Source organism: Leptonotus elevatus, chromosome 1 (assembly GCF_054856555.1).
Source record: "Leptonotus elevatus isolate MCC_2025b chromosome 1, RoL_Lele_1.0, whole genome shotgun sequence".
Lineage (NCBI taxonomy): Eukaryota > Metazoa > Chordata > Actinopteri > Syngnathiformes > Syngnathidae > Leptonotus > Leptonotus elevatus.
In genome coordinates this window covers 2,437,309-2,508,889 of record NC_141239.1, presented here as the reverse complement: position 1 = coordinate 2,508,889, position 71,581 = coordinate 2,437,309, and the positions used below count along the sequence as shown (strand labels likewise).

At 42.1% G+C, this 71,581-nt stretch overlaps 5 protein-coding genes, 1 long non-coding RNA gene and 1 pseudogene across 8 annotated transcripts in view; 6 read left to right on the top strand and 1 right to left on the bottom strand.

The window, feature by feature from the left end:
• LOC147180320 (uncharacterized) overlaps positions 1-4,236 on the top strand; it is a 5,838-nt gene extending 1,602 nt beyond the window's left edge. Inside the window, exon 2 of the mRNA XM_086081184.1 lies at positions 4,207-4,236. Coding sequence (XP_085937310.1) covers positions 4,207-4,236 — 30 coding nt within the window. The remainder of the gene's footprint in view (positions 1-4,206) is intronic.
• Positions 4,237-16,471: 12,235 nt separating this feature from the next.
• Positions 16,472-17,725, top strand: LOC147180319 (uncharacterized). The gene has a single exon (XM_086081009.1). The coding sequence runs from the start codon at positions 16,472-16,474 to the stop codon at positions 17,603-17,605; it is 1,134 nt and encodes a 377-aa protein (XP_085937135.1). The 3' UTR covers positions 17,606-17,725.
• A 2,135-nt stretch (positions 17,726-19,860) lies between these two features.
• LOC147180318 (uncharacterized) lies at positions 19,861-28,355 on the top strand. The gene is made up of 3 exons (XM_086080917.1): positions 19,861-19,984; positions 26,800-27,609; positions 27,691-28,355. Exons 1-3 carry the CDS (start codon positions 19,861-19,863, stop codon positions 28,353-28,355), a joined length of 1,599 nt encoding a protein of 532 aa, XP_085937043.1.
• Positions 28,356-33,932: 5,577 nt separating this feature from the next.
• Positions 33,933-38,059, top strand: LOC147180317 (uncharacterized). Its single transcript, XM_086071173.1, has 3 exons — positions 33,933-35,689; positions 35,997-36,735; positions 36,985-38,059. The coding sequence occupies exons 2-3, from the start codon at positions 36,251-36,253 to the stop codon at positions 37,328-37,330; spliced, it is 831 nt and encodes a 276-aa protein (XP_085927299.1). The 5' UTR covers positions 33,933-35,689; positions 35,997-36,250; the 3' UTR covers positions 37,331-38,059.
• A 3,127-nt stretch (positions 38,060-41,186) lies between these two features.
• On the top strand, positions 41,187-47,048 carry LOC147180316 (uncharacterized; annotated as a pseudogene). The gene is made up of 3 exons (XR_015094350.1): positions 41,187-41,612; positions 42,781-42,972; positions 45,813-47,048. The product of XR_015094350.1 is annotated as an uncharacterized LOC147180316 (transcript).
• A 2,767-nt stretch (positions 47,049-49,815) lies between these two features.
• Positions 49,816-52,426, bottom strand: pmvk (phosphomevalonate kinase). Of its 2 annotated transcripts, none has more exons than XM_086071185.1 (5): positions 52,259-52,426; positions 51,153-51,216; positions 50,557-50,709; positions 50,363-50,492; positions 49,816-50,284 (listed from the first exon to the last, which is right to left on the bottom strand). In XM_086071185.1, exons 1-5 carry the CDS (start codon positions 52,369-52,371, stop codon positions 50,142-50,144), a joined length of 603 nt encoding a protein of 200 aa, XP_085927311.1. In that variant the 5' UTR covers positions 52,372-52,426; the 3' UTR covers positions 49,816-50,141. The 2 variants fall into 2 exon arrangements, with proteins under 2 accessions (XP_085927311.1, XP_085927318.1); XM_086071192.1 differs by having other exon boundaries at positions 51,153-51,211; positions 52,259-52,422.
• A 283-nt stretch (positions 52,427-52,709) lies between these two features.
• On the top strand, positions 52,710-57,317 carry LOC147180314 (uncharacterized). Its single transcript, XR_015094358.1, has 3 exons — positions 52,710-52,853; positions 54,909-55,104; positions 56,528-57,317. It is a non-coding gene; the product is annotated as an uncharacterized LOC147180314 (long non-coding RNA).
• Positions 57,318-71,581: the final 14,264 nt, after the last annotated feature.

Genomic DNA, 71,581 nt, shown 5'->3' with positions numbered 1-71,581 from the left:
GACCTCAAATCATGTCGGATATCTTTTGCAGTGAAAAAGTATTTGCCCTCCTCTCAAATTCTCACTTTTAATGCACAGTTTGCCCACTTGAATGATTAAAATCATCAAACAAATGTCAAAATCAAAGATAATCCAAATAAACATACAATGCAGTTTTTTTAAAGTGGAGATTTTATTTTTCAAGGACAAAACACTATTCAAAGCTGCCTGGCCCTGTCAAAAGTATTCACGTTCATTACGTTCATAGATATGAGGGTTTCAGAAGACTTAAGAAGAATTAACTCCAGCTTTACTTAAAAGTGTAAACGTAATGCTTTCAAAGCTACTCAAACTATAAACTATGAATATGAAATGTTTTTAAAGTTTTCTTTTAATGTGTTTAAACGCCAATGTATGCTTTAGTAATATTGTAAGCTACTTTTGTTTTCTCTGCTTTGCTTCCGAATGTCGTTAACGGTTGTGTTTGTTGACGTTTGTAGGTGTTGTGTATTTGCTTATGTGAAGCACATTGAGTTGCCTTGTGTATGAAATAGAAATAAAATATAGAAGAAAAAGCCACCTTGCCATTTTCCCAAATTAGCGAGGAAAATACCTTCAGGGACACACAAAGCCAGATGTGCAGTATGGCCACGTTCGGAGTGTTTTAAGTCTCGGCTTAAGACCCACTTTTATTCCTTGGCTTTTAGTTCAGCATGAATTGTGTGGTCCGCGTGTTTTTTTTATTTAATTTGATTATTATTTCATTTTTATTATTATTTTTGGGGGGGTTTAAATATATTTTTTATTGTATTTATTCCTTTATTTTACTTATTGTATTTTAGTAATTTATTGGCTGTTTAAAAAAAAAAAATGTTGGTTTTTACTAGATTTCATGTGTATGTATGATAGTATGTGGATCTCAATGTGCAGCACTTTGGAAACACTTGTTTATAAAATGTGCTATAGACAAAGCGGATTGGATTAGAATAAAAGTGATCACGTTACGTAAACCGGCAGTACAATGCAAATGCAATACATTTGTACTTCTGAGCATTAGGGGAGCGTAAGATATGATAAGTGTGCTCGACTCGAAGTGCAATGGCGTGTCATCACTAACCTTTATTAGAAGGTAAGTGTTGCATTCAAACCTTGCAGCAGGAATTTGTGAAAGCCACAGATGACAAAACTGGCCAAAAGTACAAATATTGCGTATATCAGTAATATATCAGATACTGCATCAAATGTTTGCTACTAGCTAATGCCAGTACTAGAGCAATAAATTAAACTCATAACATTTGATGGTTAAATCGCATCCCTGATAATAAATGTTCAGTTTATGGTACCTCAAAATGCTTGTTCATCTTGATGGCAAATTTTTAATCTGCACATTCACCACAATAAATCCAATTTAAACTTTACATATCGGGAACAACAGACTGAAAAAGGGAGAAATGAGACCTCGCAGTTTTATGTCTTTGTAACTGCAGCAAAAATGGCGACATCTGTTGCTGACTTGATGACAGTGCTTGCTCCCAAGCCGACAATCTCCAGCAGCCAATCATATCGCAGCGGGGGCGTGGCCTGCCTGACTTCCGACGCAGGTCTACTTTCGTTTCTTCACGTAACCAGACGCCCTCCGCTAAATCATTCTTTTCGATTCCGTGCTGAACCGACTACAACCTCCAAACAGGACGTTAATCCCTACTTTGATGGACTACGACACCATTGATCAAATCTCATCGTGTGAATGAACTCGTTTCGGTGCGCGTTGATGCTTCTCGCCCTACTTAGCTTAGCTTAGCTCATCTTAGCTCGCTAGCTGCTAGCAAAGAGAAGCACATAACACGTCGTCTAGAAGAGATCAAGTGTGACTTTGTTGGCATTATTGTGCTAAAATGTTTGCAAAAACGGCACCAAAGTACGAGGAGGAATTCTTTGGAGGAGAAGAAGAGAACGAGCAACATCTTCAACAGCTGGACGATGTTTACGAGGAGCCTCGACTTGTGCTACACACAGCAGGTTTGTACACTTCTTACTCTCCCTTGCTTAGCACTAGGACTACTATATAGCGTTAAAAATATCAAAATGCAGTCCTCATTACTGTACACAGTAAAATAATTCCAGCCATTATGTTATTGTAACTTAAGTGCATACTACGTTTTCACACATCAATACGTTTTCAATTGATAACATATGATCAAATGTGAATAACTCTTTGAAGTGAGTTTTACAACAACAACAAAATACAATTTGAATACGTTAACTTGACTCTATGTGCTAAGCTTAAAAGCAGAAGCCGCATCTTGTAGCCACAAAGCCATGTTAATGCACCACACATATCGTGCCTGAAAGTTACATTTGTTATATATAGAATATGATATATCCTTCAAGCAATCAATCAATCAAAACTTTATTCATAACACACACACACACAATAGAATATATGAATGCATAAATGGCTGGCTTCAGATCAGGAGAGGAGACATCACAATATGCTTTGCTAGAATAACTGTGCCTTTTATTACCCGCAAACAGCAATAAACACTTTTATACTGTGCTAGAATAATTGTAAGTTTTATTCCCCGCAGACAGTCATCAATGCCTGTGCTTTGCTCGAATGATTGTACCTTTTATTCCCCGCAAACAGCAATCAATACACTAGAACGTTAAGCAGCATAATATGATCATCATCAGCGCTTACCTTGACACTAGACCGGGGAGCCTACGGTCCGGGTGAAGCGAGCTGCAACAACGGCTGGGCAATCGTACGTGTTCCACAGCGGACTCCGTCCGGACCGTGTGCCGCTCCGTCTTTTATTCGTTAGCAAAAAGTTGTGAGCGTGAGAAACCGGGCTGTCCAAGCCCTCTCCCAGAAACTCTTGAAAACATGTTTGCGAAGCAGGGAAGGCTGTAGTATAAACAAGGTATTCACTCCCAGGCTGATTCCGCCCTTTATTTACAAATTGTTGGGCACCTGGATTCGTACAACAGTTCAGGACAACAACATATCCTTATATAAGAGGTTACATGAGGACATATCAAACCATTGTTATTTTCCCTTCATTCCACCCACCCCCTGGACTCATGAAACCTCAAAATATTTTCAGATAACGCATTGGTCCTAGCACATTTGTCCAAATCAAAAATGGGTTCATTATAGACCCATACCCCTGTTATAGTTTTGTCGTTTAATGACCCTCCCATAATTGACCAGTATGGAAAGTGTTTGTTTCCCATAGATATTATCCATCCATGTTATTACAAAATATCGTCCCCTTATTCCAAAAGTGTTCTAGTTAATTTGTCATCCATGGCGCGTTTGACCTGTTTTACATAGAAGCAAGTACATACATTGAGTAAAGATATCGCACATAATACCACAATAAATACAATCAATGGAGGAGTCGTTACCTTTCGTACAAAGGGTGATAATCCTGTGAATATATCATACCTGTGCGACGCCGATGATTGTTCCACCGTCTTTGCCACTGCAAGTACCTGTTCCCTGGCTACCACTGTCATTAATTTAGTAATGTTATGACGGTGGTCTTTCACCATCTGTTTTAGCACCTTAGTCGCTCAGTGCGCAACTGTACTTCTCCAAGGAGATACTGTTAAGTTATTAACATTGTTTTTCAGTTTCAATTTATATTTTAGCCTTTTTGGATTTAGTTAACTCAGTATGGCTCAATGAATAGCATTCTTATGTGTCTCACACTCCTGAGAAAATAAGGGAGTGTGTGTCTGGTGCCTGTCTCTTCCGAAAGAGACAGGCTGATGTATGATTGTTTTTCTCTAATCTGATTTATAGCTATGGGAACTTGCTGAACTTGCTGATGGAAGGAGAAGGGGGATTCTCTTGTTTATACTGAGTTGTGGCCGGGTGTGTTGTGGGCTGATGGGAGGAGACTTCTAGTCTCCCACTTTTCTGAATAAGTATTGATGCCCCACGGGGGACGAGACAGACAACCTGATAGAACACGGCTTCAGTGTCATCAGCTTTTTGTCCTCAGAAGCTTCTGATAATTATTTACCTTTGCAAAGGGACTTCTTCACCAGAATCTCACCATTCAGTTAATTGAACACGCAAAGAGTACAATACTTAATATTGTCTACTCTAACAATACCCAAACGGTTGTCATTCAACACCTCCAACTGGATCAAGGTGAGAGCTGTGGCATCAGGGAAATTGGTTAACCGATAAGTTTGATTGTTCCATGTCCACAGGTAGACATCCTAGAGGCAGCCAGAGAATGATACTTTCGGAATTATTTAAATCGATTTTTTTGTACTTTGGCATGTATGTATTGCAATGAACACGCAGTCCAATTCATCCAATCAGTCATATTTTGCAATACCTCATCAGTGGAGTTGTTTACACTTTCTCGAAACTGCACTTGTTTTTCCCAAATTAATACATTCTGTGCTTGACCTTGCACCGTAGTTGGCATCCACCGTGCCACTTTTACTAATGCATCATGTGTGTATTGTCCAGTGTTGCTTGCTTGTAGTAATATGGTTGTCAATCAGGTTGGCGAATCCCAGCAACGTTCCCGTCCCCCCCAGAAGAGTGTGTTAGTAAACGCTCCTTAAGTTTTCCGCGTGTTCGTCCTATTATGTTGAATTTCTGAATACAGACTGGAGATCGGTGCACAGGTCCTTCGAAGGATTTATTTTACAGAAATTTCTGGACACAGACAAGTTACAGACAAAACGCTGCAGTTCCCCTTGCCAGTGTGCTCGATCCCTCCCACTTGCAGTCGTCTTATACTTTCAGCATAGCGGTCCCCCCAAACCCCTCCCCTCTGCCCTTTCTCCTTTCTCACCAGTGCTGCCCTTAAGCCCCACCCCTAGACCCTCTCCCAAGATAGACAGCACTCAATACACATTGACAGATGGCCGATTGATGTGGAAATATAGTAGGTCTCAGACAAACTGGCACCTTGGAGCAAATAAAACTTTACAAAGGAATCCTTTTTAACACATTTTGTTCCCCCAAACAGATGGCTAATTGCGTGTGAAAAGGAAGGAAGAATCTTCAAACATTCCATCACATTATTACACTCATCAAGCTTTGCTGAGGAAATTAAAGCAGTTATAACTAAAAATCAAACAGTTATAACTAAAATCAAACAGTTATAATTAAATCTGGGCAGAAGACTGTCGACATTCCCTCATTCGGACTCAAAAGAGTCCGACACAAGCAGATAAACATTTCAGAGAAAAAGGTATTAGCGGCGTCATGGTCGCAGACGGCTGGCGCAACATTAAGCAAGGGTTGTGGGGCAAGATTGGACATTATCATTAGCATAAGAAGCAAAAGCACGCAACAATGAAACATCCCTTTATCGGTGAGAGAAAGTTGTTTAGCAGTTATGTAGCATTAAAGAACAATGTGATTCATTTAAATATTTTTCAGTGGAATAAGCATATGTGTATCACATGTTGATAGTTAACTCTTTGACTGCCAGACATTTTCAGAAAAGGGATGCTGTCAGTGCCAGCCGATTTAAGCATTTTGACTGATCTTTCAAGGTCCACAGAAAATGTTCTGTTTGGACTATGGAAACACACATACTACCAAATGAAAGATTGAACTTTCAAGTTTGTTTCTACCTTATTCCTTTCTTTAGTAATCAACAATAGAAAATGGTTAGTTTCACTCAAATGCGCTTGTTTTGGACCAAAATACGGAGAAATCAAGTTTTTAGTGAAACGATATTATTTCATGCACGCTAGTGAATTTTACACTTCTTTTTGTCCATGAATGATGCCACAAACACCTAAATAGTGCTTTACTTCTATAAAACACTACCACCAAGAATGAAAAAGTGTTTTTTGATAGCAAAATATGTTTATTTACATTCAACAGTGTAACAATTTGACTAAACTATTTACAAATGTGTGCAACTGTGGTACTATTTACAATTATGTTGGATGTTTCAACGACAGTTTTTCGATTGCCTCTTCGCGTGCAGAAGCTACACTTTCTTGCAGGCCGTTTTTTCCGGGGAATAGCAAGTATATACTGCAGTGTGTGTTGCCATAAAGTCTAATATCAGGATCATGCTATGGTTACGTTACGGTGGTGTTACGTCTGGCTTCCTCGTGTCCTTCAGTTGCTATACTGGGTGGTAAGAGATGTTCTGATCCATCTTATCCACTCCATTCATGGTGGCATCGTAGTCCAGAACCAGTGTCTTCTCCGTGATCAGACTGTACCCGCTCCTCCGATGAATATGCATTGGACTCGGAGTACTCTTCATTGTCCGATCGAATGTCCGCTTGTGCAGCTCCGGCGTTAGCAGCGCTAGCCGGTGAGGCTTTATGACGTGAGAATAAAGGCCGCGTCCAACTGTGGCGTCAACCTCGGGATTCACCATCATCATCATCATCAATGTGCATTGGTCAATGCTTTTCGACTACTTTCCGTCGCCCGATCGAATGTCCGCTTGTGCAGAAGTACCCGGTCGGTTGTGCTGCGCGTTTTCCGGCGTTAGCAGCGCTAGCCGGTGAGGCTTACTACGTGATCATAACGGTCGCGTCAAGGCTTCCAACTTTGAGTCATCATCATCGTCGACATCAATGCGCTTTTTAGTATTGATCGATGCTTTCCGTCTTTGAAAAAAATGCTCAAGCGTGAGCTGCTTGCAACCGGTCGCCATTGTTGCTTCATCAGCCATTGTTGCATCATCAGCCATTGTCCCCTCAACACTCTAGCTCCGCCTCACGTCTTATACTGACGCCCACGGTGAGCGGCCCACCCAACCTTGTGCAAAGAAAGTCATCGCTGCCATCTAGGGGCCAAAACGAGTCATTAAACTAACTAGATCTGCTTGATACTTGATACACAGCTGCCCAAGGCTTTCCTCCACCCGTTTCCAAAAAAACCCAAAAAAACAAAAAAACATAGTGAACGTCTTTTAACATCCTCGGCGCCCCTCCGTAGGTTTTTACTAAACGTTTTATAACATTTATGGCGGTCAAAGAGTTAAGAGATGTCCTCCTTTCGAATGAGGTGCCAGGGAGTTTGTGGAGAATCAATACTTTGCTTAATATGATGTGTTGTGGTTATGTTCAAAGTTGTACTGAAGGGCTTCCAGAGATACCAGATTGGCATAAAAGTTAATATGAGCATGCAGCAGCAGATGGAGATTCGTTCCCACTTTGAAGCCATCTCGAGATGATGTTCTTTATTGAATGATGTCCGCAATAGGGGCAGCTGGACACTGGATCAGTAGACGTGGTTTTCCGGTCGGGTGGTGGGATCGCTGAGCCTGGGTTTTCCGGTCGTCATCGGGTGGTGGGATCGCTGAGCCTGGGGCGGATCTGGCGGGTTGTGTAGATGAGATGTGGAACCACGTGTCCCCTTTTCCGTGCAGGCGAACTGAAGGAGATGTCCTCTCCATTACCTTGTGGGGTCTAGTCCACCTGGGCTCAGATCATTTTCATTAAATCACTTTTAACCATACATATTCACAATCAATTATTATTATTATTATTATTATTATTTTATTTTTTTCTATAAAGAGCTCAGTATTGTTCATTCGGAAATGTCATCATCATTGCTTTTTATTTTTTTAATTTTTTTATTTTTTTTGTGTGTGTGGGTGAGAATGTGTATGTGCGTGCGTGCGTGTGTGCGTGCGTGCATGCGTGCGTGTATTTGTTAGCTCACCAAAAACCTATTAGAAAAAATCTCATACCGTTCACCTAAACCGAACACCGCCGTCAGGAGACCCGAGGGGACCAAAGAAAACCAAGAAAGGTGAAATCCAGCACCGACCAGACACCACCCACCAGAACTCCTCCCCAACCCAAGAAACATCCAGACCCCAACAAATCCAAAAAACATAAAATCAGGGAGGCCTCAAGAGACCGAAGGAGAGACCGAGAAAAGGAAGGAAGGACAGACGAAGCCGAGTGAGATCCACAGACACCAGCCTCCACCGATTCAATGACCTGAGGAGGAAACAGATTGTGTCTGAGTTTCGGTAGATGCTGGTGTGGTGGATCTGGCATGCATGAAAATCTCCACCAAAGAGGGGAGCCGTCAAACCCCCGCCGGAACAGAGCAAGCGCAACACCTCAGGGCCCCCCAGGCCGCGGCAGCGCCAAAGGACGACCCCCGGGCCCCGCCAGGGCCACCGGCCGGAGAGCAAACCCAGGAGCAGGAGCGCCCCCCACCCCAACACGGCCCGCGCCCCCGACCCAACGCAGCAGGACGGGGCACTGCAGGCCCGCCAGGCACCCCACCGGCCCCCAACCCCCGCACCCCCACGACCCCCCGCCCCCCATCCACCCACGCCACCCACCCCAACCCAGCCCCAGCCGCCCCCAGGTCCCCAATCCCCCAGACACCCCCAGCACCCCAGCACCCCCCACCCCGCAACCCCCACCACCACCCCCCCGACCCCACCCCGACCAACCGGCAGCCCCCGCCCCTCAGCCCCCGGGGACCACCCGCACCCAGGCACCGGCGCCGAAGAGGGGCCGGACAGCGGAGCGGAGAGGGCAGCCGCGCCCACCCCACCCCCCGCCGGAGGGACGGAACACCGGGGGCAGAAGGGGGAGATGGGGGCACCGGAGGGCGGCCGACACCCCCGAAACCCAGGCCCAGCGGGGGAAGGCCCCGGTCGTCACCCCAGCGTTCTTTGTGAAAGTTAACCCCTGTTACTGAGTCCGCCAGCTCGCCGACTGGCGAACTCTACCCCTAAACCGTGAATGTGACCCCACCCAGTGTATATACAAGTGTGTGTGTGTGTGGTGCATTAAATCACAATCAATTATTTTTGAAGGAGCATCTGGTTGTTTTTTTGTTAGCTTGGAGTTAGTAAATATTAGTTGTTTGAGTTCTGGAGGTTCCGGAACGTGCGTCCCTTCCAATGTAGCTGTTGGAGCCAGAAAAGGTCTGTTGGTGTGACATTCAAACAGAGTCCAGCCTTTGGCTGAGTTAAGTGACATTCGCATATTCATTAATGCAACAGGAAGAGCTTGTAACCAATTAAAATTTGATGAGGCCAATGCTTTAGCCAATTTTCTTTAATATTTATATTTTTCTTTAATATTTATATTAATTCGCTCAATCTGTCCTTGGGATTGGGGATAATACACTGAACCAAATGTGTTTTAATCCCAATGCCTTTTCTACCGCTTGTAGATGTTTGTTTTTGAAATGGGTTCCATTGTCTGATCAAATTTTTCTAGGAAACCCATGTGATGGTATGTGATTAATCAAATGTTTTACCATGATATTTACTGTTTTAGATTTGCATGAATATGCCTCTGGCCATCCTGAAAAGGAATCCACTATTAACAGCAAATATCTGTATCCTGACACTGGTTTTATCACGTCAGTGAAATCCATCAAAAAACATCTGACCCCAGAGCTGTCACGTCTGGCCGGACCGTGAGTGCCCTGGGGAGGTTCAGATGTATGCATACCATTATACCCTTTGCAAACACAACAATTTAACAATTTGTCTCATGAAAGGACCAAGTGTGTAATTGTTTCAATGTTTCTTCCACACCTAAATGGCATATTCCATGGGCTCCAGAAATTAGATTTTTCAATTGTTTCTGAGATGGAATATATTTACCTTCTGTCCGCCATATGCTTCATATTTTTGTCCCCCTCTGGACTTACTTTTTTCTGTCACAGCTTGATCACCTCCTGTGGATTATCACATTCAGACTCACTTACAGTTAGTTGGAGTGTAGGTTGGTACCCCGCAACCTTTTTTTGCTGTTCGATTGCTAATTCGTTTCCATTCTTTTAATTCAACATGAACTGTCATGTGTGCATATTTTTCCAGTGGAGTTGATGCATACAGACAAACTTGTCGACTTCCCCCTTCCCTCTTCTGATAAAGAGCAGCAGAATCACTGCTGACCTTTTCAGACACGTCAAGATAGAACATTTGACTGTAATCAGGAATCACAAAAGCTGTAGCAGTGGAAAGATGCTGTTTCAAGGAGATGAAGAGCAGAGACATCGTGGCTCCAAGATAAGAAGTGTCAGATGCAGCTGTCAGTAAGCACCAGGAACAACAGGGGGTAGTTCAAATGAAGACAGCAACTGTCGAAGACAGTCGTTAAAGAGACAAAGCCTTTGAGGCAGGCGATTGTAATGAAAAAGAGAGCCTTAGCCATGTCAATGCAAGTGAAATGAGTGTGGGCTGATGCAATTTGAGACAATGCAGAGTGAGGACTTCGGGTCAGAAAAAGTAGGAGTTAAGACAGCCGCATTAATCTCTTGCAGGTCATAAATCACAAGAAACTTTCCAATATCTTTCTTCTCAACGGGTGAAATAGGCGTGTTATAATCAGAGCCGAAATTTTCACACAACACTCCTGCTTTGAGCAAACCGTCAATTGTTTCCGAAATGCTAATCATCCCAGCCTCTTTTACAGAGTATTGGGGAAACACAATAGGTGAGACGTTACCGAGATCAACATCAGTGGGATCCATGGACCACAGCGATGTTAATTTTTTTTTATATATATATATATATATATATATATATATATATATATATATATATATATATATATAACCAGCAAAATTGCTGTTGGTTGTTTTACTTCCATGGTGCCAATCCAGAAGCTGGTGCTCCAAAACGAAAGTGGGTAAAAATGTATTAGACTAAATCCAATAAACATCAAGTGACGGCAAATAGAGCAATTGGGATTTAAATACATTTTGCCATTCATCATATTTTAAATTCCCATATGTTGTTTTCAATTTTCTGAAATGCCTCGCTATAGATCTCATCCCCTGATCTGTCATAGTACAGAGTGCAATGCATACAATCAGTTACCATATCATAAGATCTGAGGTTACGAACCCAAGGTGACCAGAGAACTCAGAAGTGCTTAGATTCGAGCCAATCACTGGAGTCAATATCCACTCTTTCTCAGTAGATGTTGGCAGTGGCGCATGCCACAGGGCATTGTTCAACAAGCGGGCACTGTGAGGTGACACTGGAGACAGATCAGCAGTAGGTGTTATCATCCGGAAATTCCAGGATAAGTCCATCAGGGCTGCATTTGATGAGAGGAGATCTCTGCCCAAAAGATTGACTGGACAGTTAGGTGCAAACGCAAAAGAATGCAAAACACAAAAGGATGCAAAATAATCTGTGAACAGTCACTGAGCATGTGGATTCAGGGAATATCCTTGTAGCTCTCTTTCCTCGAATGTAGCCACGTGCAGTTTGTTGGCCTCTGCCTCTCCACCCAAACGCTTGAAGTCGCTGTCTGCAATCGTGGGTCCAATGACCAGGCCGTTCACAATAGAAGCACATGTTGGGCCACCCAGGGGGCGCACCTTGACTAATGAATGTACCTGCTTGATACATCATGCACTCGGAATCAACAGAGGGAGATGAGATCACAGCAAAAGTGTTTTCTTCCTGCTTTTTCAAAAATTTCAATTGCACCATAGCAAATTGTGTGTCTGTACTTTTGTGTTTGTCTACCTTAGCACCGGGAAGATGCCTCCATGGCCTTTGCCACAGACTTGGGAATGCCCTTCAAAATGGCTGCTCGGAACACTTGCGAATGCAAAGTGATAGCCGTAGGGGTGTATCCCGTTTTCAGAGTGTAATCAGTGAGGGCCAGATCAACAAAAAGCCGCGACCTCCTCATCTGCTTTGGGAGTGTGCATCAGATCTGGAATGACACAATCAGGGAGGAAAAACAAAGGTTAAATAATTTTCTCGCCTAAGAGCCTAATTATCAGGGAGGAAAAATATATAATTGTGTAAAAAGAACACAGGTATCACCTGCTATTAACATTTGTCCCGTAACAGCTCTCTGCACTGCCTGCAGCAAATTATCAACCCTACACACTCACATCAGTGGGAGAAAAATGTCCATAAAGCATGTGCCTGCAAGATTTGGGCTTCGAGCCACAGGCCGATGAGAGGGCAAAAGCTGGACCTTTGGAAGATTCTTCGGGGTCTTTCAGAACCTCTGGTTCGGTCCATAACGAGAGTCAGGGTGGGCACCTGAAAGACTCCGGACATGACACTTTAATTCTGCCACTTGATTCTGAGATGCGTTCCCACTTTAAAGCCATCTCGAGATGATGTTCTTTATTGAATGATGTCCTCAATCGGGGCAGCTGATTCAACCTTTATTGAATGATGTCCTCAATAGGGGCAGCTGGACACTGGATCAGTAGACGTGGTTTTCCGGTCGGGTCGTCAGGTGGTGGGATCGCTGAGCCTGGGGCAGATCTGGAGGGTCGTGTAGATGAGATGTGGAACCACGTGTCCCCTTTTCCGTGCAGGCGAACTGAAGGAGATGTCCTCTCCATCACCTTGTGGGGTTCAGTCCACCTGGGCTCAGATCATTTTTGTTAAATAACTTTTAACCATACATAATCACAATCATTTATTTTTGAAGGAGCATCTGGTTGTTGTTTTTTGTTAGCTGGGAGTTAGTAAATATTAATTGTTTGAGTTCTGGAGGTTCCGGAACGTGCGTCCCTTCCAATGTAGCTGTTGGAGCCGGAAAAGGTCTGTTGGTGTGACATTCAAACAGAGTCCAGCCTTTGGCTGAGTTAAGTGACATTCGCATATTCATTAAGGTTCTTTACTTCCTCATTTCTCCTTAGATCCATGGACCTTGGGTCTGTTTTTTGTTGTCACTGGGGCAACTGTATCAAGTGCCAGTTGTAGTTTTTAAAATGGTCAAGAATAAAATCACGGGGGCAGGTAAGACAAGTGGAGGATATTTGTTTAAAACTTTGATTTATTTGTGTATATATATATATTATATTATATTGTATTATATTATATTATATTATATTACATATACAAAAAACATAGACCCAAGGGCTTGACATAGCAGAAGCAAATTGACTCTCTGGGCTTTGAGAGATGAGATTGGCACGCCTTAAAAGTCAATTCAGCTCTGACGGTGCCCCCCCCCCAATGGTCCGGTTCGATTTGGGTTTCTGATGCATCGTACCGTGTGCGATAGGCCCAAGTCAAGGGGCTGCTGTCGAAACAATAATACACATCAACTCACGCTTGTCTTCTTGTGTCTTGCAGACGTCGGTGAGGAATATCTTCGTCCTGACGAACAGGAAGTGAAGTCTCCTCATGTTAAAAAGGAGGAGGAGCATCCTTACATCAAAGAGGAAGAAAAGCCTCTTTTTGTCAAAGAGGAGGAGGTTGAGGATGATGTCACCAAGTCACCACTGATCTTCGCCCCTTTAAAGAGTGAAGATGAAGTCAAGGGTGAGTGTGAGGAGGACAGAGAGGCGGAGCTTCCAAGCAGCAACTCAACTCCTCAACACATGACGACAGAAGGTGATGCAAACCACTGGCGACCACCGCAAGCACAAAGTAATGACATAAGGTCTAAAGATAGGCCGATATGTTTTTTTCAGGTTCAATACCGATTATTAGTTGGGTGATAACCGATATTTGAAGCTGATATTCATTTTCATGGCGCATATTGGCGTCAACATTTTCTAAAATACATTGTATCGTCTTAAAAAGTTAAATGGAAACTTAAGCAAGTTATTTCCACAGCTCTCTAGTTCTCTACAGTAAATATTTTCACGCCAAAATTTAAAAATACCTGAAATCTTAAACTTTCACATTTCAATGTCGAACAAAAACAAATGGTTCAAAAGATTCCTAGGGTCAGTAGCATCTCTTATAAAGTTAACTGAAAATGTAAATATATAGCTCCCTGAGATTAAAATGGTTTTACATTTACCTTATTTCGGCCGTCAGATAAAAAAAAAAAAAAAGAGCTCATACCGATATTGACCAAAATGCCCAATATCGGCCTGTATCGGTCTATCTCTTATAAGGTCCCACTCTCCTCAAGATGATGATGATGATAATGAATATGCTATCGGTGATAGGGCATGAGCTCAAAATGGAGTTTGAAAGCGCACACAACACACACTGGGGCAAAACCTTTTTCCTGCTCAGATTGGGGCAAAAGTTTCTCTCAAAAGTCAACTTTAGCAATGAACAAAAGAACACACACTGGTGCAAAACCTTTCCGTAGATCAAAGTGATCCATGTGTGGGGTTGAGTCGCCCAAATATATATATATTTTTTGATGGGTCATGGTTCCAACAATCAAAGTCCCTACTCTCTCACCCTCTCCTTGCGTCCCTGCCGCTGCCCCCTGCCCTTCTTGTCGTCCCCTTCCCTCCTCCCTTCCCCCTCCCCAATACGCCTTCCTTCCCCTCCCCTGGGCCGGGGGCTCCATCCATGGCCCGGGTCTCGGTGCTATGGGGGCCGGCGGGGGTGGCTGGGGTTTGGTGTCGTGCCCGCCCCGCTCCGGTGGGCGTCCTGACACCTCGGGCGGGACCCAGTATCCGGGGGGCGAGCCCTATCGCCCCGCCGGGCGGGTCCCATATGCCCGCCGGGGTCCTGGTGGGGTGGGTGGGGGCTTGGTGGGCCGGTGCGCCTCCTGCCCCCGCCCGCTTGGGGAGGGCCCCGCTGGTCACTCCTTAACTCACTACACTAGGTTTGCACAATACACTTTTATAGACATATAGGGCACATAACTCACTTTAGGGGGTGGGGTAGGGTGGAAACACCGTCTTCACCCTACAACTCCCCTCCAATTTTAATACACCACACAACTTGTGGGTGGGGGGGGGGGCTTGTGGAGGAGCCATCGGTTGGGGGCCGCAGTATAGAGCAGTGCTGCGGTCCCCTGTCCGTGTCGCATCTACCGAAACTCAGACACAATCTGTTTCCTCCTCAGGTTATTGAATCGGTGGAGGCTGGTGTCTGCGGATCTCACGCGGCTTCGTCTGTCCTTCCTTCCTTTTCTCGGTCTCTCCTTTGGTCTCTTGAGGCCTCCCTGATTTTATGTTTTTTGGATTTGTTGGGGTCTGGATGTTTCTTGGGCTGGGGAGGAGTTCTGGTGGGGGGTGTCTGGTCGGTGCTGGATTTCGCCTTCCTTGGTTTTCTTCGGTCCCCTCGGGTCTCCTGGTGTTCGGTTTAGGTGAACGGTATGAGATTTTTTCTAATAGGTTTTCTGGTGAGCTAACAAATACACGCACGCACGCACATACACATACTCACCCACACACACACACACACAAAACATTTTTTTATATATATATATATATATATATATATATATATTAAAAAAAAAAAAAAAAAAAAAAAAAGAGCATTGATGATGACATTTCCGAATGAACAATACTGAGCTCTTAAGAAAAAAAAAAGAGAAAAAAAAAAAGTCCCTACTCTCGGTCCCAGACTCTTGGTGTTCCTCTTCTCTTCCTTCCTACAAACACACATTCCTCCTCTCCTGCTTTGACCAACAGTAGTCCAGTTTCCACCGGCACCCTGTAGGTCAACAGCACCCATGGCGGTCGTTGTTAACCCGGGCCTCGACCGATCTGGTATAGAAGTCATATATTTGATTCACATGTATGTTTGATTTGGCCAACGTTTTTACGTCGGATGCCCTTCCTGACACAACCCTCTGTATTTATCCGGGCTTGGGACCGGCACAAGAAGACATTGGCTTGTGCCCCCTTGCAGGTACATTAATACACTTAAATGCAACATTTAAATGAATCTGATTAGTTGATTAATTGATTGGATAATTGATAAATTAATCGATTTTAAAAATATTCAATAGATACAGCACTAAGCACGTACTAAGTGTGAATGGGTGGCCTTTCTTTTGGTGTTTTCACAGATGGACGTAGCTAGAAAGGGGCATTAGTGCCATTGTGCGCCGTTAGGAGATGCGATGTAGCCGACTGTCAGCCAATCGCTGTGGCATCCTCATTTGCATGAAAATCAAGACGGCCCGGAGCGCAGGCTTGACATTGTGGAATCAAATCGACTCACTGGGCTCGGAGAGATGAGATTGGTGCATCTTAAAAGCCAGGCTTGTGCGGTTCCCGTCGGAGGGTGTCCATTTTAGATCTGATCATGTGCGGGATTGTGTCGCCAACCGTCTTAAAAAAAAAATCACCGATGGTTCGGTTCAAGTCGGGTTCTGACGCATCGCACCCTGTGCGGTGAGCCCAAGTCAAGGTGCCACTGTAGAAACAATAATACACAACATCATCTTGCAGACATTTACAAGCGGTTATGAATAAAACAAATGTGCACATTTAGGCCGTTTCGTCGAGACCACGTAGCGGCCGGTTAGAAACAATAATACACAACATCAAGGCGCGCTAGAGATTTGACTTAACTCGACCAAATGTATGTTTGCCTTCTTGTGTCCCGCAGACGTTGGTGAGAAATGTCTTCGTCCTGAGGAACAGGTGGTGAAGTCTCCTCATGTGAAACAGGAGGAAGAAGAGCATCCTTACATCAAAGAGGAAGAAAAGCCCCTTTTCGTCAAAGAGGAGGAGTTTGAGGATGATGTCACCAAGACACCACTGACCTTTGCCCCTTTTAAGAGTAAAGATGAAGTCATGGGTGAGAGTGAGGAGGACAGAGGGGCGGAGCCTCCGAGCAGCTCAACTCCTCAACACATGGAGACAGAAGGTGATGCAGACCAATGGGGATCATCACTAGCACAAAGTGATGACATAAGGTCACAGTCTGCTGACACTGACGATGATGAATACGCTAAAGGTGATCATGCTGACAACAACCGCTGTTCTCAGTGTGCGAAAACATTCAGTTCAAAGAAGAGTTTGAAAGTTCACCTGAGAAAACACACTGGAGAAAAACCTTTTTCTTGCTCAGACTGCGGCAAAAGCTTCTCTCAGAAGGGAACTTTAACAATACACAAAAGAACACACACTGGAGAAAAACCTTTTTCCTGCCCAGACTGTGGCAAAAGCTTCTCTAACAAGGGACATTTAACAATACACAAAATAACACACACTGGAGAAAAACCTTTTTCCTGCCCAGACTGTGGCAAAAGCTTCTCTCAGAAGGGACATTTAAAAATACACAAAAGAACACACACTGGAGAAAACCCTTTTTCTTGCCCAGACTGTGGCAAAAGCTTCTCTGACAAGGGACATTTAAAAATACACAAAAGAACACACACTGGAGAAAAACCTTTTTCTTGCCCAGACTGTAGCAAAAGCTTCTCTGACAAGGGACATTTAAAAATACACAAAAGAACACACACTGGAGAAAAACCTTTTTCTTGCCCAGACTGTAGCAAAAGCTTCTCTCACAAGGGAAATTTAACAAGACATACAAGTACACACACTGGAGAGAAATCTTTTTCCTGCTCAGATTGTTGCAAAAGCTTCAATGACAAGAGTACTTTAACAATACACAAAAGAACACACACCAGAGAGAAACCTTATTCCTGTTCAGACTGCGGCAAAAGCTTCAATGACAAGAGTACTTTAACAATACACAAAAGAACACACACCAGAGAGAAACCTTATTCCTGTTCAGACTGCGGCAAAAGCTTCAGTAACAATAGTGCATTAAGAAAACACAAAATAACCCACACTGGAGAAAAAGCTTTTTCCTGCCCAGACTGTGGCAAAAGCTTCTCTGACAAGGGAAATTTAAAAAGCCACTCAAGAACACATGCTGGGAAGAAACCATTTAGTTGCAGTGTTTGTGCTAAAAGATTCTCTAGTAAAAAGCTTGTTGAGACACACAAGTGTGCTGGTGAGAAAAGCAGCCATCTTTAAAGCTTAAAAAGATGAAGGGAGTGAGTCTGGTGTGCTGTAAATGATTTTGAATAAAATAGAGAGGGAGGAAATAAGTGATCCTGCTTATTTAAAAAATGTTCATACTTAGGAATTAATAAGTCTTTGATTTTTATGGCAACTTTATTTTAACAGTGATAGACAGAATATCAGGAAAAAATTGAAAGAATGACATGGGGGGGGGGGGTTGCATTTTGTTGAGGGAGATCATTAACCAGCTCCTCTCGTGTCGTCCTTCGCTGATCTCGACCTTTTTCATATTGATTGAAAATAATAATAACAATATGTTGTATGTGCCTCCACTCGTCTAAAGACGGCATTCAGGTTAATATTGCGTTTATCTTGAACATTGCTCCAGTTCCAAGTGTCAGCGGCTACGACAATGACCTCAAATCATGTCGGATATCTTTTGCAGTGAAAAAGTATTTGCCCTCCTCTCAAATTCTCACTTTTATTGCAGTTTCCCCACTTGAATGATTAAAATCATCAAACAAATGTCAATGTCAAAGATAATCCAAATAAACATGCAATGCAGTTTTTTTAAAGTGGAGATTTTATTTTTCAAGGACAAAACACTATTCAAAGCTGCCTGGCCCTGTCAAAAGTATTCACGTTCATTACGTTCATAGATATGAGGGTTTCAGAAGACTTAAGAAGAATCAACTCCAGCTTTACTTAAAAGTGTAAACGTAATGCTTTCAAAGCTACTCAAACTATAAACTATGAATATGAAATGTTTTTAAAGTTTTCTTTTAATGTGTTTAAACGCCAATGTATGCTTTAGTAATATTGTAAGCTACTTTTGTTTTCTCTGCTTTGCTTCCGAATGTCGTTAACGGTTGTGTTTGTTGACGTTTGTAGGTGTTGTGTATTTGCTTATGTGAAGCACATTGAGTTGCCTTGTGTATGAAATAGAAATAAAATATAGAAGAAAAAGCCACCTTGCCATTTTCCCAAATTAGCGTGGAAAATACCTTCAGGGACACACAAAGCCAGATGTGCAGTATGGCCACGTTCGGAGTTTTTTAAGTCTCGGCTTAAGACCCACTTTTATTCCTTGGCTTTTAGTTCAGCATGAATTGTGTGGTCCGCGTGGTTTTTTTATTTAATTTTATTCTTATTTTTGGGGGGGTTTAAATATATTTTTATTGTATTTATTCCTTTATTTTACTTATTGTATTTTAGTAACTTATTGACTTTTTTAAAATTATTGTTGGTTTTTACTAGATTTCATGTGTATGTATGATAGTATGTGGATCTCAATGTGCAGCACTTTGGAAACACTTGTTTATAAAATGTGCTGTAGACATAAAGCGGATTGGATTAGATTAAAAGTGATCACGTTACGTAAACCGGCAGTACAATGCAAATGCAATACATTTGTACTTCTGAGCATTAGGGGAGCGTAAGATATGATAAGTGTGCTCGACTCGAAGTGCAATGGCGTGTCATCACTAACCTTTATTAGAAGGTAAGTGTTGCATTCAAACCTTGCAGCAGGAATTTGTGAAAGCCACAGATGACAAAACTGGCCAAAAGTACAAATATTGCATATATCAGTAATATATCAGATACTGCATCAAATGTTTGCTACTAGCTAATGCCAGTACTAGAGCAATAAATTAAACTCATAACATGTGATGGTTAAATCGCATCCCTGATAATAAACGTTCAGTTTACGGTACCTCAAAATGCTTGTTCATCTTGATGGCAAATTTTTAATCTGCACATTCACCACAATAAATCCAATTTAAACTTTACATATCGGGAACAACAGACTGAAAAAGGGAGAAATGAGACCTCGCAGTTTTATGTCTTTGTAACTGCAACAAAAATGGCGACATCTGTCGATGACTTGATGACAGTGCTTGCTCCCAAGCCGACAATCTCCAGCAGCCAATCATATCGCAGCGGGGGCGTGTCCTGCCTGACTTCCGACGCAGGTCTACTTTCGTTTCTTCACGTAACCAGACGCCCTCCGCTAAATCATTATTTTCGATTCCGTGCTGAACCGACTACAACCTCCAAACAGGACGTTAATCCCTACTTTGATGGACTACGACACCATTGATCAAATCTCAGCGTGTGAATGAACTCGTTTCGGTGCGCGTTGATGCTTCTCGCCCTACTTAGCTTAGCTTAGCTCAGTTTAGCTCGCTAGCTGCTAGCAAAGAGAAGCACATAACACGTCGTCTAGAAGAGATCAAGTGTGACTTTGTTGGCATTATTGTGCTAAAATGTTTGCAATTACGACACCAAAGTACGAGGAGGAATTATTTGGAGTAGAAGAAGAGAACGAGCAACATCTTGAAATGCTGGACGATGTTTGCGAGGAGCCTCGAGTTGTGCTACACACAGCAGGTTTGTACACTTCTTACTCTCCCTTGCTTAGCACTAGGACTACTATATAGCGTTAAAAATATCAAAATGCAGTCCTCATTACTGTACACAGTAAAATAATTCCAGCCATTATGTTATTGTAACTTAAGTGCATACTACGTTTTCACACATCAATACGTTTTCAATTGATAACATATGATCAAATGTGAATAACTCTTTGAAGTGAGTTTTACAACAAAATACAATTTGAATACGTTAACTTGACTCTATGTGCTAAGCTTAAAAGTAGAAGCCGCATCTTGTAGCCACAAAGCCATGTTAATGCACCACACATATTGTGCCTGAAAGTTACATTTGTTATATATAGAATCTGATATGTCCTTCAAGCAATCAATCAATCAAAACTTTATTCATAACACACACACACACAATAGAATATATGAATGCATAAATGGCTGGCTTCAGATCAGGAGAGGAGACATCACAATATGCTTTGCTAGAATAACTGTGCCTTTTATTATCAGCAAACAGCAATAAACACTTTTATATTGTGCTAGAATAATTGTAAGTTTTATTCCCCGCAGACAGTCATCAATGCCTGTGCTTTGCTCGAATGATTGTACCTTTTATTCCCCGCAAACAGCAATCAATACACTAGAACGTTTAGCATTATAATATGATCATCATCAGCGCTTACCTTGACACTAGACCGGGGAGCCTACGGTCCGGGTGAAGCGAGCTGCAACAACGGCTGGGCAATCGTACGTGTTCCACAGCGGACTCCGTCCGGACCGTGTGCCGCTCCGTCTTTTATTCGTTAGCAAAAAGTTGTGAGCGTGAGAAACCGGGCTGTCCAAGCCCTCTCCCAGACACTCTCGAAAACATGTTTGCGAAGCAGGGAAGGCTGTAGTATAAACAAGGTATTCACTCCCAGGCTGATTCCGCCCTTTATTCACAAATTGTTGGGCACCTGGATTCGTACAACAGTTCAGGACAACAACATATCCTTATATAAGAGGTTACATGAGGACATATCAAACCATGGTTATTTTCCCTTCAAACTCCCTTAAGTGAATCACAATCAATCTAGCTTGTGAGGTTAAGGTAAGAGGGCTCAAAGACAAAAAAAAAAAAAAACTGTGAAAATATCAAATAGATCAATAATATATATATATATAGTTAGATAAGATCGAAGCAAAAGTAACTTCATTTAAATATAAAGAAAGGTACATTAACTCTTTGACTGACAGACGTTTTCAGAAAAGGGATTCTGTGAGTGCCAGCCGATTTAAGCATTTTGACTGATCTTTCAAGGTCCATAGAATATTTTCTGTTTGTACTATGGAAACACACATACTACCAAATGAAAGATTGAACTCTCATCTTTCATCAGAAAAAAAAGTTTGTTTCTACCTTATTGCGTTCTTCAGTAATCAACAATAGAATATGGTTAGTTTCACCCAAATGCTCTTGTTTTGGACCAAAATACGGAGAAATCAAGCTTTTAGTGGAACTATATTATTTCATGCACTCTAGTGAAATTTACACTTCTTTTTGTCCATGAATGATGCCACAAACACCTAAACAGTGCTTTACTTCTATAAAACACTACCACCAAGAATGAAAAAGTGTTTTTTGATAGCAAAATATGTTTATTTACATTCAACAGTGTAACAATTTGACTAAACTATTTACAAATGTGTGCAACTGTGGTACTATTTACAATTATGTTGGATGTTTCAACGACAGTTTTTCTTTTTGTGTAACACTCCCCTGCGTGCAAGGAGACGCAACAGGATTTGCACAACAGATTAGTTTCACTGCGATTGCCTCTTCGCGTGCAGAAGCTACACTTTCTTGCCGGCCGTTTTTTCCGGAGAATAGCAAGTATATACTGCAGTGTGTGTTGCCATCAAGTCTACTATCAGGATCATGCTACGGTTACGTTACGGTGGTGTTACGTCTGGCTTCCTCATGTCCTTCAGTTGCTATACCGGGTGGCAAGAGATGTTCTGATCCATCTTATCCACTCCATTCATGGTGGCATCGTAGTCCAGAACCAGTGTCTTCTCCGTGATCAGACTGTACCCGCTCCTCCGATGAATATGCATTGGACTCGGGGTACTCTCCATCGTCCGGTTGTGCTCCGCGTTTTCCAGCGTTAGCATCGCTAGCCGGTGAGGCTTTATGACGTGACCATCGTCGCGCGTCAACGCTTCCAACTTCGGTGTCAAGCTCGGAGTCACCATCATCATCATCATCATCAATGTGCATTGGTCGATGCTTTTCGACTACTCTCCATCGTCCGATCGAATGTCTGCTTGTGCAGAAGTGCTCGGTCGGTTGTGCTCCGCGTTTTCCGGCGTTAGCATCGCTAGCCGGTGAGGCTTTACTACGTGATCATAATGGCCGCGTCAACGCTTCCAACTTCGGCGTCAAGCTCGGAGTCACCATCATCATCGTCGACATCAATGCGCTTTTTAGTATTGATTTCCGTCTTTGAAAAAAATGCTCAAGCGTGAGCTGCTTGCAACCGGTCGCCATTGTTGCTTCATCAGCCATTGTCCCCTCAACACTCTAGCTCCGCCTCACGTCTTCTACTGACGCCCACCCAATCTTGTCCAAAGAGAGTCATCGCTGCCATCTAGGGGCCAAAACGAGTCATTATACTAACTAGATCTGCTTGATACTTTCAGCACAGCTGCCCAAGGCTTTCCTACACCCATTTAAAAAACAAAACAAAAACAAAAAACATAGTGAACGTTTTTTAACGTCTTCGCCCCTCCGTAGGTTTTTTCTAAACGTTATATAACGTTTTTGGCAGTAAAAGAGTTAATATGAACTAAAATCTACATTTAAAAAAACTTGTCTTGAGCCTGCTCTTAAAATCTTGAACGTTCTTTGGGGCCCTGAGTTCCTCCGGCAGACTGTTCCAAAGGCGAGCGAAGGCTGTAGCACTGAAAGGACGCCGTGAGTGTACTCGTTTTTCAACATTTTGCCACGTTACGACCACAAAAACAAATGTATTTATTGAAATTGTATCTGAACGATGAACACAAAGTAGCACACAATCATGAAGTGGAACAAAATGTAGATTTTATTAACAAACTTGTTGTACAATCCCCCCCTGAAAATTAGGGCAATTACAGCTTCAAGTCTTTTGGGGTTTGTCCCGTCGGGAGGCTGAAATGTTTGCCCATTCCTCCTTGCAAAACAGCTCCAGCTCAGCTAGGTTAGATGGAGAGCGTTTGTGAAACACAATCTTAAGAATAATTGTTGATTTTTTTGGTTGCTCAATGAATATTTTCTGATTTTTTTTTTTCTATCTCCTCTCCGCCGCCCTGCAACTACGTTTAAGGTTCTTTACTTCCTCATTTCTCCTTGGATCCATGGACCTTGGGTCTATGTTTTTTGTTGTCACTGGGGCAACTGTATCAAGTGCCAGTTGTAGTTTTTTAAATGGTCAAGAATAAAATCACAGAGGGGGCAGGTAAGACAAGTGGAGGATATTTGTTTAAAACCTCGATTTATTTGGAGATATATTATATTATATTATATTATATTATATTATATTATATTATATTATATTATATTATATTATATTATATTATATTATATTATATTATATTATATTGACTCTCTGGGCTTTGAGAGATGAGATTGGCACGCCTTAAAAGTCAATTCAGCTCTGACGGTGCCCCCCCCAATGGTCCGGTTCGATTTGGGTTTCTGATGCATCGTACCGTGTGCGATAGGCCCAAGTCAAGGTGCTGCTGTCGAAACAATAATACACATCAACTCACGCTTGTCTTCTTGTGTCTTGCAGACGTCGGTGAGGAATATCTTCGTCCTGACGAACAGGAAGTGAAGTCTCCTCATGTTAAAAAGGAGGATGAGCATCCTTACATCAAAGAGGAAGAAAAGCCTCTTTTTGTCAAAGAGGAGGAGGTTGAGGATGATGTCACCAAGTCACCACTGATCTTCGCCCCTTTAAAGAGTGAAGATGAAGTCAAGGGTGAGTGTGAGGAGGACAGAGAGGCGGAGCTTCCAAGCAGCAACTCAACTCCTCAACACATGACGACAGAAGGTGATGCAAACCACTGACGACCACCGCAAGCACAAAGTAATGACATAAGGTCTAAAGATAGGCCGATATGTTTTTTTCAGGGTCGATACCGATTATTAGTTGGGTGATAACCGATATTTGAAGCTGATATTCATTTTCAGAAAAAAAAAGGGGGGGGGGGGGGGTTGGCGCATATTGGCGTCAAAATTTTCTAAAATACAAATGTCAATCTTGTTTTATCGTCTTAAAAAGTTAAATGGAAACTTAAGCAAGTTATTTCCACAGCTCTCTAGTTCTCTACAGTAAATATTTTCACGCCAAAATTTAAAAATTCCTGAAATCTTAAACTTTCACATTTCAATGTCGAACAAAAACAAATGGTTCAAAAGATTCCTAGGGTCAGTAGCATCTCTTATAAAGTTAACTGAAAATGTAAATATATAGCTCCCTGAGATTAAAATGGTTTTACATTTACCTTATTTCGGCCGTCAGATAAAAAAAAAAAAGAGCTCATACCGATATTGACCAAAATGCCCAATATCGGCCTGTATCGGTCTATCTCTTATAAGGTCCCACTCTCCTCAAGATGATGATGATGATAATGAATATGCTATAGGTGATAGGGCATGAGCTCAAAATGGAGTTTGAAAGCGCACACAACACACACTGGGGCAAAACCTTTTTCCTGCTCAGATTGGGGCAAAAGTTTCTCTCAAAAGTCAACTTTAGCAATGAACAAAAGAACACACACTGGTGCAAAACCTTTCCATAGATCAAAGTGATCCATGTGTGGGGTTGAGTCGCCCAAATATATATATATATTTTTGATGGGCCAGTCCGAGTGTGCGGTGGGCCCAAATCAAGGTGCCGCTTCAGAAACAATAATACACAACATCAAGTCATGCTAGGCCATTTGGGGGCCCTAAGCAAAATAATGTCATGTGGCCCATATGTGCGCCATTTATTCACCGTATACTGTGTAACCCATACAGCCACATTTCATATATATTAGTCAGATGTTGTAGCACCGCAGAAAGTAATTTAAACTTCTCATCCCAACTGTTTGTTAGTACTTGTAGTATATGCTGCCAAACCTCATTTGAAAAAATGAAAAGATAGAATGTGTACTGTATTTGTTTTAAGCTTGTAATTGTGTTGAAACTCACAAAATAAGTTGTTTTAAAGTCAAGCAAACTATAATAAACAATTAGGGTTCTAAATGAACCTTTTTTTTTTAATCATCAACCAATGTATGTTTTTTCAATGAGAAGATAGTTTCTTTTTTTATCATCACTGAAACAAAATATTAAAACTGGTGTTTTCTTCACAGTGAGTACTTTAGTGTATTTTGTTTTTAAACAAATACAAATGCCTCCTTAACAGAGACCACTTTCTGCGAACAAATTTGTGTCTTTCTTAAACACTATCCAACATGTCAGTCAGTTACATAGTGAATTGTTTCATTTTATAAACTGACGATTTTTTGTGTAACATTGCAAAAGTAAATAAATAAAATTACTTAAATATTAAATCCAATTATATCGATATTAATAAATTGTGTGCTTCAAAAAGTCGAACCATAAAATATGTTTCAAAATGTTGCGTATGCAAAACAGAGTCAGTTGCTGGACACTTTTTTTTTTTTTTTTTTTTAACCTCCAGGACGTTCCTAACAAACTCCTCCTATTCCATTGCTCTTCCTATCTACACCATGATAGAATAACTTGAACCCTGCTCCTAAACTTCTAGCTTTGCTCCCTTTCCACCTGGTCTCCTGAACACATAATATGTCCACCTTCCTCCTCCGCATCATGTCAACCAGCTCTCTACATTTTCCTGTCATGGTTCCAACATTCAAAGTGCCTACTCTCGGTCCCAGACTCTTGGTGTTCCTCTTCTCTTCCTTCCTACAAACACACATTCCTCCTCTCCTGCTTTGACCAACAGTAGTCCAGTTTCCACCGGCACCCTGTAGGTCAACAGCACCCATGGCGGTCGTTGTTAACCCGGGCCTCGACCGATCTGGTATAGAAGTCATATATTTGATTCACATGTATGTTTGATTTGGCCAACGTTTTTACGTCGGATGCCCTTCCTGACACAACCCTCTGTATTTATCCGGGCTTGGGACCGGCACAAGAAGACATTGGCTTGTGCCCCCTTGCAGGTACATTAATACACTTAAATGCAACATTTAAATGAATCTGATTAGTTGATTAATTGATTGGATAATCGATAAATTAATCGATTTAAAAAAATATTCAATAGTGACAGCACTAAGCACGTACTAATTGTGAATGGGTGGCCTTTCTTTTGCTGTTTTCACAGATGGACGTAGCTAGAAAGGGGCATTAGTGCCATTGTGCGCCGTTAGGAGATGCGATGTAGCCGACTGTCAGCCAATCGCCGTGGCATCCTCATTTGCATGAAAATCAAGACGGCCCGGAGCGCAGGCTTGACATTGTGGAATCAAATCGACTCACTGGGCTCGGAGAGATGAGATTGGTGCATCTTAAAAGCCAGGCTTGTGCGGTTCCCGTCGGAGGGTGTCCATTTTAGATCTGATCATGTGCGGGATTGTGTCGCCAACCGTCTAAAAAAAAAAAAAATCACAGATGGTTCGGTTCAAGTCGGGTTCTGACGCATCGCACCCTGTGCGGTGGGCCCAAGTCAAGGTGCCACTGTAGAAACAATAATACACAACATCAAGTCACGCTTGAGATTTGACTTAACTAAACCAAATGTATGTTTGTCTTCTTGTGTCCCGCAGACGTTGGTGAGAAATGTCTTCGTCATGAGGAACAGGTGGTGAAGTCTCCTCATGTGAAACAGGAGGAAGAAGAGCATCCTTACATCAAAGAGGAAGAAAAGCCCCTTTTCGTCAAAGAGGAGGAGTTTGAGGATGATGTCACCAAGACACCACTGACCTTTGCCCCTTTTGAGAGTAAAGATGAAGTCATGGGTGAGAGTGAGGAGGACAGAGGGGCGGAGCCTCCGAGCAGCTCAACTCCTCAACACATGGAGACAGAAGGTGATGCAGACCAATGGGGATCATCACTAGCACAAAGTGATGACATAAGGTCACAGTCTGCTGACACTGACGATGATGAATACGCTAAAGGTGATCATGCTGACAACAACCGCTGCAAATGTTCTCAGTGTGCGAAAACATTCAGTTCAAAAGGAAATTTGAAAGTTCACCTGAGAAAACACACTGGAGAAAAACCTTTTTCTTGCCCAGACTGCGGCAAAAGCTTCTCTCAGAAGGGAAATTTAAAAATACACAAAATAACACACACTGGAGAGAAACCTTTTTCCTGCCCAGACTGCAGCAAAAGCTTCTCTCAGAAGTCCGCTTTAACAATACACAAAAGATCACACACTGGAGAAAAAACTTTTTCCTGCCCAGACTGTGGCAAAAGCTTCTCTCAGAAGGGACATTTAAAAATACACAAAATAACACACACTGGAGAGAAACCTTTTTCCTGCCCAGACTGCAGCAAAAGCTTCTCTCAGAAGTCCGCTTTAACAGTACACACAAGAACCCACACTGGAGAAAAAACTTTTTCTTGCCCAGACTGTAGCAAAATCTTCTCTCACAAGGGAAGTTTAACAAAACACAAAATAACCCACACTGGAGAGAAATCTTTTTCCTGCTCAGATTGTTGCAAAAGCTTCTATGACAAGATAACTTTAACAATACACAAAAGAACACACACTGGAGAGAAACCTTTTTCCTGCTCAGACTGTGGAAAAAGCTTCAATGACAATAGTACTTTAACAATACACAAAAGAACACACACTGGAGAGAAACCTTTTTCCTGTTCAGACTGCGGCAAAAGCTTCAATGACAAGAGTACTTTAACAAAACACAAAAGAACACACACTGGAGAAAAACCTTTTTCCTGCCCAGACTGTGGCCAAAGCTTCTCTGACAAGGGAAATTTAAAAAGCCACTCAAGAACACACACTGGAGAAAAACCTTTTTCCTGCTCAGACTGCAGCAAAAGCTTCTCTCAGAAGTCCGCTTTAACAGTACACACAAGAACCCACACTGGAGAAAAACCTTTTTCCTGCCCAGACTGTGGTAAAAGCTTCTCTCAGAAGTCCACTTTAACAGTACACACAAGAACCCACACTGGAGAAAAAGCTTTTTCCTGTTCAGACTGCGGCAAAAGTTTCTGTGACAAGAGAAATTTAAAAAGCCACTCAAGAACACATGCTGGGAAGAAACCATTTAGTTGCAGTGTTTGTGCTAAAAGATTCTCTAGTAAAAAGCTTGTTGAGACACACAAGTGTGCTTGTGAGAAAAGCAGCGATCTTTAAAGCTTAAAAAGATGAAGGGAGTGAGTCTGGTGTGCTGTAAAAGTGTAAATGATTTTGAATAAAATAGAGAGGGAGGAAATAAGTGATCCCGCTTATTTAAAAAATGTTCAGACTTAGAAATTAATAAGTCTTTGATTTTTATGGCAACTTTATTTTAACAGTGATAGACAGAATATCAGGAAAAAATTGAAAGAATGACATGGGGGGGGGGTTTGCATTTTGTTGAGGGAGATCATTAACCAGCTCCTCTCGTGTCGTCCTTCGCTGATCTCGACCTTTTTCATATTGATTGAAAATAATAATAACAATATGTTGTATGTGCCTCCACTAGTCTAAAGACGGCATTCAGGTTAATATTGCGTTTATCTTAAACATTGCTCCAGTTCCAAGTGTCAGCGGCTACGACAATGACCTCAAATCATGTCGGATATCTTTTGCAGTGAAAAAGTATTTGCCCTCCTCTCAAATTCTCACTTTTATTGCAGTTTCCCCACTTGAATGATTAAAATCATCAAACAAATGTCAATGTCAAAGATAATCCAAATAAACATGCAATGCAGTTTTTTTAAAGTGGAGATTTTATTTTTCAAGGACAAAACACTATTCAAAGCTGCCTGGCCCTGTCAAAAGTATTCACGTTCATTACGTTCATAGATATGAGGGTTTCAGAAGACTTAAGAAGAATCAACTCCAGCTTTACTTAAAAGTGTAAACGTAATGCTTTCAAAGCTACTCAAACTATAAACTATGAATATGAAATGTTTTTAAAGTTTTCTTTTAATGTGTTTAAACGCCAATGTATGCTTTAGTAATATTGTAAGCTACTTTTGTTTTCTCTGCTTTGCTTCCGAATGTCGTTAACGGTTGTGTTTGTTGACGTTTGTAGGTGTTGTGTATTTGCTTATGTGAAGCACATTGAGTTGCCTTGTGTATGAAATAGAAATAAAATATAGAAGAAAAAGCCACCTTGCCATTTTCCCAAATTAGCGTGGAAAATACCTTCAGGGACACACAAAGCCAGATGTGCAGTATGGCCACGTTCGGAGTGTTTTAAGTCTCGGCTTAAGACCCACTTTTATTCCTTGGCTTTTAGTTCAGCATGAATTGTGTGGTCCGCGTGGTTTTTTATTTAATTTTATTATTATTTTTGGGGGGGTTTAAATATATTTTTATTGTATTTATTCCTTTATTTTACTTATTGTATTTTAGTAATTTATTGACTGTTTTTTGTTATTGTTGGTTTTTACTAGATTTCATGTGTATGTATGATAGTATGTGGATCTCAATGGGCAGCACTTTGGAAACACTTATAAAATAATAAAATAATAATATGTGCTGTAGACATAAAGTGGATTGGATTAGCTTAAAAATGATCACATTAAGTAAACAAACAGTACAATGCAAATGCAATACATTTGTACTTCTGAGCATTAGGGGAGCATAAGATATGATAAGTGTGCTCGACTCGAAGTGCAATGGCGTGTCATCACTAACCTTTATTAGAAGGTAAGTGTTGCATTCAAACCTTGCAGCAGGAATTTGTGAAAGCCACAGATGACAAAACTGGCCAAAAGTACAAATATTGCATATATCAGTAATATATCAGATACTGCATCAAATGTTTGATACTAGCTAATGCCAGTACTAGAGCAATAAATTAAACTCATAACATGTGATGGTTAAATCGCATCCCTGATAATAAACGTTCAGTTTACGGTACCTCAAAACGCTTGTTCATCTTGATGGCAAATTTTTAATCTGCACATTCACCACAATAAATCCAATTTAAACTTTACATATCGGGAACAACAGACTGAAAAAGGGAGAAATGAGACCTCGCAGTTTTATGTCTTTGTAACTGCAGCAAAAATGGCGACATCTGTCGATGACTTGATGACAGTGCTTGCTCCCAAGCCGACAATCTCCAGCAGCCAATCATATCGCAGCGGGGGCGTGTCCTGCCTGACTTCCGACGCAGGTCTACTTTCGTTTCTTCACGTAACCAGACGCCCTCCGCTAAATCATTATTTTCGATTCCGTGCTGAACCGACTGCAACCTCCACACAGGACGTTAATCCCTACTTTGATGGACTACGACACCATTGATCAAATCTCAGCGTGTGAATGAACTCGTTTCGGTGCGCGTTGATGCTTCTTGCCCTACTTAGCTTAGCTTAGCTCAGTTTAAATCGCTAGCTGCTAGCAAAGAGAAGCACATAACACGTCGTCAAGAAGAGATCAAGTGTGACTTTGTTGGCATTATTGTGCTAAAATGTTCGCAATAACGACACCAAAGTACGAGGAGGAATTATTTGGAGTAGAAGAAGAGAACGAGCAACATCTTGAAATGCTGGACGATGTTTACGAGGAGCCTCGACTTGTGCTACACACAGCAGGTTTGTACACTTCTTACTCTCCCTTGCTTAGCACTGGGACTACTATATAGCGTTAAAAATATCAAAATGCAGTCCTCATTACTGTACACAGTAAAATAATTCCAGCCATTATGTTATTGTAACTTAAGTGCATACTACGTTTTCACACATCAATACGTTTTCAATTGATAACATATGATCAAATGTGAATAACTCTTTGAAGTGAGTTTTACAACAACAACAACACGACCCCCCCGCCCCCCATCCACCCCCGCCACCCACCCCAACCCAGCCCCAGCCGCCCCCACGTCCCCACGTCCCCAATCCCCCAGACACCCCCCACCCCCAGCACCCCACCACCACCGCCCCCCCCCCCAACAAAGCCGCCCCCCCCGACCAACCGGCAGCCCCCCAACCCCCGACCCCCAGCCCCCGGGGACCACCCGCACCCAGGCACCGGCGCCGAAGAGGGGCCGGACAGCGGAGCGGAGAGGGCAGCCGCGCCCACCCCACCCCCCGCCGTGTGGAAGGACGGAACACCGGGGGCAGAAGGGGGAGATGGGGGCACCGGAGGGCGGCCGACACCCCCGAACCCCAGGCCCAGCGGGGGAAGGCCCCGGTCGTCACCCCAGTGTTCTTTGTGAAAATTAACCCCTGTTACTGAGTCCGCCAGCTCGCGGACTGGCGAACTCTACCCCTAAACCGTGAATGTGACCCCACCCAGTGTATATACAAGTGTGTGTGTGTGTGGTGCATTAAAATTAGGAGCAGGTGAACCGGAGCCGATGGAAATGATATTCCCACGCTCCGATCCACCCGCCACCCAAGCATGTTACTGAGTGTATGTGGTGCATTAAAAAAAATAGATAGGGGGGGGGGGGGGCGGGGACACGGACAGGGGACCGCAGCACTGCTCTATACTGCGGCCCCCAACCGATGGCACCCCCACAAGCCCCCCCCCCCCCCACAAGTTGTGTGGTGTATTAAAATTGGAGGGGAGTTGTAGGGTGAAGACGGTGTTTCCACCCTACCCCACCCCCCAAAGTGTGTTATGTGCCCTATATGTCTATAAAAGTGTATTGTGCAAACCTAGTGTAGTGAGTTAAGAGGAGTGACCAGCGGGGCCCTCCCCAACCGGGCGGGGGCAGGAGGCGCACCGGCCCACCAAGCCCCCACCCACCCCACCAGGACCCCGGCGGGCATATGGGACCCGTCCGGCGGGGCGATAGGGCTCGCCCCCCGGATACTGGGTCCCGCCCGAGGTGCCAGGACGCCCACCGGAGCGGGGCGGGCACGACACCAAACCCCAGCCACCCCCGCCGGCCCCCGTAGCACCAAGATCCGGGCCATGGATGGAGCCCCCGGCCCAGGGGAGGGGAAGGAAGGCGTACCGGGGAGGGGGAAGGGAGGGGGGAAGGGGACGACAAGAAGGGCAGGGGGCAGCGGCAGGGACGCAAGGAGAGGGGGAGAGGAGGAGGAAGGGTGACGAGGGAGAGGGGACAGGGAGGCGGGGGACGGGCGGGGAGAGGCGAGGAGGGAGAGGCAGCAAGGGGGAGGAAGGGGGAGGGGAGAGGGAACCACCGGGCACCCCGGCGGCCCACAGGCCCCGAACCGCGTCGCCGGGCCCAGAGCGACGGACCGCGCCGGAACGGCGCCGCCCCCGACACCAGGGAAAGCCCCGCAACGCAGCACCCCCCAAGACACCCAGGGAACGGCCAAGACGCAGCCGCCACCCAGCAGCCAACAGAGGGGCAGACCCGCCCACTCCCCGCCAGGGGGGACAGCACCCACAGAATTAACCCACTGGCATGCCGTGAATCCGAATATCAACCCCTGGTGCCCATCGGAGGTGAATCCGCTCGATCCCGCTGGCAGCAGCCGGGTTCCTGACTATAGAAACACAACCATTAGTTACAAATTGCCTAATACAGAAACATCAATGCAAGTTATAACGCTGCTGTGGCTCTCGCTAACAGGCAGAATTAAAATCCAAGTTTAGGTTAAAAAATTCTATATATGTAGACCATGTTTCTTTAAATTTTGATATTTAGATGAGATTGGCACGCCTTAAAAGTCAATTCAGCTCTGACGGTGCCCCCCCCCAATGGTCCGGTTCGATTTGGGTTTCTGATGCATCGTACCGTGTGCGATAGGCCCAAGTCAAGGTGCTGCTGTCGAAACAATAATACACATCAACTCACGCTTGTCCTCTTGTGTCTTGCAGACGTCGGTGAGGAATATCTTCGTCCTGACGAACAGGAAGTGAAGTCTCCTCATGTTAAAAAGGAGGAGGAGCATCCTTACATCAAAGAGGAAGAAAAGCCTCTTTTTGTCAAAGAGGAGGAGGTTGAGGATGATGTCACCAAGTCACCACTGATCTTCGCCCCTTTAAAGAGTGAAGATGAAGTCAAGGGTGAGTGTGAGGAGGACAGAGGGGCGGAGCTTCCAAGCAGCAACTCAACTCCTCAACACATGACGACAGAAGGTGATGCAAACCACTGGCGACCACCGCAAGCACAAAGTAATGACATAAGGTCTAAAGATAGGCCGATATGTTTTTTTCAGGGTCGATACCGATTATTAGTAGGGTGATAACCGATATTTGAAGCTGATATTCATTTTCATGGCGCATATTGGCGTCAAAATTTTCTAAAATACATTGTATCGTCTTAAAAAGTTAAATGGAAACTTAAGCAAGTTATTTCCACAGCTCTCTAGTTCTCTACAGTAAATATTTTCACGCCAAAATTTAAAAATTCCTGAAATCTTAAACTTTCACATTTCAATGTCGAACAAAAACAAATGGTTCAAAAGATTCCTAGGGTCAGTAGCATCTCTTATAAAGTTAACTGAAAATGTAAATATATAGCTCCCTGAGATTAAAATGGTTTTACATTTACCTTATTTCGGCCGTCAGATAAAAAAAAAAAAGAGCTCATACCGATATTGACCAAAATGCCCAATATCGGCCTGTATCGGTCTATCTCTTATAAGGTCCCACTCTCCTCAAGATGATGATGATGATAATGAATATGCTATCGGTGATAGGGCATGAGCTCAAAATGGAGTTTGAAAGCGCACACAACACACACTGGGGCAAAACCTTTTTCCTGCTCAGATTGGGGCAAAAGTTTCTCTCAAAAGTCAACTTTAGCAATGAACAAAAGAACACACACTGGTGCAAAACCTTTCCATAGATCAAAGTGATCCATGTGTGGGGTTGAGTCGCCCAAATATATATATATTTTTTGATGGGCCAGTCCGAGTGTGCGGTGGGCCCAAATCAAGGTGCCGCTTCAGAAACAATAATACACAACATCAAGTCATGCTAGGCCATTTGGGGGCCCTAAGCAAAATAATGTCATGTGGCCCATATGTGCGCCATTTATTCACCGTATACTGTGTAACCCATACAGCCACATTTCATATATATTAGTCAGATGTTGTAGCACTGCAGAAAGTAATTTAAACTTCTCATCCCAACTGTTTGTTAGTACTTGTAGTATATGCTGCCAAACCTCATTTGAAAAAATGAAAAGATAGAATGTGTACTGTATTTGTTTTAAGCTTGTAATTGTGTTGAAACTCACAAAATAAGTTGTTTTAAAGTCAAGCAAACTATAATAAACAATTAGGGTTCTAAATGAACCTTTTTTTTTTAATCATCAACCAATGTGGCTGGTGACTAGGGGTGGGAACCTCTAGGCCCCTCACGATATGATACGATATGCGATACAAGGCTCACGATAAAGATGATCTCACGATATGACGATACTGCGATTATCGGTATCTTGGTCAGGTAATAAATCTGCGATAATCTACGAGAAAACTCCTCAAGACATAAATTGATGTTTTTTCAATGAGAAAATAGTTTCTTTTTTTATCATCACTGAAACAAAATATTAAAACTGGTGTCTTCTTCACAGTGAGTACTTTAGTGTATTTTGTTTTTAAACAAATACAAATGTCTCCTTAACAGAGACCACTTTCTGCGAACAAATGTGTGTCTTTCTTAATGCGTTTATTAATTCAAAGTACCATGAACATTGAATTTTGTGACTTCAGATTATGAGTAAGTAAATGAGGATTTTGGATTTCTTCAGTTTTTCTCCAAAGTGAGAGTAAAAGTAGACGTGGTGCCCCTACAGGCGACTGAGGGAATTATGACTTCCTCAAGTGGCGTTCAAATGATTAATTAGTCGCAAACGACGACTCAATTATCACCACACCAGGATAATCAGAATGTTAGTTCCGATTCCAATCGATTCTCAACAACACCACCAACAAGATATAAAATGGGGTTGCCAGATTGGGGGGCCCCTTGTAGCCAGGGGCCCTAAGCAGCTGCTTAAGCCGCGTTTCCACCGCAGCACGTTCGGGTAAGGGGAGGGCGGTAGAGACTTTCACAGGAAGCGTCCTCTCAGCCGTCCATTACAATCCATTTCGCGACGTCACGATTTTCGATCGGCACGTAAACGCAGTGCGGCGGTTTCTCCCGTGGCGTCACCCAAGCACTGCGGGACAAAAATGACGAAACTTTAGGTGGTTGCTGTTTTTCTCTGCTTTTTATTTCATGTACTTGGCGTGGATGGATGGTTTAAGCGAAAGGAGACGGCGTTTAGGATTAAAACATTTGAAAAGGCCGACTCGCAAGTCACGAGTTTCGATCGACGCGTAATGTCCTTGCGACGGTTTCTGTGACGTCGGCCAAGCACGGCGCCGCGAAAATCAGAACAACGAGGAAAGAGAAAAACTTGTGGCGGTTGCTGTTTATTGCAGCTTTTTTTTTTTTAATGTACTTGCCATGGATGGACGGTTTGAGTGAGAGGAGACGGCGTCTCGATGAAGAATTTGAAAAGACTAACAGTAGAGTGGAACGAAAATGGGCAAAGGATTATTAAGAGAATTGTTTTGGTGGAAGAGACTTAAGCCGAGAATGCATCACCGTTGCGCATAAAGGTAAGATCTTTTTTTTTATTCTAAATATTTTGTAGCCAATCAGCACGAAAGCTCAATAGGGAGTTTATCGGGCCGGCGGAGTACCTACCCTCGAGTAGGACCTCCGCTCGTCCCCGTAAATTCCTGTAAATGCGGCCCGTTTGGGAAGGCTCCTGCAGTGGAGACGCGCACATACGGGGCTGGCCCCGTAAATTTACCCCGAAGTTCCTGTGGTGGAAACGCGGCTTTAGTCTGTTTATAGGCTGACTCACGCTTGAGATTTAAGTTGACCAAACCAAATGTGTGTTTGTCTTCTTGTTTCCTGCAGACGTTGGTGAGAAATATCTTCGTCCTGAGCAACAGGAGGTGAAGTCTCCTCATGTGAAAAAGGAGGAGGAGGAAGAACATCCTTATTTTAAAGAAGAGAAAAAGCCCCTTCGTGTAAAAAAAGAGGTTGAGGATGATATCACCAAGTCACCACTGATCTTCGCCCCTTTAAAGAGTGAAGATGAAGCTCAGGGTGAGAGTGAGGACGAAAGAGAGGCGGCTGAGCTTCCAAACAGCAGCTCAACTCCTCAAAACATGATGACAGAAAGTGATGCAGACCACTGGGGACCACCACAAGCACAGATTGATGACATATGGTCCCATTCTGATGATGATGATGATGATGATGGTGGTGGTGATGATGAACACGCTGAAGGTGATAAGTCGTGTCACACTGACAACAAATGCTGGAAATGTTCTCAGTGTGGGAAAACATTGTGTTCGAAGCAAAATTTGAAGGTTCACTTGAGAAAACACACTGGGGAAAAACCTTTTGCCTGTACAGACTGTGGCAAAGGCTTCTCTCAGAAGTCATGTTTAACAAAACACACAAGAACACACACTGGAGAAAAACCTTTTTCCTGCTCAGACTGTGGAAAAAGCTTCTCTGAAAAATCACATTTAACAAAACACACAAGAACACACACTGGAGAGAAACCCTTTTCCTGCTCATACTGTGGCAAAAGCTTCTCTGAAAAATCTCATTTAACAAGACACACAAGAACACACACAGGAGAAAAATTTGCCTGCTCAGACTGTGGCAAGAGCTTCTCTGAAAAATCAAGCCTAACAACACATATAAGAACACACACTGGAGAAAAACTTTTTGCCTGCTCAGACTGTGGCAAAAGCTTCTCTGAAAAATCACATTTAACAAGACACACAAGAACACACACAGGAGAAAAACTTTTTGCCTGCTCAGACTGTGGCAAAAGTTTCTCTGAAAAATCAAGCTTGACAACACATATAAGAACACACACTGGAGAAACCCCTTTTTCTTGCTCAGTCTGTGGAAAAAGCTTCAATCAAAAGATAACTTTAGCAGTCCACAAAAGAAAACACACTGGAGAGAAACCTTTTTCCTGCTCAGACTGTGGCAAAAGTTTCTCAAATAAGTCAGCTTTAACAAGACACACAAGAACACACACTGGAGAAAAACCATTTACCTGCTCAGACTGTGGCAAAAGCTTCTCTAATAAGTCAGATTTAACAAGACACACAAGAACACATGCTGGGAAGAAACCATTTAGTTGCAGTGTTTGTGCTAAAAGATTCTCTAGTAAAAAGCTTGTTGAGACACACGAGTGTGCTGGTGAGCATAGCAGCGATCTTTGAAGCTTAAAAAAGGAAGGGAGTGAGTCTGGTGTGCTGTAAAAGTGTGAATGATTTTGAATAAAATAGAGAGGGAGGAAATAAGTATTTGATAAATAAGTATTGCTGATTTTGAAAGTTTTCATACTAAGAAAGTAATGAAGAGTCTCTGATTTTTATGGCAGCTTTGTTTTAACAGTGATAGACAGAATATCAGAAAAATGGAAAGACTGACGTGAAATAAAAAAATCTAAATTAATTTGCATTTTCTTGCGGGAGATCATTAACCAGATGCATATTTTAAGCGTTTACATCAATATTAAATCGATTTTCGATGCATTGTTACATGCTCCTCCCGTGTAGTCCTTTGCTGATCTCGAACCTTTCTCATGCATTGAGATCCCATGAGCTGATATCTTGCATGGAGCCCCCCAGAACCCAAAACTTAAAGGGGAAGTCAACCCAAAATGTTCTTAACAATATGTTGTATGTGCCTCCACTCGTCTAAAGACGGCATTCAGGTTAATATTGCGTTTATCTTGAACATTGCTCCAGTTCCAAGTGTCAGCGGCTACGACAATGACCTCTGATATCTCTTGCCGTGTACAGTGTTGTGAAAAAGTTTTTTCACCTCCTCTCAAATTCTCACTTTTATTGGACAGTTTGCCCACTTGAATGTTTAACTCATTCACTGCCATTGACGGCTATAGACGTAAAAAATTCATTTGAACTATTTCTTTTAGTTAAACATTTCCCCGCACTTTTGTTAACAAGAGTATGAAAACCTAGATTTTTTTTATTGTAGTAGAACAGATATAAAAATTGTGATTAATCATGAATCATGCGGTTAATTACGGTAAAAAATTGTAATCGCCTGACGCCCCTAATTTTTAATCTTTTTTTTTTAAAGATTATTAAAAAAATGTTTAAATAATTATTTGTTGTTGTTTTTTTTAAGAAAAGAGTATTAAAAATTCATCAGGCATCAGGCGATTACAATTTGTATTTGTGATTAACCGCATGACTTCCCTAGTTAACTCACGATTAATCACAAATTTTATATCTGCTCTAAATGTACCACAAAAAAAAAATCTAGGTTTTCATACTCTTGTTAACAAAAATGAAGAAAAAAAAGTTAAACTAATAGAAATAGTTCAAATGAATTTTTGATGTCTCAACGGCAGTGAACGAGTTAAAATCATCTAAAAAATAAAACATACAATGCAGATTGTTTGTTTTAGTGGAGATTTTATTTTTTTAAAGACAAAACACTATTCAAAGCTACCTGGCCCTTTCAAAAGTGTTCACGTTCATTATTCAAGTAAAAGTATAGATATTAGGGTTTCAGAAGACTTAAGAAGAATCAACTCCAGCTTTTTACTTAAAAATGTAAATGTAATGCTTTCAAAACTACCCAAAATATAAATATCAAATGCTTTTAAAGTTTTCTGTTAATGTGTTTAAAAGTTGTCAATGTGTGTTATTTTAGTAATATTGTAAGCTACTTTTTGTTTTCTCTGCTTTGCTTCCGAATGTCGTTAACGGTTGTGTTTGTTGACGTTTGTAGGTGTTGTGTATTTGCTTGTATTTGCACATTGAGTTGCCTTGTGTATGAAATAAATTTAAATTAAATTAAATTAAATTAAATTAAATTAAATTAAATTAAATTAAATTAAATTAAATTAAATTAAATTAAATTAAATGTAGAAAAAAGCCACCTTGCTTGGCCTTGCCATTTTCCCAAATCAGCGTGGAAAATACCTTCAGGGACACACAAAGCCATCTGAGATTCAAATTTGCTGTTGAACAGTGTCGTCACTGAAATGATTTGACGCAAATGTCCTACTCTTTGTATACAATATTAAAAGAGCGTAGACTGGCTGGCCAGGCTAACTCAACCCGAAATCAAACCACCACAGCTGCGTACTAGCTAACGTGCCATATGCTACTTTGGACATATTTAAATTTTCTATGTAAGAGTTTTTACATTATTAGCATGATGTACAATATTCCGATGACATAAGAACTAAATTGTATCCATACCTGGTTTTGATTCTTTCATTTTTCATGTAATAATGTACAAGTGCCTCTTGGCTGCTTGTAAGGACATTCATCTAATGTTAGATCAATGTTTTTTTCGCCACGGAGGAGGCGGGACTTCCGACTTCCGGGTTTCACACATCAGCGCTGTCTCCGGTTCCTGTTTGCCGCGGCCCTTGCTGCTTCTCACCGCTCCCTCAGGGGATGGGTCAAATGCGGAGAATTAATTTTGCCCCACTTAGGTTTTTTTCAGGGTTCCCGTGACCCGCGGGATTCCCGAAAAAAATGTCAGCGTCTAACACAAATGAACCGATATCTTGGTCAGAATGACCAATTCGTATCGGTTGGTCCAATCACCAATATATATATATATATATATATATATATATATATATAACACCTGCCATTCTAGAGTGGTTGTCTTAACCAAACGATCTGTCATGCTAAATTTGTTAAATGTAACCTTTTTTTGGGGGGTGGAGGGGGAATTTGACTAATCCGTTTTTAGAGTTGAGAGCTGAGACGCCCTGCAGGGGTGAGGGTGTGAGTGTTGTAACCGGAAATGGCGCTGATGTGTGAAACCCGGAAGTCCGCGGCATCTACCCCTTTACATCCAATTACTGTTCTTATGGCACTTTTGCCTCTGCAGGCAGATTGTTATAGTAGTCAAGTGACATTTCGTCACATTTTGTCCAACGTCCATGAGCGGAGAGCTTGTTGTTACTGAGTCCTTTTGACTTGTGACATAAGCTCAGAATTGTCCATCGTGTACTACCCCACCTTCCCTCCCTCAAAAAAGGATCTTCTCAAGGACATAATGATTAGTATGTCATATTAAAATCAGATGTTTTCTTGAAGGCTACCTGTTTCAACTGCATGTACAGTATGGCCATGTTCGAACTGATCCCGCTTTTATTCCTTGGCTTTTAGTTCAGCGTGAATTGTGTGGTCCTCTGCGTCTTTTTGGGTTTTTGTTATTTTATTATTATTTTTAATTATTTGAATGTATTTAATTCTTTATTTTACCTATTGTATTTTACTATTTTATTGACGACGTTGTTTTTTTTAATTTTTATAGTACTAGATTTTATGTGTATGATAGTATGTGGATCTCAATGTGCAGCACTTTGTAAACGCTTGTTTATAAAATATGCTATAGAAATAAAGTGGATTGGATTAGTTTTAAAAATGATCACAATAAGTAAACAAACAGTACAATGCAAATGCAAATACATTTGTACGTCTGAGCATTAACGGAGCGGAACATATGATGACCTTGCTCAATGGCGTGTCATCACTAACCTTTATTGGAAGGTAAGTGTTGCATTCAAACTTTGCTGCAGGAAAGTGTGAGGGCCACAGACGACAAAACTGGCCAAAATAATGTGTGTTACTTAGAGTACAAATATTGCATATATCAATAAAATAACTAATATCAGATACTGCATCGAACGTTTACTACTAGCGAATGCCAGTACATTATTAGCTATTACATATAGCAATAGATTAAACTCATAACATTTGGTGGTTAAATCTCATCCCTGATAATAAACTTTATTTGACCTCAAAATGCTTGTTCATCTTAATGGCAAATGTTTTAAACTGCACATTTACCAGAATAAACTGGAGCTCTTTTCAATAAGTCCAATTTAAACGGGCATTTAAACTTTACATATCGGGAATAAAACACTGAAAATGAGAATGACGAGACGCCCTAACAGTTTTACTTCAACTGCAGCAAAAATGGCGACATCTGTCGATTGATTTGATGACAGTGCTTGCTCTGAAGCCACAATTTCCAGCAGCCAATCATATCGCAGCGGGGGCGTGTCCTGCCTGACTTCCGACGCTCGTCTACTTTCGCTTTTTCACATAACCAGACATCCTCCGCTAAATCATTCTTCCCGATTTGGTGCTGAACTAAATGCAGCCTCCACTAAGGACGTCTATCACTACTTTGAAGGACTGCAACAGAATTGATTAAATATCAGCGTGTGGATAAACTCGTCTCGGTGCGCGTTGTTGTTTCTCGGCCTAGTTAGCTTAGCTTAGCTTAGCTAACCTAGCCGCTAGCAAAGAGAAGCACGTAACACGCGGCCAAGAAGAGATCAAGTGTGACTTTGTTGGCATTATTGTGCTAAAATGTTTGCAAGAACGGCACCAAAGTACGAGGAGGAATTATTTGGAGTAAAAGAAGAGAACGAGCAACATCTTGAAATGCTGGACGATGTTTGCGAGGAGCCTCGAGTTGTGCTACACACAGCAGGTTTGTACACTTCTTACTCTCCCTTGCTTAGCACTGGGACTACTATATAGCGTTAAAAATATCAAAATGCAGTCCTTATTACTGTACACAGTAAAATAATTTTAGCCATTATGTTATTGTAACTTAAGTGCATACTACGTTTTTCATACATCAACATGTTTTCAATTGCTAACGTATGTTCAAAGGTAAATAACTTAACGGTGAGTTTTGTGAACAAATAAAAATCTGAATACGTTGAACTTGACTCTATATGCTAAGTAGAAGCTGGATCTTGTAGCCCCAAAGCCATGTAAATGCACCACACATATCGTGCCCGAAAATTACATTTGTTATATATAGAATATTATATATCAATCAATCAAAACTTTATTTATAACACACACAATATAATATATGAATGCATAAACGGCTGGCTTCAAATCAGGAGAGGAGACATCACTCGGGGAGCCATCTGCACCGAGAGCAGCATACCACTCACAACCACTAGGGCGGAGGTATGGATGGAATGCCCAACCTTCACCCTGGCCACGTGGGACAGTATTAATTTGGACAGTTTAAATACTTGTGTATGTCTTTTTGGATGATGATTTTAAATTATGTAATGGATATATATATATGTTTTTATTTCCATTTATATTTATTTTTTGTAATTAATTGTTGAAATATATATTTTTTATCTGTTCTTATTTTTGCTTTTATGCATTTATTTATTTGTGTATTCATTTATTTAATTATTTTAATTTTGGCAGTTTTGGTCCTCCATACAAAAGAAGTGTGAACGGGATTGTGCGCCTTTAGGAGATGCAATATACCCAACTGGCGACCAATCGCAGTGGCATCCCTCATTTGCATGAAAATGAAGGCGTCCGTAGCGCAGGCTTGACATTGCGGAAGCAAATTGACTCACTGGTCTTGGAGAGATGAGATTAAAAGCCGATTCAGCTCGGAGGGTGTCCATAGATCTAATCACTCCACGTGCGGGGTTGATTTGACAACCATCCTTTTTTTTTCTTTTACCCAATGGCCCGATCCGAGTTTGGTTTTTGACGCACCGTGTGCGATAGGCCCAAGTCAAGGTGCCGCTGCAGAAACAATAATACACATCAACGCACGCTTGAATTTTGACTTGACCAAACCAAATGTGTGTTTGTCTTCTTGTGTCCTGCAGACGTCGATGAGAAATATCTTCGTCCTGACGAACAGGAGCTGAAGTTTCCTCATGTTGAAAAGGAGGAGGAAGAACATCCTTACATCAAAGAGGAGGAAAAGCCCCTTTGTGTCAAAAAGGAGGAGGTTGAAGATGATGTCACCAAGTCCCCACTGACCTTTGCCCCTTTAAAGAGTGAAGGTGAAGACAAGGGTGAGTGCGTGGGGGGCGACACGACGCGCATGTGTGAATAGACGTGTGCTCCTCCGGCAATCTGAGTTTTATATGCTTAAAACACATTAAATGTGAAGGCATTTAATGCTTAACATTGATTAGGAGTTTGGCTGCTGACCATGACTGGAAATGGCCCCGAAGAAACCGTGTCCAACTAAAAAAAAACCACGGAAGATGCCGATGAAGGGCGCGCTATGCTAACCGGGCTAACTGTCGGGCCCTCAGCCGATACCGCGGCCGTGCTCGCTGCTATTGGGAAAATAAGCCGGAAAAATGGACGAGAGATTTAATGCTTTGCTGTCGGCTCTGGAGGAAAACACGAAGGGCGTTTGTCAGCGGTGGAAGAAGCAACCGGTGATCATGACTGCAGCTTGGCTAAACTGGTGCAACGGACTGCGCGGCTGGAAGAAGCTAACAAGGCCTTGCAGGAAAAAGTCACCGACTTGGAGGCCCGTTTCAGACGACGGAACATTCAATTTGTGAATCTGCCAGAAAATACCGAATCTGGGAATTGTTAAGTTATTAACATTGTTTTTCAGTTTCAATTTATATTTTAGCCGTTTTGGATTTAGTTAACTCAGTATGGCTCAATGAATAGCATTCTTATGTGTCTCACACTCCTGAGAAAATAAGGGAGTGTGTGTCTGGTGCCTGTCTCTTCCGAAAGAGACAGGCTGATGTATGATTGTTTTTCTCTAATCTGATTTATAGCTATGGGAACTTGCTGAACTTGCTGATGGGAGGAGAAGGGGGATTCTCTTGTTTATACTGAGTTGTGGCCGGGTGTGTTGTGGGCTGATGGGAGGAGACGTCTAGTCTCCCACTTTTCTGAATAAGTATTGATGCCCCACGGGGGACGAGACAGACAACCTGATAGAACACGGCTTCAGTGTCATCAGCTTTTTGTCCTCAGAAGCTTCTGATAATTATTTACCTTTGCAAAGGGACTTCTTCACCAGAATCTCACCATTCAGTTAATTGAACACGCAAAGAGTACAATACTTAATATTGTCTACTCTAACAGAATCCAGTGGACTTTGTGCCAAAGTTGATGCCCTCACTTTTTGGTCATAAGCACTTTCCGAAGCCTGTTGAAATGGATCGGACTCACAGGATAGGTAGCCAGCAAGCTAAGTCTGCTAACAAGCCTTGTTTTTTTGATAGCGAGGATGCACAGATACCGTGTCAAGGACCTCATTTTGCGGTTGGCAATGGAACACCTTCCTGTAACCCATTAAAGCCGGGAGAGCGGATATGTCTTTTTATTTTGTTTTGACCAATTCTTGGTCTATTAGCCGATTAAATGCATTGGAATACACACGAGAGGGTGACGTGTGCCTCTTAGCATGTCCTGGAATTTTATTTGAGCGTTTATGGTTGATGCAGATTTGCGGGAATTGTGAAATAAGTGACGCGATTGAAGACGGCGTGGGAGGAATTCGAATCCGTGTCACGAGTTGACGGTGACTTATTGTTAAGAAATATGTTTGTATAAAATGAGGATGTTGAAAATGTTGACGGCTTTGTAACTGAATGGACGACAAATAATTACCACTTGATCTACCGATGTTATTACAACTGCGCTCCAGTGTGGAAGGTAAATATATTTGGAGTTATATACCCGGAGATGTGACATTTGTTTGTTGATTTTTTTAAACATTTTTAATAATTTTATAATTTGTGTGAACGCCACAGGTGTAAGCTCTGAAATTTTTGGGGAATTATGTTTCTAAACTTCAGGTTTTCGGGAGTGACTCAAAAGTCAACCTTAGGTTTTAGAGGCATGTTTTGCCAGGCGCTTTAGGCCTTAATGGGTTAATGTACAAGGGACACCAAATTCACATTTTCCCGGATTTCCCTGTTGAGATCGTGAGACGTCGTCAACTTTTCGAGGACACAAGGAAGAAATTGAAGGCTGCGGGTCATGGGATGTTTTTTTATCTACCCTGCTCGTCTTCGGGGTTACCGATGGCAACGTGACAACTACGTTCAACACACCGGAGGAGGCGAAGATCTTCAAGGAAGATTGAAGAGAACTTTGGCGCTGGACACTGATGATCTCATGCCATCCACATTTTGTGCTTGGACACTTTGCATTTCTCTGGTCATATTGAAGGATCATTTCAGGTAACATTTTGTAAGGATTACATTTTTGAATTAGACAAAACACGTCCTGTTTTTGAGTATAGTTGGATGTATCCTCCTTACTGATTTCAAAGCCACATTGGTGCCTTATATTTTTCATGGTAAATATACGTTAGGTGTTTTTTTGTTTTTTGTTTTCCCCGTTCCGAGTACACTTTTAGAAGTAGTTAATTCCGTTTTAACAGAGCTGAGCTTCATCCCAACTGCTTCACACTCGGCTGCGAACCGCTCCAGTGAGAGTTGGAGATCACAGTTTGATGAAGCCAACAGCACCACATCATCTGCAAAAAGCAGAAATGCAATGCGGAGGCCACCATGTTACTCTGACAACAACTGTTTGGAATGTTCTCAGTGTGGGAAAACATTGGGCTCAAAATGGAGTTTGAAAGCGCATACAACACATTGGGAAAAAAACCTTTTCCTGCTCAGATTGTGGCAAAAAAATGTTCTCAAAAGTTAACATTAGCAATGAACAAAAGAACACACACTGGTGAAAAACCTTTAGTCCATAGATCAGAGTGCTCCATGTGTGGTGTTGTCGGCAAACCTGTTCTTTTTTTTTTTTTTGATGGGCCAAGTCAAGGTGCAGCTGTAGAAACAATAATACACAACATCAAGTCAGGAGATGTATGTTGACCAAACCAAATGTGTGTTTGTCTTCTTGTGTCCTGCAGACGTCTGTGAGAAATATCTTCGTCCTGAGGAACAGGTGGTGAAGTCTCCTCATGTGAAACAGGAGGAAGAACATCCTTACATCAAAGAGGAGGAAAAGCCCTTTTTCATCAAAGAGGAGGAGTTTGAGGATGTCGTCACCAAGTCACCACTGATCTTGGCCCCTTTAAAAAGTAAAGATGAAGTCAAGGGTGAGAGCGAGGAGGACAGAGGGGCGGAGCCTCCAAGCAGCAGCTCAACTCCTCAAAACATGACAGAAAGTGATGCAGACCAATGGGAACCATCACCAGCACGAAGTGATGACATAAGGTCCCGTTCTTCTCGTGATGATGATAATCTAGATGGTAATGATGAACACGCTGAGGGTGATAGCTCGTGTCACACCGACAACAAATGCTGGGAATGTTCTCAGTGTGGGAAAACATTCAGTTCAAAAGGGAATTTGAAAGTTCACTTTAGAAAACACACTGGGGAGAAACCTTTTTCCTGTACAAACTGTGGCAAAAGCTTCTCTCACAAGTTCTCTTTAACATCACATGAAAGAACACACACTGGAGAGAAACCTTTTTCCTGCTCAGACTGTGGGAAAAGCTTCTCTCAGAAGTCAGATTTAACAAGCCACAAAAGAACACACACTGGAGAAAAGCCGTTTTCCTGCTCAGATTGTGGCAAAAGCTTTTTTCAAAAGTCACATTTAGCAATGCACAAAATAACACACACTGGAGAGAAACCTTTTGCCTGCTCAGAATGTGGCAAAAGCTTTTCTCAGAATTCACGTTTAAAAAAACATACAAGAACGCACACTGGCGAGAAACCTTTTTCTTGCTCAGACTGTGGGAAAAGCTTCTCTCAGAAGTCAAATTTAACAACACATACAAGAACACACACTGGGGAGAAACCTTTTTCTTGCTCAGATTGTGGAAAAAGCTTTTCTCGGAAGTTAGATTTAACAATCCACATGAGAACACATACTGGAGAGAAACCGTATTCCTGCTTAGATTGTGGCAAAAGCTTCTTGAACAAGTCATATTTCGCAATACACAAAAGAACACACACTGGAAAGAAACCTTTTTCATGCTCAGATTGTGGTAAAACCTTCTTGAACAAGTCAGGTTTAGGAACACATAAAATAATACACACTGGAGAGAAACCTTTTCCCTGTACAGACTGCGGCAAAAGCTACTCTCAGAAATCACGATTAGCAACACATACAAGAATACACCGTGGCGAGAAACGTTTTTCTTGCTCAGATTGTGGAAAAAGCTTCTCGTGGAAGTCAGATTTAAAAATCCACATGAGAACACACACTGGAGAGAAACCGTATTCCTGCCCAGACTGTGGAAAACGCTTCTCTCAGAAGTCACGCGCAACAATCCACATGAGGACCCACTCTGGAGAAAAACGTTTTGCCTGCTCAGACTGTGGCAAAAGCTTCTCTGAAAAATCAACTTTAACAAGGCACACAATAACTCATACTGGAGAGAAACCTTTTTCTTGCTCTGATTGTCGGAAAAGCTTCTCTCGGAAGTCACATTTAACAGTGCATGCAAGAACACACACTGGAGAAAAACCGTATTCCTGCCCAGACTGTGGCAAAAGCTTCTCGAATAAGTCAGATTTAACAAAACACAAAAGAACACACATTGTAGAGAAACCTTTTTCCTGCTCAAACTGTGGCAAAAGCTTCTCGAATAAGTCAGATTTAACAAGACACACAAGAACACACACGGGAGAGAAACCGTATTCCTGCCCAGACTGTGGGAAAATGTTCTCTAATAAGGCAGATTTAACAAGACACACAAGAACACATGCTGGGAAGAAACCATTCAGTTGCACTGTTTGTGCTAAAAAATTCTCTAGTAAAAAGCTTGCTGACAGACACAAGTGTGCTGGTGAGAATAGCGATCTTTTGGGCTTAAAAATGAAGGGAGTGAGTCTGGTGTGCTGTAAAAGTGTAAATGATTTTGAATAAAATAGAGACAGAGGAAATAAGTGATCTCGCTTATTTAGAAAATGTTGAGACTTTCAGTCTCAACATTTTATGGCATCTTTATTTTAGCAGTGATAGACAGAATATCAGAAAAAAATGGAAAGAATGACATGGGAAAAAAAATAATTTGCATTTTGTTGAGGGAGATCATTAACCAGCTCCTCTTGTGTAGTCCTTCGCTGACCTCGATCTTTTTCATATTCATTGAGACCCCACGAGGTGATATCTTGCATGGAGCCCCCCAGAACCCAAAATTGAACAGCAAAAAAACTTATTCTCAATGACATAATGATTAGTATGTGATATTAAAATCTGATGTTTTCTTGAAGTCTACCTGTTTCAACGGCCACGTTCGAACTGCTCCCACAGTGGAGTGTTTTAAGTTTCGGCTTAAGACCCACTTTTTTTCCTTGGCTTTTAGTTCAGTGTGAATTGTGTGCTCTGTGGTCTTTGTGTGTGTTTTTTAAAAAATATTTTGCAATTACATTTGTACTTTTGAGCACTAACAGAAGTGTGCTCAAGTCGAACTTCAATGGCGTGTCATCATTAAACTTTATTGGAAGATAAATGTTGCATTCAAACTTTGCTGCAGGAAATTGTGAAATCCAAAGATGACAAAACTGGCCAAAAGTACAAATATTGCATATATCAATCATATATACGGAATCAAACGTTTTCTACTAGCTAATGCCAGTACTTTACTAGCTATGTTACATATAGCAGACGTAAGTCAAATAATAAAAGCACATTCATCCGCGTCATCTTCCCAAAAATTAAATTAAACATTTTAAACGCTCGTTTTCTCTCTTGAAAAAGCCTCATGCAATAAATCATATTAAATGACAACTAATGTGGACAATCACTGCACGCACATCATCGCGCCGGGCAACAAACGCGCCTACAATAACTTCACCCGCCCGTCGGCACAAATGTCATTGCGGTAGAAAAAGCTACATAAAACTATTCGTGCGAGTATTGGGACGCGGCCAATTACGTCATAACCGGAAACGGAAACAAAGTTGATGGGGGAAAAACTGGAAGTCGGAAGTCCCTTCTCCGTGGCATATAGTCCTTTGAGAACACGTGGACAAAACACTGGAGTTTTCATCAAAACAAAGGGAAACTCGTCAAGAGAGTGGAAGAATTGGCGGCGTTTGAGAGATAAAATGGACTAAAATCAGTAAGTCGGTATTCACGGCACATCATTAAATTGTGGATTATGTTTTATTTGACCCAAATCAAATCATTGTAACATGTTACTAATTAACTCAAAACTGGAGTAGCGTTATGTGAATAATGGAAACACAGCATATGATTACTTGCTGACGCTGCCAAGGGAAACTCTTGTTTAGACATCTGCATTGATAACATGCTGTTCCGCAATGTAAACTTTGCCTGGCTCTAATTCTGTTTGGACATTTGATGTAACACGCAAGGCTGTTGTGGATGAAGGTTGTATTGTGACTGCAAATAATGAGATTTTTTTTTTCATTTTATTGAGCGAAGAAATGACATAATTCTGGGATTGATGGAGAACGATATCAAAATGTATATGAATGATGCGTTTATTAAGACGGCAAGTGCCCCCCCCCCCCCCCCCCCAGCCCAAGCAGACTCTTGCTCCGCCCCTCACTAATATTTGAAAACGGTGCTCTGCCTGGAGGATGGGGGAGAGGGTTGGGCGGGGTCTGGCTGTGATTGACAGCAGCAGTAAATCATTTCGGTACAACAAGCTATGTTCAATAAACCAACCAAATCATATGCTAATTAACCGTAACCCTGGAAATTGATATCAAGATGTTTGGAAACGCTCCAATTCCAACTTGCTAACGAGGCGTGTACGAGATTGAGCCGGTGGGACATCAGTTTCAAGGGAGGGGCGGGACAAACAGCCAAATGGTGTCGATCCCAAAGTTTAACCTGAAGATGGCGCCACAAACACGCCTTTTGCCCCAAATTCAAACTTTAAACAAACATGCAAAATAAAATGTCTAAAAAATGAGCAGAACATGTACAACCATTTATAAAATTTATTAGTAATTAAAAAAAATGATATGCTGTTGAGTAGCTTTCATTTTCAAATGGAATTAAGTCTTAAATGTAATTTTCCTTAAAGGTAGGAACCCTGGAAAATATTTATATATTATTATTTTTACTCTCCCAAATTCACCACTACGACTCAAAAAATATATATATATATATATATTTTTGGAAAATAGACAGAGGTGGATCTCGGATGAACAAAGTGCAAACATTTGGAAGCGTTCCAATTGGCGGGTAACAATGCGGCCCCCTTCGCCGCCCAGGCTTCCTTGAATGCGGCTTGGCTGGCCTCGCACGATCAGCGACGGGCAGCTTCGGCCGCCAGCGCTACGATTGGCCGCAACTGCTCATCTAACGAGGGGGCGTCGGCTTCGTTCGTGATGGTCCAATGGAAGTCCACCCCGGTGTCCAAGCCGCACTCAGACTCTGCGTCGTCCACGCCTGATGCGCGCACACAAAAATGGAGGTCAAAGGTCAGCGGGCAGCCAGGGCACGAAACGGGCAAGTGGCCGCTCGTACCCGGGGTGAAGATCCAGCCCCTCTGCTTGCGTGTTTCTTCTCCACTTTCCACGCGGATGCAGCGAGTCTGCCGAGGAAATTCGGCCCAAAACCAGCGAAGGTCCGACATCCGCCGCGCGTCGCTCACCACCTGAGCCGTCACAGAGCACAGAGACGGTTGCTATGGCTACACCGGAGCAGATAAGTGAACGTACCCAAACGGGTTGGCGCGTCCCTCTGGTGGCCAGGCGGCAGAAGAATCCGGGATCTCGCCGTCTCCGAGCTTGGCCCCAGCTGATCATGTCGGCCCGGTAGATCTCCTTGTAAGCGCCGGAACCCGCCAGCTGCTCCGCGTCCAGGCCGTGTTCCTGCACAGCGCAATTGACGACAACACAAGCGCGCGATGGGCTTGGGGAGGCGGAGGCTGAGCGGTCCCACCATGTCGGAGGGGAACGCTGAAGCTCGGGCGCGAGCGTGCTTCTTAACTCATTCACTGCCATTGACGGCTATAGACGTCAAAAATTCATTTGAACTATTTCTATTAGTTTCACATTTTTTCCCACTTTTGTTAACAAGAGTATGAAAACCTAGAAAATGTATTGTACATATAGAACAGATATAAAATTTGTGATTAATCTTGAGTTTAAATAATTAAGTAATCACACAAAAAAGAAAATACAAAAAATTTGGGGCGTCAGACGATTAAATTTTTTTATTGTAATTAATCGCATGACTTCAATAGTTAACTAATATTTATTACTTAATATGATTCACTTATAGCCTATGCTTAGCGTAGAGTGACGTCACTGACCTGAGCGTAGGCTTGTTTGAGGGGCGCAGAAAGACGAACGACGCCGCAGACGTCTTCTCCTAAACTGCGGCACAACAACACATGATCGATGAGCGTCTCGATGGGTAATCGATAGAAGGAACGGGCCGTTTCTCAATATGCATTCTTGTCCGTACTTACGTCCTTGCGATGTCTTGAAGCGTCATCAGTCAGGACCCAAGTACTGTTCCAATTGCAAGTACGTCGTCGTTTTTCTGTGACCTACCGTTCCCTTGACAGTTATTGTTGATTTGTATGGAAAAAATTGATTGCTGATTGCAAGTTTGTATGTCTTACTGCTTCATTAAAAAAAAGAAGAAGTACACAAAAAGCCCTAAGGGTCGCGCAAAGAACGGACGGAATACCCGGATGCTATTCTTACTGCGAGCTTCCTGGTTCTGACGCATTGCCGTAACTGTGTGCCACGTGACTCGATGTTATATAATATAATATATTAAGAAGTATCATTTGAAATTATACATGGGATTATATTGGGGGGGAGGGGAGGGTCTGGAAATATACCAAAAGGTGATGCTCCTCCGCTGCCATTCGTTCCTTGAGTACGAAATGCATCTGGGGATATTTTCCCAGCCAAGCCTTCACCAAGCAACAACTGATGCATCCTTGGTTTAAGCTACCTCAAAAGAACGACATCCGGGAACTCCGTGTGGTCTTGGTTTAGGCATCCTTTCGATTGGAACAGTACTTGGGCCGCCACTGATGACGTCTCACAAAATCACAAAGACGTAAGGGTTTTAACCAAAATAGTAATATAAATTCATTGAAAGCTAGTCACATGATAAAACTGCAATGAATTATGGAAATACGCCAGCGAGATATGCGTGCGTAGAAGTACGTTCTTGAGACCGGGTTTACCTAGACCCGACTCGATGCGTCACAAGAACGCACTCTGTGTTCTTAATATTAAGAAATGGCATCGGTGAACCTTTTTTTATCACTTAAACACACATACAAACAAACATACAAACATGTTCGCCCAGGCGGGGAAGCGAACCCACGCCAACCTGCATCACAGTCAGGTGACGGTGCCACTCCGCCACCTGGAGCGCCGCCACAGTAAACTTTACCGATCGAGGAGGACATCGGTGACGTAATCTTTTCCCGACTTCCGTTTGCCGCTGAAAACCAAAATGAGTTTTGGTTCCGAATGGGAACTTTCCATAACAGTAGAGGAGTCCATCGCAGCAGATGAACGTTGAGGTCGATGGCCGAGCAGATTTTGCTTCACGTCCGACTTCCGGGAAGGTGACTGAACTGACCAGAAGCACTTCAAAACAAGAGCTTGACGTGCCGTGACGGCCTGCACATGAACATTGCGTATGAGTTGATCACGCAACGAAGCGGCGACAAATGCAGCATGGCAGCTTTCTTTGTCAACTTGACTTTCTTTCCTCCACTACTCCATGATTTGCTCATTATGACTTTTTCTTCTTCTTTCGTTTACGCTTTATTTTGAAAACGTGCGCACCGCTTACGTTCTTTGTCCGGGTCAAAGTTGAGCTCTGAGCTTTCGTCACTGGCCGCCATATTAGCACTCGCAAGACACGTTACAGTTTCGAGATTGGAGAACATTTAACACAAAATTGGCTGCAAAATGCCTGCATGTGTAGCGGTAAATTGCAAAAATCGCCAATTCAAAGGCTGTGGACGAACATTTCACCAGTAAGTATGATTGAAATGGAAATAAATTGAAAGATGTAAGAATTCCAGTTTAGGAGAGTGGAGTGGATTTATATAGAATATTAGATAGCTTTTTTTGCCATTATTGTGTGCGCCCAAATATTGCATTTTGTGTTGGACGAATAGTGGTTCATTTTCTAAAGTTGTTGACAAGTTCATTATTGCCTGCTTTGTGACTCTAGTTCAGGGGTGGCCAAGTTCTGGTCCTCGAGAGCCCCTAGCCAGCCTGTTTTCCATGTTTCTCTCCACTAACACACCTGATTCATGATCAGGATTGTCATCATGCTTCTGCAAATTATCTATTAGATAATCTAGTTAGAATAAATGTTTCCTGGATTGGCTGTCAACCAGTTGATTGGGATAGGCTCCAGCACGCTCGCGACCCCTGTGAGGAATAAGTGGTTCGGAAAACGGATGGATGGATAAATACTGTTTGTATAGATAAATTAAATCAAGAGGTGAAATAAACCTTGAAGATTATTATTTTTTCAACAATGTTGATTGTGTTTATACCAAGACTGTTTAAACAGAGTTTGTGGAGACCTCTATCATTATTTATGAATTTGAGTCGGTCCAACTAGGGCACGGGTGTCAAACTCAGATTAGCTTAGGGGCCGTATGGAGGAAAATATATTACTAAGTGGTAAAAAAATGGTATATAATTTAAGAACAATTGCCGTCACTTATACGCAGATTTTCGTTATTTGTGGGCCAGTCCTAAATTAAAATAACACAAATGCAAATAGAACGCGGCAACACTTTGCCTGTTTGAGTTCCGGATGTGTTCAATCTACCTGTTTTGCATATATATTGTTCTCAGAATGAATTGTGGGACGCAGTTAATGAAGTTATAAGGATGTTAATCCTCGTCGTATGTCTTTGCGCTCCCGGTAATTGAATTTGTGTCATATTTAACACGTTTATGTCGGTCAATGATTTAAAAAATAATCATTTGTAAACAAACCGTGGCTTCAGGTTGTGTGTAAAATAATGACATCCAGCACAATTCTGTGTGCAAGTTGCATTGCTCAGTTGAGGACTGCTTGTGAAATTACAAATTTGTATGTTTTGATTGTGGCCGGCTGATACTTTCCAAAATCGTCTGGCGGGCCGGATAAAACCCCTTTGCGGGCCTGATCCGGCCCGCGGGCCGTATGTTTGACACCCCTGAACTAGGGGGTGGGTCGGCCTCGCCTCAGCTGTAAATGTAAATTACCTCTGTAAAAAATTGCAAATCTATCGACAACCGGCCCCCGGACAACAGGTCTTGTTTTTATTTTTATCTTCATGAGTAAAGTGCTCCTTATATGTACATTGTTTCCTACAGTTTAAGGTCAATTCACAGTTTGTGTATACTGCAGAATATACCACTAGAAGTGATTTTGAGGTAGAAGTATAAGTACCACTTCGCTCTGTGATTTATTTGAGAGTTTATGAACCGTTTTCATTTCATAAGATCAAAATTGAACTATAACTTTGCATTCTGTATATACCCTCTAAAAAGACAATTGTTGAACCAATTTAAGAATACAAATTGAATTGTTGACCAATTTAACACGCGATTTAATGAAGTTAATCCAAAGTGAATGCATTAAGTTTATTGAACTCATCGTTAATTAAACTTAATATATTTGCGAGAAACGGAATTTCGATTGCTTTGTATGTCTCGTGCATGTAAAGAAATTGACAATAAAGTTTGACTTTAACTTTGGATCAACTTCAATCGTGTTACCAATTGAAGCAATTCGTTTCAATAAGTCAACAATTCAATCTGTAATCTTAAAACGGTTCAACAATTCTCTTTTTAGAGTGTATGTCAATGTTAAATATTTTTCGTTCATTGGATATAAAATACTTTTTTTTTTATTATTATTATTATTATTATTTTATTTTTTTATATATATAAATATAATATATATATATATAATATATATAATATAATATAAAATACATTTTTAATACTTGTTTGTTGAACCCATGAATAAATGTGTTGTCATCATTTTTCCTTTTTTTTTTTTTGACTTTGCACCTGCGCAGATTCCCGTTAAGTCGTCCACAGAAACTTACATTATGGATGGTCAACATGAGGCGAGATAAGTGGACACCAACTCGTAGGTCAGTTCTTTGCAGTGACCACTTTGATGCAAAAAGCTTCGACCGAACTGGCCAAACAACGCGTCTCAGGGAAGATGCCGTTCCCACCATTTTCCAGTTTCCCAAGCATTTGCAAAAGGTAAGCATTGCACTCATCTCGCTCGTTGAGAACTCCATCTTTAGCTTTTAATGAGTTTTGAAATGATCATCTGGTTAAATTTCGTAACAGAAATACAAAACGGGTCATTTTGTTTAAAAATCGGAATAAGTCAAGAATAGATTTTCATGACAATTGCAGGATATGTCTGCCATGTGGAAGCAAATAATTGAGATAATATTCGGATTGTGAGGTGAAAGGTCATTGAACAGGTTAAATTGGTTCAGGCATGAAAATCCATCACCTTTTGGCGAAAAATTCGCTGTGTTGAATCCAAAATAGGTCACCTACGCGAATCGTGCATATCCGATGAGAATTTTTTTTTGTGGGGGGGGGGGGGGGGTAACCAGCACAACCAGCGTACTGACACTCGCACTAGATTTCATTTCCGCTACTAAAATGCATTTCCGGCTTTGGCATTTGGGTTAGCGCGGGCCACATGCGGACATAGCAGATGTTCCGTCCTCACCCACCCATTTGAATCATGTTTTAAGGTGTGTGGCTTTACCATCGCTACAATATTAATACTTGTACCATATTTATCATTTCATGGGTAACGATAAAACTGCAAAATCGTGTGGCACGAGCAAACATTACGTACCGCGTTGGACACAGTCTACATTGAGTTTGCTCCCGAGTCCCAATTATTCTCTTCATTGTCCTTCATGTCATTTTTTTTAGCAAGATTTCGCTCCAAGTTGGGATCGAATTTATTGCGCATGCACGTTCTTGAAAAACAACTGCACAAGGAACCAAAATAACACTTAATACATTTATTTATCGTCTGTTATTGTATCATTGCTTAATTTTGTTCTTTATGTTGTTCATTGTAAAGAACTTTGCTTCTCCCTTTATTTGTAATATTAATTTATGGTATTATTAATGTTCATTCATTCATAATGTTAATCTTCATTAATGTTATATGTTGATTGTTTTTTTAAATTCCATCCTCTTTAAATTCATTATGTTTTACTATTCGTCAGAAAACCTGACATAAAGTAAAACATCATGAATCTGACTTATTTTATTTTATTTAATGAAAAATGACTGTTAAAGTCAATGTTTAAAAAAAAAAAAAAAATTTTTTTTATTGTTAAATAAATGAACATTAATTACCACAAAAAAACAGAAGAAAAGTACCGAAAATTGGTATTGTTCAGTACTGGTATCAAGCACCGACAACTGGAACCAAACCAGTCCAAATGCAAAAGGTATCCATCCCTACCTGAATGCAGCACATGCTGCTTTTTCAACATTTATCCACGGTCCGATAAATGTAGCAAACAGTTTTTCTTGACGCCATCAAATCTTGAACATTAAAACTACTCCCACTCAAACCCCCCACACCCCCCCCCCCCCCCACCATACATAACCATACACTTCCACTCCTTTCTTTGCTGTCTAGAAAACAAAACCCTCCAAAAAAGCACCAAAGGAACAGAAGTTTGCACAACCAACATTAGATAAACATGATGAGGAGGCAGCAAAGAGCGACGCAGCCACCCAAAATACGCCCAAGCCATCCGTCATCCTCGATGAGCACTGCTATGCTACACCGGACAGCCCAGGAACAGTCAAAAGGAAACTTGACGTCGCTTTCGGACAAATCCAGAACTTGCAGAAAAAAGTCAAAATGTTGCAGCAACAGTCGCGCAGGTTGAGAAGAAAAGTAACAGATCTACAGCAAGTTGTCACCACTTTGAAAGAAGAGAAGCTCATATCTGCCAATGGCAAGGCCGATGTGTCGCCGAAGACAAAAAAGGGGCTCGTCAAAGCAGATCGCATTACACACAATAGTCAAAATATACAAGGACCGCAGAGTAGTACTGAATAACTTTTGGACTTCTTCATATTCTCTTTTGAACATGTCAATGATGATCATTTATACGGTCTATCTCATAGGTGTCAAACTCCGGTCCTGGAGGGCTCTCGGATTCCTGCAGGTTTTGGATGTTTCCCTTCTCCAACACAGCTGATATATGATTAGCTCATCAGCAAGCTCTGCATAAGCCTGATAACGATCCTGCTGATTGGAATCAGCTTGCGTTGGAAGAGTGAAAACCTCCAAAACCTGCAGGACTCCGGCCCCCGAGGACCGGAGTTTGACACCTATACTCTATCTCATTTTCATTCGTTTTTTCGTTTATTTTCGGTTATTTAGCTACATGTTCAATAAACAAACAATATTTACTTTTCACAGACTCGTGAGTCTTCTGTTATTGACTTGCATTTTTTTCCCCCCTCTGCTTCTGTGTCATCGTTGATGCTGTTCCGACTCATTCGACATAATAAACAAACGCAAGACGTGTTTTTTGTCTGCTCGTATCTTTCCGCAAGTCCATACAACTGTGGACGCACATAGACACGGGTAAGATAAGACTACTCAATGGTGGTGCGGTGGTCGCCAGTGGTCTGCATCACCTTCCGTCGTCGCGCGTTGAGGAGTTGAGCTGCTGCATGGAAGCTCCGCCCCTCTGTCCTCCTCACTCTCACCCTTGACTTCATCTTCACTCTTTAAAGGGGCGGAGGTCAGTGGTGACTTGGTGACATCATATTCAACCTCCTCCTCTTTGACAAAAAGGGGCTTTTCCTCCTCTTTGATGTAAGGATGTTTTTCCTCCTCCTTTTTATCATGAGGATGATGATATGAAGATATTTCTCACCGACGTCTGCAAGACACAAGAAGGCAAACACATTTGGTTTGGTCAAGTCAAATTTCAAGCGTGAGTTGATATGTATTTGTTGTGGATATAAAAAGAAGGAGCTGGTTCTTTCAGGGGCTCACTGGAAACACGACGGTGTGCCGGTCAGAGCACAGGCAGGAAGAGACTCCAGGGTGGAATTCAGTAGCCTTTACTGAATGGATGATTTCCAGGAATATACATTGACATGACATGAGTTTGATTGAATGGGCTTTAAATTGACTTGGCATTGATATTGAGCTGCAAATCCAATGGGCCTCGAAGCCCTGGGCAGCTGAGGGTTCCACCACGAGAACAACCGTCTTCTCCAGGAGCTCTGTGGTAGCAGAATGCTATTTCTGCCTGATCTGCAGCGTAGGAAGGTACTCCCTGATGTACCTGGACCAGAACTGGTCAGCAAGCACCTGAGAGTGCCGCCAACGCTTGCGACAGAGTCTCAGTCTCAGGATACACGACTTGTGGGAGCGATCCATCCGGCCACCCCATCAGCAGACTGTGGGAATTTACAGGGTCGGCATCGGCTGTGTCGCGGAGACGTAGCCCAAAGGCTTGGAGTTGAGGATAGACAGTGAGCAGGACACCCTCGGTTGGGCTTTAACACAGGTGTACAGGGGAGTCTTTACAGTGCGGATTTCGCACTCCCACACCCCGCCGGAATGAGCAGCCGCAGGGGGGTTAAAGTTGAACTTAATTTTCTGACTTACAAGCTGTTGCTGTAGAGTCGGTGTCATGTTGGCGAAGGCCTCTTGCACTTCATGCTCTCCATCCTTGCAGTTAGTGCCTTGGTCGGACCACAACTCTGCAGGGGTTCCGCGTCTGGCTATGAACCTGCGGAGAGCCATCAGGTATGCGTCTGCATCCATGGTCTTCAAAAGGTCCAGATGGACCGCCCGGGTTGTTAGGGACTTAAAGATTATTCCCCAGCACTTCTCTTGACGTCAGGCCACCTTGACCAACATCAGTCCGAAACAGTCCACACCCGTAGAGTAAAAGGCTGGCTTGAATAATCTGAGGCGGGGAGCTGGTAGATCTGCCATTTTGGGACTGGAGGGTTGAGTTTTCCAGCGCCGGCATTCAGCACAGGAGGATCCAGAACGACCTCCGCAACTCAGCGTAGACCCGCTCTGGACCAGGATGGTGTAGGTCACTGTCGTACTTCTGGATAAGCAGCCGGGTGAATGAATGTGATGGGTTGAGAACAACTGGGTGTAAGGTCGAGTCACAAAGGCCTTCTAAACGCCGTAGACGACCACATACTCTTATCAGGCCAGATGATCTATCGAGTTCAGGGGATAAGGTCAGTAAATGACTCTTGCATAAGATAGGCTTCCCCTTGGCTAGCAGCTTGTAGTCTTCAGGAAACGATTGTTGTTGTGCCTCCAGCAACACTGCTGTCTGCGCTTGCTGGTACTCTTCTGCACTTGGAGAGGAGTCTGAGGAACTCTGTCCATGAAGCTCCTGGGCCTTGGCTTTGATTAACCCCTGGCAAGTGTGGTGCACTGGGTCACTTGGGTTTGTCGGCGAGGTAACTGTCAGGACACAGAAGGTTATCTTGCCTAGCTCAGCTGGGACCTCGGTTGGCTCAGTATGGGGCTTCTGTGGCCAGTTGTCTCGATTTTGAAAGAGGAAGAGCGGTGTCTCGGATCATCTGTTTGGTTCTCTCAAGGACTTGCCTCGTGTCAGGTCGCAGCTGGATTGTTCGCTGGTCCCACGTAGCGCCAGGTACAGTTCTGCGTGAGCTCTTGAATCTCTGCCACTCGCGTCCCCACGAAGACCTTGTAACGGCATGACTGGGATTGTAGCCAGGTCAGGACTGTCGTGGAGTCAGACCACAACACCATTCGGGTCACTGACAGGACTAGGATCTGCTGCATGGCATTGTAGGGCATAGGTTGCATAGCACGGACTGCAAGCTGTACCAAATGGAAGGACCTGCCATTCAAATACGCTGGGGGTGGGGTTGTCCACCTGCAAGTCGCGCCACAGGAATCTGAGTGAGGTACGATCCTCAGGAAGAAGGTGTACCTGGTGGAACATCCCCGTTATACCCCCGCTTACTGCTATGGGGCACTCGCGGAACCTCAACAAAACTCCCACAAAAAAAAACTTGAGAATCGGGCCAGCCAACTTGCTGGTTCAGGTACTGGTGGGAGCAGTTGAAGACAAGGCGCGACTTCCCGTTATGGTTGACAAGATGGTGTGGAATGTACCATTCCTCCTGATGGGGAATCTCGGATGTGACTTCACGCTCTGCACTGCACCAGTCTATGAGCTTCCGTATCTCTGCCTTATAGGTTTCTGCCTGTTCAGAATTCTTCAGGAGGCGTCTCTCGGTGCTGCGTAGCAGCGGCATAACAGGATCTTTGGGGGCTACAATCATCGGTGTGTCAGAAAGGCGAAGCAGCGGTTTAGCGTACCTTTGGGTGCCATTCACGTCGATGCGAAGGGTCTTAGCTTTAAGCATAGTTACCGACAACTGGTCTTGCTTGGACCGTACCACTCCTTTTTCAGGACGATGGGGGACAGAGTCCATTTTCCGCAGCCTCTCAACGTGTTTGTATAGTTCCTCGAGCAGTGGAGGGGAAGAAGTGAACAGACACTGAACAGAGTTGGCGGGACACCCCATTAGCTGAATTGGGCCTTGAAGGGTCCACCCCAACCTTGTGTGGACAGCAGCAGGACTACCAGGAGGACCTAGCCTGACAGATTCAACTGGTGTGACAAAGTGAGGCTAATCTGAGCCAATCAGGAGTGACGGCTCAGCTTCTCTGAAGGCAGGGATGGGCAAGCCACGGAGGTGTCTGAAGGCGGTCAACGGGACGGGTATGCTTGGCTAAAGTGAGACGGCTGGCTGTGAATGCACCGTCAATCTTGTAGCTCGTGCGAGGATTGGTGACCGAGGAGACACGAAAGGACACTGTGTATCCAGGAATCACTTCAACGTACTGTACGCAGAGGAAGGTCTTCAGGAATGCCTTTCATGCCCAAAGTTTTGGCTGCCATTGGTAGTAGCATTGATCTTTCCGATCCATCATCAAGGATCGCGAAAGTGTTCAGAGTCCGTGCCCCGTAGTGGATGAGGATGGGAACCACCTTTTAACATGACCCGGTTCCCTGCGCCTGGCCGATCGAGGTACAGAAAGCTGCAAGCGGAGCTAACTCAACAGCTCTCTTCTTTAACTACTACTTCTTAGGGGGCTTTCCTGTCTTAGTATTCACCTCGTGGAGGGGTAGAAGTTGCTTTCTCTGACAAATGCTGCAGGGCTTCTTTAGGGTGCAGTGGGCAGCCAAGTGTGACAATTAACAACATGAGATGAGCTCGCTAGCACTGGATTACGAGCTATGATCGTACAATAAATCTTACCTTCTTTCTTTCTGCCCACTTTGAGTGCTCTGCATGTCAACCAACGTTTAAGCTGTTCCACACGGTGTTTGTATATTGAACCATGTTGAAATTGTCACGCCTGGGACGTCCTCCTCTTCTTCCAAAATGACGCGTGTGGCTACTCTGTTTGTTTGGAATTTCGGATTTGTGCATATTAATAATAAAAACATGGCGTCATTTGAGTTCAACCCACTGTCGTTTGCTCAACCAATGAGGTACAAATCACGGTGCTCTACAAGTACAAATCAGTTTTTGCGTCATCTGTAGCGAGAAATTTGGTGCAAAAGTCACGTGAACACTTGTGACTCCTAGTGGCGACTTCTTTGATTACAAGTTGTCATTTCTACTGGTACAAATCACGACTTTTACAGATACAAATTTACTTAGTATTTAGTACAGGTACAAAAAAAAATTACAGGCACAATTTTTTTTTTTACAGATACAAATCTATTTTACATGTACAAGTTACTTTTGCACCATATTTACCTCCAAGCTAGTTGATACCTGTTTATCTTGTAAAGCACCTTTACTTACCTCATTGATGACAACAAAAATCTATTTCAGCCTCATTCAATTTGCAGCTCAATTTCAAGATGAATTCCAAATTCCTTTCAAGTCAATTTAAAGCCCATTCAATCAAACTCATGTCATGTCAATGTATATTCCTGGAAATCATCCATTCAGTAAAGGCTACTGACCGGCACATTGTCGTGTTTCCAGTAAGTCCCTGAAAGAACCAGCTCCTTCCTTTTATATCAACAACAGGTTGAGTTAGCCTGGCCAGCCAGTCTACGCTCTTTTAATATTGTATACAAAGAGTAGGACATTTGCGTCAATCATTTCAGTGACGACACTGTTCAACAGCAAATTTGAATCTCAGATGGCTTTGTGTGTCCCTGAAGGTATTTTCCACGCTGATTTGGGAAAATGGCAAGGTGACTTTTTCTTCTATATTTTATTTCTATTTCATACACAAGGCAACACAACACCTACAAACGTCAACAAACACAACCGTTAACGACATTCGGAAGCAAAGCAGAGAAAACAAAAGTAGCTTACAATATTACTAAAGCATACATTGGCGTTTAAACACATTAAAAGAAAACTTTAAAAACATTTCATATTCATAGTTTATAGTTTGAGTAGCTTTGAAAGCATTACGTTTACACTTTTAAGTAAAGCTGGAGTTGATTCTTCTTAAGTCTTCTGAAACCCTCATATCTATGAACGTAATGAACGTGAATACTTTTGACAGGGCCAGGCAGCTTTGAATAGTGTTTTGTCCTTGAAAAATAAAATCTCCACTTAAAAAAAAACTGCATTGCATGTTTATTTGGGTTATCTTTGATTGTGACATTTGTTTGATGATTTTAATCATTCAAGTGGGAAAACTGCAATAAAAGTGAGAATTTGAGAGGAGGGCAAATACTTTTTCACTGCAAAAGATATCCGACATGATTTGAGGTCATTGTCGTAGCCGCTGACACTTGGAACTGGAGCAATGTTCAAGATAAACGCAATATTAACCTGAATGCCGTCTTTAGACGAGTGGAGGCACATACAACATATTGTTAAGAACATTTTGGGTTGACTTCCCCTTTAAGTTTTGTTGCTGCAAAATTTTGGGTTCTGGGGGGCTCCATGCAAGATATCAGCTCGTGGGGTCTCAATCAATATGAAAAAGGTCGAGATCAGCGAAGGACGACACGAGAGGAGCTGGTTAATGATCTCCCTCAACATAATGCAAATTAATTTTGATGTTTTATTTCATGACATTCTTTTCTGATATTTTGTCTATCACTGTAAAAAAAAAAAAAAAGCTGTTAGTATAAAAACGTTCAAAATCAGCGGGGGATCAAATAAGCCTTAAAGATCTTTCAGCAAGCTTTTTACAAGAGAATTTTGTAGAACAAACACTGCAACTGAATGGTTTCTTTCCAGCATGTGTTCTTGTGTGGTTTGTTAAATCTGGCTTATTAGAGAAGCTCTTGCAACAGTCTGAGCAGGAAAAGTTTTTTCTCCACTGTGTGTCCTTTTGTGTATTGTTAAATTCTTTTTTTCAGAGAAGCTTTTGCCACAGTCTGAGCAGGCAAAAGGTTTCTCTCCGGTGTGTGTTCTTGTGTGTTTTGTTAAATCTGACTTATCTGAGAAGCTTTTGCCACAGTCTGAGCATGAAAAAGGTTTTTCTCTACTGTGTGTTCTTGAGTGTTTTGTTAAAGCTGAATTCCGAGAGAAGCTTTTGCCACAATCTGAGCAGGCAAAAGGTTTCTCTCCGGTGTGAGCTTTCAAACTCCATTTTGAGCTCAATGTTTTCCCACACTGAGAACATTCCCAGCAGTTGCTGTCAAAGTGACATGCCCTATCACCGTTAGCAAATTCCTCCTCCTCATCATCATCATCGTCATCATCATCATGAGGAGAGTGGGTCCTTATGTCATCACTTTGTGCTTGTGGTGGTCCCCAGTGGTCTCCATCACATTATGTCGTAATGTGTTGACGAGTTGAGCTGCTGCTTGGAAACTCCGCCCCTCTGTCCTCCTCGCTCTCACCCTTATTGTCGGCGAAGGTCAGTGGTGACTTGGTGACATCATCCTCAACCTCCTCCTTTTTGACACAAATGGGCTTTTCCTCCTCTTTGATGTAAGGATGTTCTTCCTCCTCCTCCTTTTTAACACGAGGAGACTTCACCTCCTGTTGCTCAGGACGAAGATATTTTTCACCAACGTCTGCAGGACACAAGAAGACAAACACACATTTGTCATTAGCCATTACGTGTTACGGGTGCACGTCAGGTGGCATAAGAAAGAGGTGAAGATGTTATTGATTTGTTGTTCTAATAACTGTTATTGCCAATTTGTCAAGTTGGTTTTGTCAAAGGCGGCTTCATGGATGACAGAACCAGCCTGGGAGAGCGTGAGCAGCGTGGATGTGCTTCAACACGGGGCGAGGCTCTAGATGGTGACATGTCCTTTGTAGGGCAAACGGTTACATAATTTCTTCGCAATAAAGGTATAGACATTAAGAAAGAAGACACTGAAATTTTTAATCCAGGTGTGCCTGACCTCAGTAACCATCAGTTTGTCCAACCATGAAAGACAGGAACTGAAGAAGTGGCATTGAGTTCAGGAAGTAGTGGATTTGTGCAAAGAGCCCATAGTGTACATTCAAAACAGTTATGTAGCTTGTGGGGTGCCCCAGGGATCAATTCTGGGGCCAGCACTTTTTCTCCTGTATGTGAATGATGTTACAACTATTTTGAAATTGTTCAAATGTATTTGTTTGCAGACGACACCACTTTATTTTATGCCGGGAAAAAATATATATAATGTATATTATGAAGTGGTTCAACGCCAATATACTGTCCATTTATAAATACTAGTGAAACCAGATTTATGATTTTCAGTTGTAGAATTTAGGGATGCACGATAATGCTATTTTCAACCGATACCAATAAACCAATCATTTAGAAAGTGCCGATGCTGATAACCGATGATTAAGCACATAATTGTTTGCAAAATTAACTTGAATACAAATATACTTTCGAGCCCTACTATAAGTGTAACATGTACATTGAAACACTGTGTAAAGCGCCATGGAAGCTGAATTTTATTGATATCTCTGCTTCAAAGATAACCAGTAACCAAAACAAAACAGTCATGTTTGAAAAATGCAACAAAAAACTGCGAGGGTAACATTTTGGGGAGACACAGTAAAGAAAGCCCACACTGACGACTGCCACGTCGCCATGATGCATCTCCTGTCAACACGACGTTGCGCGCATTATGATGTCACAAATATGCAACACTACCCTAGGAGAGGGGAGGGGTTGAGGAGTTGGGCACAACCACAACAGATGGACCAACGTGGCATGTCTATTATTATCGGCGGATTTCTTGATTATCTGGTTTATCTGTATGACGTCAAATTGGTTTAAAATTGCCGATAATTATCGGCTGACTTTTTTATTATCTGGTTTATCTGTTTGACGTCAAATTGGACGATAATTGCCATTAATTATCGGCCACCAATATTATCGTGCATCCCTAGTAGAAATATAGAAGGTCGGGAGCGCGGGAACGCGCTTCTTTCTTTAATCCCGGGAGAGCGGATATGTCATTTTGTTATGTTTTGACCAATTCTTGGTCTCTTAGCCGATTAAATTCATCAGAATATGCACGAGAGGGTGACGTGTGCCTCGTAGCACGTCCTGGGATTTTATTGGAGCATTTATGGTTGATGCAGATTTGTGGGAGTTATGAAATAAATGACGCAATTGACGACACCGTGGGAGGAATTCGAATCAGTGTAACGAGTTGACAGTGACATTTTGTTAAGAAATATGTTTGTAGATAATGAGGATGTTGAAAATTTGGACGGCTTTGTAAGGGAATAGACGACGAATAACTACCACTCGATTCCCCGAGGTTATTAAAACTGCGTTTCAGTGTGGAAGGTAAATATATTTGGAGTTATATACCTTCAGATGTGACATTTGTTTAAATATATATTGAAGGTTTATAATAATAATAAACGTACAGGTGTAAGCTCTGAAAAACCTTTGGAATTATGTTTCTATCTGCTTCAGGAGCTGAGATATCAATTATTTTTCATATTGTTGAATTTCCAGGAAAACTTCAGGTTTTCGAGAGTGACTCAAAAGTCAACCTTAGGTTTTAGAGGCATGTTTTGCCAGGCGCTTAAGCCTTGATGCGTTAAAACAAAGTTAGCAATAAAAAAAAAAGGTTTACTTTTCCACACATAGATTTACATTCCCAGAAGTATTTGATTCAAGGTAGAAGTTTTGCACATGAATTCCAAGAGGAAAAAATATGGTTACTTTTGTTAACTGATCAAATAAAAGCAAAACTTTTTAACTTCTTAGTTTATGTAAAAAATAAAAAAAAAATAATAATAAATAATAATATAAAATCCGGGGGGGGGGGGGGGGGCGTTGATAAAAAAAAATTGTTACAAAATCAGAGATTTTATTTTTAGCTAAAATCACCCATCCCTAATAAAGCCCAATCATGACATTTTACCAATTAACATGCAAATGAAATTAAATAAAGGGGAAGTGAGTACAAATTAAGAGGAAGCAATATTTTTTTTCCAAACACAGAACAAAACAAAAAGAACGATGCATGTTAATTCAAGGTGTCAGTTTGTGGAACAATCTGGATTGTAAAACCAAATCATCTGAATCTGTATTTTTAAAAACATTTATAAAAGCCCAATTACTAAATATATATATATATATGTATGTATAGCACAAAATCGTGCTGTTGAATTAATTTGTAAAATTGTTACGTTGAAAACATCTTGATTGATTGCTGTCATTCATTTTGTGTTGATCAGGGGCAGATATCACAAGTTTAACTTCTTTCTGTCCCCTTTCGTTTATTTCCTTTTTTTTTTTATATCTATATTTGATATCTATATCATTGGGTATTGCAGCCATACCTCCTGGTGGTTGTGGGTGATATCTCCTCTCCTGATCTGTAGCCATCCATTTATTCATTCATATTTCTATTGTGTGTGTGTGTGTGTACGTACGTGCCTTTGTCTTTGCTACATGTGTTTTTCCAGGTTTAACTACCATTGAATGCATGAAACACGCTTTTGTGCACAGCATTTCCCATCACGCTTGCATAATTGTGGCACAAATCTAACTTTTCATCAGAGTTCCATTGAGCTATCACACAAGGAACATTTTTGTTTAAAATTTATGGAACGATCCCAAAGCAGACGAGGGATGGAGGAGTTTAAGAAATCGTTGGACACCCTCGCGGGGGAAATTAACACGATACAAGATATCACACTGGTGAATTTGTTGAAGGAAGTGAAGGAATCGGTGGAGGAGGAGGAGGTGAAGAGTTTGAAGAAAATGGTCAAGGAAAAAGATGACAAGATTGCTTTCTTGGAGAGGCGAGTCGAGGATTTAGAAACTATAACGGCTCAATTGTTTATTACTTACTGAGCAATTACTTGGCGGGCCGCTAGGGGGAGCACCTCATCAGAGTAGCGGGGAAATGTACGGAAGTCCGAAGAAGACTCATGAGCTTACTTTTACTTGTGTAGGACATTGGGGTAGATGCCACGGACTTCCGGGTTTTACACATCAGCGTTTGTCAGAATTTAGTGCAAAAAAAAAAAACGGAAGTTGGGGGGGATACACAAAGTAGGGAAGGCAATTTTACCTTTACGTTATCCGACTTCAATTCACTGTCTTTGTACAGTGCTTTCATGAAACCAGTTTTTCTGATGATCTGAAAGTGAAGAGAATAGATAAAAAGCAGCCTTGAGTCGCAGTCACCATTTGAGTATTTTGACAGAAGAATGTCAGAGAACTTTTATTAAGACTACGGCTCAGCCGATCAAACGTGCAAATTACCTCTTTTATAAAATAAAAATCGGTGTGGATAATGAAATTCAACCTCCCCCCAAAATAAACAAAATCAGCCAATTTTTTGCAGATTTTCCTCTCTTGTAGTTAAAAAAACACAGTAGGCCAAATAACTCTTAAAAACAGTCACATTTAATGCCTGTAATTAAAAAAAAATTGTAAGCATTAAGAAACCACAGAACCGTTATTTTAATCATTATACATTTTTTAAATAAATCGACTATCTGAATTTTAGTCTGCAAAAAAAACAAACATATCGGTCGGTCCTAATTAAGACACCTGTGAACCCTTTAAATGTGTTAATTAAATAAGTCAAAGACCTGCAAAGGCTGACACATTGTGCTTCATCAAATATGCATGCACGAAATACAAGACATTCACTACCTGAAGAAGAGTGTTGGTGTCTCCATTTAGGACTGGAAACTTCAATTACTGTACTTATTAACTTGACACCGGTGTTACGTGCCATTACATCTTGGGAAATCTTTCCATCTGCTAGTCCACATTTGGAGAATGGAGATATGCGTGCTAACACTAATAGCTCGGTTCTACATGAATTGGCGAGGAACACTCTCAAAGTTCTTGTTGTTTTTTTTTGTATGTTTTTGCTTCTTGTGACTATGCCACGAGCTGGTACGCATTCAATGGCGCAGAATTTGTACTTGTCGTTCTCGCCCGATTCACGGCAAAGTTGCGCTCGCAGACAGTTGCCGGTCACGGCCAATTATCCACTTTATTCTTCTATTTGCCGATGGTTTGCAGGTGTTTCTAATAAACAGTAAAGATGACATTTTGGACGACCACCACCCTTCCATCCTCTTGGTGAAGAATTTGTTGGAAATCATTTCTCTGATTTCTGCGTGTTCAAATAAAATTCAAAGTTGAAGTCTTGTGGAGAAGTTTTGCTAGCTTTATTTCAGAGTCTGAAAGGCATCTCTAGAACCCGGCTCAAAATAGCCCTGGTCCCAGAAGTGTAACATTCTCAAAAAACACTCACCCATATATACCTAACAGTTCCCACCCCCTTTATTGATAAGAAGTACATTTTGCCCTTCCAGGCATAGCCCAACCCATGTGGCACATCCTGTCAAAACAAGAGTCTTAAAGTCTACACATCCCCCAGTTTTATCTTTTCCTCAAGGATGTGGGCAAACACCTTGCCTCCGCCACCTCCCTGCACCAGGGACCCCCCATAAAACCCCACACAGAGCACAGCCCCCGAGGAAGAGACTGTGCCCCCCCTTTGATCTTGTCCTGTCAGCAGAGTGAAATACAATCAGGCCATCTCCCATTGAGTTCTTTCAGTCCTTAACAGATGTGAGGTAAATTATTGGCTTCCTAGATAAACTATTGAACTCTGTAGCAGCTTCGCACCAGAGATTCCCGCATATCTGCCCTTTAGATTCCGACACCTAACTTCCTTAGGGGGAAAAACAGACCACATTCTAACTAACATATGGGAACAGTTGTATTTATCTAACTAAAATCAAAAACACTTTGAAGAATATATATTGAAACAGAAAAACAATGTTAATAATCCAACAAATTTTAAAGCATTTGGCAGAGATCGACTCGGAAGCGCATCTAGTATCGCTTGACGACAGCGCTGCTTGCGTTGTGCCAATGGCAACAGGGCGACAAAACCCAACGGCCCAAATACTCGGACTAATTGTCGCTTTGTTTGCCGCAGATGTATCGACCCGTCCCACGGAGATTTTCCCAACAATAAAATGCTGCATCTTGACGTGTAGTTTCGCCATTGCTAGCGAATTAAAATGGCTAAGCGGTACTGCTAGCGAGCTAATACTTTTCGCTAAGATCGCGAGCAGACTAGCTCAGTTTGGTTTATGCTCGCCATTATCAGATATGCAAATAAATTGAGCACATTTCACAAATAACCAAGACAGCATCCGTCTCACCTCACTGAAGATGTCGTGCAGGTGTTGAAACTGTGGTTTTGCTGAGCAGTTTTTCAGTCAGCGGTGGTTTCTTTATCACCTTTCCGAGCGCGTCTTGTGTATTTTTAACAACTGCCGCATTCATTGCAGCAGTTTTTTAAAAGAGAAAAAAAGGAAAATAAAAGTAGCGCAGACAGAAATCAAACCGAGTTATTTCTGTTTAATACCAAGCAGGCTAAAAGTTCTCGCTTGCGTATTTGGGAGGAAGAAGCGTTCGCGTTCCTTTTCTTCTTCTAACCAACTTTTCAGTAGTTTGGATCTTATAAAGCTCTTTTCACGATCCGTATTTCCTTCTGAGAAGATGAGTCTTCTTTTGTTTGGATGAAGACCCGACAGTCTTTTGTCCACGTCTTCTCGATAAATCCATTCTTTCTCAATTGTCGCGCCCTTTTGGCAATGTCAGCATTTGGTTTTGTGAGATTTTCGTTGACGTAGACATGTTTACCTTTAAGTTTGTAGCGATCTCCCAAAAGAGCAATCTTTTTCTTCCTGTCAACAAACCTGATCAGAATTGCCGGTGGTCGTGTCCCCCCAGTTTGAATCGAACAACACATCTGAATGTGCGCTGGATCCACATTTAATCCCAAATCTATGAGTTGAGTTGTCACTTGCTGTTCCACAGTCTCGTTTACTGAAGTTTGGTTCGAATCATCTGCGCTTGTGCCGGCTGCAGTTCTCACCGGGGGAAGCCGCGGCCCGACACGATTTTGATACCTGTAACTATCCCATCATTGATACGAAGATTCTGTTCCAAATCATCCACTTTTTGTTCCAAGGCGACAAAGCGTCGATCTTTTTATTGTGTCTCTTTCTTCAACTGCTGAATTTCCTGCAGAAGTGGCTCGATGCTCTTTTTCATTTCAAGTATTTCGGTGACCATTTCTTTGAGTTTTGCAAGAGAAGATTTTACCTCCTCAATTTCGTCAGCTCTTTTTCCGCCAGGCATATTGCAACAATGTAGTTAAAAATCCCAATGTCAACAAAATTGTTAGAAGTCACGAGCGAGTGCAGGAGCAAGTACAGATGCGTGTATGTCACGAGGTCATTAAATCCAAAATACTTGTGATGGCAAAATCAAAACTGTGGTTTGGTACGTACCGGAACCCAGGCAGAACTTGTGATTCGAATCGCGTCTCAGAATCAGGATGTCACATGACGGTTGCCTTTCGCGTTCTTTTACGCCTCCAAACGTCACATTATTTCAGCAAGTGCTTTTTCTAAAATAAAATAAAAATCCGACCATTGCACTATATTAAAATCAATTCCCGCTACGGGTGTCATGTTTTTGCAGGTCATTCTTTTTCCTCTCTAATACTTTCTGTCAAAACTTGATGCCCTGTCGGGGGGAAAAAAGCCTTTGAAATTTAGTTTTTAATTAAATGTGATGGCACTGGGGGTTTCATCAAAGCATTTAAGTCATGCTGAGGGGCAAAATTAAAAACAAGTATCAGCAACAAAAATCTCATTTGTACTTCTATACTTATTTTGACGGGGTGGGGGTTATTCAGTTTTTGTTTCCCACGATATTATTTCTCTCTCTTATGGCGTCCATTACAATTATAGCCCGATTGCCAGTTGTGTAAATTAGGTGATGACAGACAGCCAATAGTTAGCGGTCTCATTATTATCTTGTTCAATGTTTTGTTTTTCTTACTGACATATCTAGTCTAGTATCTGATATTATTGTGGGAATGCTGAAAAGCTGCAGCATTCCCATATATGTTATTTGGATTCTTATTATACTTATTCCAGGTACTTTTTATTCTCCACACTTTTTCGATGTGCAAAAACTCGCCATTTTTGCTAAACATGCCTGCTGCCTGGCTGCCATCTTTGTGCCAGGAGCGAGCAAGGCGCAACGCGGTTCCAAATATGGTAGACTAGACTTGACCCAGCACGAAAATGTAGATGTGGCTATATTTTGACACCAAGCACTCGGGCCCCAGTCTACAAAAAGGGGCCCTAAGACTTTTGGACACGGGCGACTCAGGACCACAAAACTCAAGTTCTT

Coding starts and splice junctions, on each gene's coding strand:
- LOC147180319 (XM_086081009.1), top strand. CDS start 16,472: ATGGAGACAGAAGGTGATGCAGACCAATGGGGATCATCACTAGCACAA.
- LOC147180318 (XM_086080917.1), top strand. CDS start 19,861: ATGTTTGCAATTACGACACCAAAGTACGAGGAGGAATTATTTGGAGTA. Junction 19,985..26,799: donor AGTTGTGCTACACACAGCAG/GTTTGTACACTT, acceptor TGTGTCCCGCAG/ACGTTGGTGAGAAATGTCTT. Junction 27,610..27,690: donor AACTTTTTCTTGCCCAGACT/GTAGCAAAATCT, acceptor TTTCCTGCTCAG/ATTGTTGCAAAAGCTTCTAT.
- LOC147180317 (XM_086071173.1), top strand. CDS start 36,251: ATGATGACAGAAAGTGATGCAGACCACTGGGGACCACCACAAGCACAG. Junction 36,736..36,984: donor AGAACACACACAGGAGAAAA/ATTTGCCTGCTC, acceptor CACTGGAGAAAC/CCCTTTTTCTTGCTCAGTCT.
- pmvk (XM_086071185.1), bottom strand. CDS start 52,371: ATGGACTCCTCTACTGTTATGGAAAGTTCCCATTCGGAACCAAAACTC. Junction 51,217..52,258: donor ACCGATGTCCTCCTCGATCG/GTAAAGTTTACT, acceptor GTTGTGCCGCAG/TTTAGGAGAAGACGTCTGCG. Junction 50,710..51,152: donor TCAAACAAGCCTACGCTCAG/GTCAGTGACGTC, acceptor TGCGCTGTGCAG/GAACACGGCCTGGACGCGGA.